The sequence below is a fragment of the Mus caroli genome, unplaced genomic scaffold (genome assembly GCF_978045245.1).
Source record: "Mus caroli unplaced genomic scaffold, Mus_caroli_1 scaffold_8, whole genome shotgun sequence".
Classification (NCBI taxonomy): Eukaryota; Metazoa; Chordata; class Mammalia; order Rodentia; family Muridae; genus Mus; species Mus caroli.
In genome coordinates, this window is record NW_028227263.1 from 37,423,012 (window position 1) to 37,495,100 (window position 72,089).

At 38.3% G+C, this 72,089-nt stretch overlaps 3 protein-coding genes across 3 annotated transcripts; 1 reads left to right on the forward strand and 2 right to left on the reverse strand.

The window, feature by feature from the left end:
- Window positions 1–7,186: 7,186 nt before the first annotated feature.
- On the reverse strand, window positions 7,187–8,131 carry LOC110298516 (olfactory receptor 5P81-like). Its single transcript, XM_021167814.1, has one exon. It carries the CDS (start codon window positions 8,129–8,131, stop codon window positions 7,187–7,189), a length of 945 nt encoding a protein of 314 aa, XP_021023473.1.
- A 26,053-nt stretch (window positions 8,132–34,184) lies between these two features.
- Window positions 34,185–35,129, reverse strand: LOC110298545 (olfactory receptor 5P81). The gene has a single exon (XM_021167859.3). The coding sequence runs from the start codon at window positions 35,127–35,129 to the stop codon at window positions 34,185–34,187; it is 945 nt and encodes a 314-aa protein (XP_021023518.1).
- A 26,880-nt stretch (window positions 35,130–62,009) lies between these two features.
- On the forward strand, window positions 62,010–62,975 carry LOC110297186 (olfactory receptor 10T2-like). Its single transcript, XM_021165927.2, has one exon. It carries the CDS (start codon window positions 62,010–62,012, stop codon window positions 62,973–62,975), a length of 966 nt encoding a protein of 321 aa, XP_021021586.1.
- The last annotated feature ends 9,114 nt before the right edge of the window (window positions 62,976–72,089 follow it).

Below are 72,089 nucleotides of genomic sequence, written 5' to 3' on the forward strand. Positions count from 1 at the left end.
GGATAGCATTGGAAATGTAAATGAAATAAATACCTAATTTAAAAAAAAAGAATTCCTCCTGTGTCCTTGGTTAGAGTGGACTTCCTGGGAGATAGGCAGACTGTGGGGTCTGGAGGAAGGTACATTGATCTGCCATGATGCAGATAGGGCTCATGGCTATTTTTCAACAATTCCCATGGTTTTCCTCTGACACACACACACACACCTTAACCCATAATATACAAACTTACCCAATAAAATGAGATTTATTTTTATATTAACACACAACCTAATATTAAAAATATTAATTTAAAATGTAAATTGAGTTTATTTTTAACTAATACTGAAAATAAAAATGGTATACCACTATGTTATCATCTGGTTCAAATACATAATGTGTGCCATACATATTAATTTAAACACAGGTAGCACTTTAAACATCCATCATGTGTTTTCCAAAGGCAATTATCAACTAAAGACCTTAATGGCCCTCATTGTGAAATTTCTAAATAAACATATATCATGCTTTGGTGATGTCCACCCCACCCTGTTTTCTCTCTCTGATGCCCCTCTTCTCTCTGCCCTATGTCATATACTTCTTAGTCCCTCATCATCCATCTTAGTTTTCAGGCTACTTTTTAAACATTTTGGCATATGAAAGAGTCTATGGGATATTTTCTGTGATATATATGGCTTATTAGAATTCCTCCCATTGCATAATAGCCTATGATATATGTACAGCATCTTTTTTTCACCTATTCTTCTGCTGTTGAGCTCCTAGGTTAAGGATGTATTTTAGCAAAATACTAGTATAATAAAGATAGTTATGTGAGTGACTTTTGTATGATGATTTTATTACCTTGGATATATGTCTTAAGAAGGTATATCCAGATTATACAGTGATTTAGAAATATAGAGGGCTCATATTCTGTAGTGGTTGTGCTAACATACATAGCCACCAACAGACTTAAGGGTTTCTTTTTCTATATATCCTCACCAGCATTTGTTACTATTGTTAGTTTTGATAGTAGTCAATACCAAGCTGACTTTTCAGGACACTCTTAATATCACTATTCCTGAGGCTGTAGATGGCGAGCCTACTACCATGTAGAACACAGACAGAACTTTGTTCTGGTACATGGAGTATTTGGACTTGGGTATCACATAAATGAATGTGATAGCACCATAGAAGAGGGTAACTGCAGTGAAGGGCAAGCCACAGATGGAGAAGGCAGGAAATAATCTACGCTAGGACTGAAATAAATCAGTTAGAAACAAAGAAAACAATATAAAGAATCAATGAAGCCAAGAGCTGGTTCTTCAAGAGAATCAACAAGATAGACAAACCATTAGCCAAACTAACCAAAATACAGAGAGACAGTATCCAAATGAAAAGGGAGATATAACATCAGGCAATAAGGAAATTCAAGGAATCATTAGGTCTTACTTCAAAAACCCATAATCAACAAAATTGGAAAAATCTTAATAAAATAGATGATTTTCTAGATAGATACCACTTACCAAAGTTAAATCAAAATTAGGTAAACTATTTAAACAGACTTAGAACCTCCAAAGAAATAGAAGTGCTCATTGAAAGGACACAGATATAGCTGTTTCTGTGAGACTATGCTGGGGTCTAGCAAACACAGAAGTGGATGCTCACAGTCAGCTATTGGATGGATCACAGGGCCCCCAATGGAGGAGCTAGAGAAAGTACCCAAGGAGCTAAAGGGATCTGCAACCCTATAGGTGGAACAACATTATGAACTAACCAGTACCCTGGAGTTCTTGACTCTAGCTGCATATGTATCAAAAGATGGCCTAGTCGGCCATCACTGGAAAGAGAGGCCCATTGTACTTGCAAACTTTATATGCCCCAGTACAGGGGAACGCCAGGGCCAAAAAGTGGGAGTGGGTGGGTAGGGGAATGGGGGGGTATGGGGGACTTTTGGGATAGCATTGGAAATGTAAATGAGGAAAATACCTAATAAAAATATTTTTAAAAAGGATATCAATGACAACAGCAGCAACAACAACAACCAAAGCCCAGTGCCATATGGTTTTATTTCAGAATTCTACAGGACTTTCAGAAAAGAGCTAATACCAATACTCAAATTATTCCACAAAATAGAAACAGAAGGATCACTGCTATACTCATTCTATGAAGCCACAGTCACCCTGATACCTAAACCACACAAAGGCTCAACAAAGAAAGAGAACTTTAGACCAATGTCTATTATGAACATTGATGCAAAAATACTCAATAAAATACTTGTAAATTGAATCCAGTAATACATAAAAAACATCATCCATCATGATCAAATAGGTTCATCCAAGGGATGTAGGGATGACTCAATATACAAAAATACATCAACACAATCTGCAAACTGTAAGAAAAAATCTTTGAAATTTTTAATATTCTCTCTCTTTATTGAAATGGAATATCATATTTTCCCATCTAAATTTTAATATAGTTTTCTGGTCTGTGTGTGCAGTGTTTTGATTATTATATGCTGATGGACCTTTCTTTTCTTGTCCAATTATTTGGTGTTCTATACATTTGGGAAATTTTCTTCTATTATTTTGATGATTACCTCCACTGGTTGTACTCTCCTTCCTCTATATCTATTATTTATCAATTTGGTCTTTCCATAATGTACTAGTTTTCATCAATGTTTTATGCTAGGTGACTTTTTGATTTAACACTTGCTTTGATGGAGGTATCTATTTCTTCTATTGGTTCTTCAATATCTGAGGTTCTCTGTTCAATCTCTTGTACTTTTTTGGATAGGTTTGTCTCTGAGGTTCCTGTTCTAATACCTAAGTTATATTTTCTGATTTCCCTTGGTTTTGGTTTTCTTTATTGATTCTATTCCTAGTTTTGGATCTTGGACTGTTTTATTCTCTTCTTCCCACTGCTTGTTTTACATAGGTCTCTTTAAGGGATATATTCATTTCTTTTTTAAAAGGAGATCTCTCGTATACATAAAAGCTATTTTACGCTCTTTGTTATATGCTTCATCTGTGCTGCAATTCTCAGGGCCTCTTGTGGTAGGGTTGCTGGGCTCTACTAGAGACATATTGTCCTGGCTATTATTACTTGGCTATACAACCCTACATACCCTTGACCTTGTCAGCACATCCTTTTTTTATTTATTTTCTGTGAATATATACATTTCAAATATCTCTGACCTTTTTTGTTCTGTGTTGATTCATATCAATATTAGCCAAATGTTACTGGTTTCATTTCTTTCTTCATATGTTGCTTTTACTGACTTCCATGTTTAACATTCCCGGATTCCTTTTGGCTTGCCAGTTTCTTTCTCTATGCTTGATAAGGTAACTTGAGTCTTGAATTGTTCATTTATTCAATTTACCTTGGGATACCACTGGATTTTGACCATATTGAATATAAGTTCATAACTACAGCTATGTAGTTCCTATCTGTGCATTGATTGACAACTTACATTTATAGTCTCCTGAGAACGTGTGTGATGTCTACCAATATCATGTCTCTGAGGAATAATTCCTAGTTATGTCTTTTGCCCTACTCATTCCCAAAAATCATTAAACATAGAGGCCATGCAGCTGGTATTTTCTTCCTGATTATCAAATTCTTTATATTGAGATAGAATATTTGCAGGTTAGATCCCCTTTCTTCTGACCACCCACCCCCTGATAGCTCTCATATTTTTATGGATATCACTAGAATTGTTATTCTCTAAACCCTATCAAACCTAATGTTTATTAGTTTTTCTGGTTGTGGTCCTCATGGGTTTGATTAAAATAATCAGTGGCAACTGAAAACTCAAAAGTAAATCACATGCTTATGAATGAATGCTGAATCCACACAACTGGCTGTACAGAAATAGCACCATATCCCAGAAGAATTTGAGGACATTCTGCAGTCCCTACTAGGGTTTGGGGTTCCCAGTGAGACCTATGTTGTATATTCCCTGTCTTACCTTATCAATCTCCTATGTTCACTTTGTTTTCTTTTGCTTATTGTTTATGTTCTGTTTTGTCTTTTTTTCTCTCATACTACTCAAACCAAATTCATAGTTCATTCTGGGGATCCTATTATAGAAGATAAGTTCCATTTTGAGTGTTTCTCATTTACAACCCCAGTGGCATAGAATAGTGCTTTCCTCCAGTAAAAAGACAGTACATCAAGTGGAGGGATTGGGTTGCCATCCCACAGTCAAAAACCTTGACTAGTATTGTTTCTGTCTGAAAGAACTGCAGAAAAAAATGGAGAAGAGCCTGAGGAAAAGGAGGTCCAATGACAGATCCAAATTGAGATCCAGCTCAGGGGGAGGCCCCAAGGCCTGACACTATTACTGAGGCTGTGGTGTACTTACAAATAGGGGCCTATCATGACTACCCTCTGAAAGGCCCAAAAAACACCTGAAACATTCATATGAAGTTATTTACACTCAACCAATGGACAGAAGTCGGTGACCCCTGTGGTTGAATTAGGGAAAAGCTGGAAGAAGCTGAGGAGGAGGGCAGCCCTATAGGAAGACCAGCAGTCTCAACTAACCTGGATTCCTGGGATCTCTCAGACACTGAACCACCAACCAGGCAGCATACACCAGTTGGTATGAGGCCCCCAACACATACACAGCAGAGGACTGCTAGATCTGGATTAGGTCAGAGAGATGCGCCTAACGCCCAAGAGACTTGGGCCCCAGGGAGTGGGGAGGTCTGGTGGGGTGGGGAGGTGGGGAGTGGGGACATCCTCTTGTAGGCAAGGGAAAAGGGAGGAGGTGTGGCATGTGGAACAGTAAGAGGATGGACTGGGAGGGGAATAAAGTTTGGACTGTAAAACAAGATTAAAGAATTTTAAAAAAAGCTCAACAAAAATAAATATTAGTGATCCCAGCACTAAAAAAAGAATAGTGCTTTGCATGTCAGAATTTCAAAATATAATTTGAAATTGGGAAGGTCACCACAATTTCAAGTGAACAACATACAAAGTATCTTCAGCATACAGAGAAGGGTATGGCTCTGAAGTCTTCAAAGTCTCTCTAAACTAAACTACAAGGCTTTCTAAAGTCATGAAGTGTTTCTAAAACTTCCCTCTTCTCAATTTCATGGTCAGACTTACAAGCTTGAATCTTCTGGGAAAGTGTTTTGGTTTGTTTCTCTTGGTTCTTAGAAATTCAGGAACCTGCTCATTCCAGCACAAGATCTCACATGTTGTATCTGACATAGAATGGCACAAATTATCACAGGCATGCATACCAGAAGTTCATGGAGGCTGGAATCCTGAACACAGGGAAGACATTTGTATTGTTTTCAACCTTGGTTTTATTTATTTATTTTTTTGCATGCACATGAATGAATACTGAATTCACACAACTTCAGAAATAGCATCCAATCCTAGAAGAATTTGAGGCCATGCTGCTGTACTTAGAAGAGTTTTGAGTTCCCAGTGAGGACTATTTTGAACACTCTCTGCCTTAGCACATCAGTCTCCTATGCTCCCTGGTTTTTTTTTTTTGTTTGTTATTTGTTTGTTTGTGTGTTCATGATTAGTTTTGCTTTGTTTTATTTTCCCTCATACTATTTAACCCAAACTCAACTGGATAGTGGTTAATGCAGAGGCCTATAGCTGATCAAAATAGTCTGTTTGTTCTCCTGAACATGGGTCATCAATAGCAATTTCCACCTTACAATCCACAGGGAACTTCACAGAAGGGGAGCTGGAAAGAATGTAAGAACTGGTTGATAGAGAGAATCACTGTGTAGTCCTGACTTCTAAATATAACATGGCTGCTACACAACTAATATGGGTACTTTCACAAGATCAATCCCATCTATATTCCAGCAGAAATGGAAGAAAAAGAGTCTTTGTAGTCCAAAGTATGTCAGAGGAGCTACTAACAGCTGATGGTTCTTGAGGATAGAGTCACTCTTATTTTGCAATATGACTGCTGGTATGTTACTTACCCAGTACATGCCCACACAACTGTGTACATATATGAAATACTAATTGAACTCAGAACTTATTAATGAAAATAGAAAACAGTAGCTATGAAACATGAAAGGGAAAGGAGTAGTATATGGGGATGTTTGGGGGGAAGAAATGGAGTATAAAATTATACTATAATCCCCCAAATAAAAGAAATGATTTAAAATGGAGATTTAAAAATTTAAAATGGATATTTAAAAAGGAGATATGCAGTTAAGTGGTAGGAGATAGAGAAGGGATAGTCTATGAAGTTAGAGGGAGATAGTACTGGGTGCATATGATCAATATTCATATTATAATGTATGAAGACTTCACAATATAAGAAAATATTATTAGACAGAGAAATTCACAGATAAATCTGAGATGGATTTTCTACTCTTTTCTACAGATTACACACTTAGGCCATGACCAGCGGTCAAGATCACAGATCAGAGATTTTATGAGTCTCCAAAGTCTATCCTTATAGATAATCCTTTCTACAATATTTCTAGGAATTTTAGTTTCTTCTTGCTTCTTATCATTCAATAGGATGTTTATATTTATCAGTTGTATCTCAAGATAAATGAAAGATTGAAGTCTGTATTAAAGAGGTTTCTATTACTATAGCAAATATACTATAGTTAAGATAATCAACCAATAAAAAGAAAAATGTTAGTCCTGGTGCAGAGTTTTACAGGCCTCATCCTGGTAGGTTGAGTCTATTGATATGCTCTGTTTCTGTGCCTCATGGTAGGAATGTGTGGTTGAACAAAGCTACTTACCTCTTGCACAGAAAAGAAGATTGTCAAAGTTCTAAGTGCCTAAATCTCTTTTATGGCATGCCTCCAGTAAAGTAAGATTGCAACTAGGCTCCATTTCTAAATGTCTCTAGCATTCTCCAAGAGTACTATGATAGGCAGCAGGCTTTTCAAGATGACACCAGATTTTGGAACAATTAATACCAACCCTGTAACATGCTTAAATATGAACAGCTTTGAAAAATATTAATGTAACCTCAAAAGTATATTTTGGAATTTATATTTGTATTATTCATTATGGTGTTAATTTGAGACTTAATTCGATTGTTTTAAAGAAATTTGTATGTAACATGATATTTGACCCCACATATCTATTGTAAAATTCGTCACATGCTAATACTTTCAGCAATCTTTTTCAATCAGAACCTTCCCTTTAATATTATATCAAAGAGGCATTATTACTACATCATGTCTATCAAAATAACAGATGTCTCTAAGAAAATATTGTTTTACCAAGCTGTCTCTTCAAAGCACCCTTAATTTCATTATTTCTGAGACTGTAGATGAGGGGGTTCAACATGGGGACCACCACCATGTAGAACACAGATATCACCTTGTTCTGGTCTGTGGAATAGCTGGACTTGGGCATCACATAAATGAATATGACAGTTCCATAGAACAGAGTAACTGCAGTGAGGTGGGAGGTGCAGGTGGAAAAGGCCTTGTGTCGACCCTCAGTGGAGCGCATCTTCAGGATGGTGATGAGGATGTAGGTGTAAGAAATGGCTATGACCAACACTGTGAACACAATGATAGAGCCAGCAGAAAATGAATCAAGAATTATGGGGACAACATTATCAGAACAGGAGAGTTCAACTAAAGGAGTAAAATCACAGAAAAAGTGATTGACTCTATTTGGACCACAGAAGAGAAAAGAAATAAAGGAAAATGTAAAGGAGGAAGCATTAAGAAACCCACCAATATAAGACCCTACAAGCAACTGGATACAGACTTGTCTGGACATTTTAGTTGAATAAAGCAGTGGGTTGCAGATTGCCACAAAACGATCATAAGCCATGGCAGCCAGAAGGAAACATTCAATAGCTCCAAAGAAAACAGCTGAGCCAAGCTGGATGCCACACCCAGTGTAGGATATACTGCTTCTCTCCAGCAGGAAGTTGACAAGCATATTGGGAGTGACAGAAGATGAAATGCCTATGTCAACAGAAGCCAAGTGGCTGAGAAAAAAGTACATGGGGTGATGGAGCTGGGAAGAGACTCTGATGAGAAGGATGGTGCTGAGGTTCCCAGACACAGTCACCAGGTAGATACACAGGATGATGGTGAAGAGGATGACTTTAAGGACTGGGTCATCTGTTAAACCCACCAAAATGAACTCTGTCACTGCAGTGTAGTTCCCAACCTCCAGGAAAGCCATGGGGCACCTGATGTCAGTTCAAGGCTGTGATGGAGACATTACAGTAAGGCATTCATAAATTAGTAGTTTTACTTTTATTAATACACAAATAATGCAATTATATTTAAAGATATCCAAGCATCCATATTTATTTGCCTGTAAGGATGAGTCTACAATTTAAAGTTGGTTAGGGCAATATCCCTAAAAAAAGTGTCCCTCACATAATATGTCTGTTTTGCCAAATATACCTTAAAGAGAAAAATATAAATTAAATATTGATTAGAGTGTTGTTTTGTTTGATTTGTTTTGCATGTAATTTTTAAAAACTAACTATACCTTAAAGACAAAAATAAAAATAAAATATTGTTTAGAACAACCAAAATAAATTAAAGTATGTTAGGTAAGATGAATGCATGGAAAAAATACTTGAATAGCAACTAATATTTTACATAATTATTAAAAAGGCAAGAATCTAAGAATTATGCATGATACAAATAAGTAATTTATGAAATTGCAATATTTTCATGTTTTAAAATTATTTTATATTTCCTTAAAATATTATTTTCATCAATATTTTAATAACTTAGAAGAGATTATTTCACTTGCTTTTCCTTTAAAAAACAGCCAGTAAAATCAGAATTAGAACCCTCACTGTCTGAACTCTACTCTTAACATCTATGTAATAGTAAAGTTAAATAATAACAATATTAGATGCCTGTATACCAGAATTGATTGGAATTGGTTTTTGTCATGTTTTATTTTAAATAGATATTGTGTAACAATTTCCTACATGAATAACTTTATTGTTCATGCACAAACTAAATGAATTTTAAATCATCAATAAAATGTCTATTGTAAATTTGTTAGATGTTTTAATATATTTGAACAGAAAATGTTGTTTGTACCAAGTAATGTGAAATATCTATGCAATCACTATGAAAAAAACATAATGGACATTCATTTCATAGCTTAAATGGAATTGTACTGATATGTATAGTAAAGCCTTTATGTTTGGCATTGAAATGAAATATTTCAGCAAAGCCTTTCTATGTTTGAGTCAATCAGTAGAGGCTGAAAACTTGTTGTTAGACTGTGTAAATGAACTACATTTTCTGTATCCATTCTTCTGTCATGCTGGGTTGTTCCCAGTTTCTGGCTATGTGAAACTGTTTGAATATTGAAGAAATGTAGTCTTTGGGAGGTCTGCACTTTTTACTCCTTTTTCTTTTCTCTTTCTTTCTTTCTTTCTTTCTTTCTTTCTTTCTTTCTTTCTTTCTTTCTTTCTTTCTTTCTTTCTTTCTTTCTTCTTTCTTTTCTTTTTTTTTTTTTTGGTGAGAGCTTCACTAATCTTTAACCTGAGACATTCCTTGCCAACCTGGAGTTCCTACATTTGATTATGCCTAGACATGGTCAAAAGGGACTGAGCTTTGAGTGGGTTGTCTGCTCTTATGAAGAGTATGTCCAAGATTAGTTTGGTAACTGGAACCTTTCCCAGCCCCCAATTAACTTTGTATGATGTTTAATTAAAGTAACTAGAGTGAACTAGCTGGGTGTCAATCTTCCCTGAAAGGGCTTCTTCAGAATGTGAAGTCTTAGATTCTTGGTGAGCTTCTCCCTCTACTGCACCACCATCTATCAATACACAGCACCCAATGTTGTGGACCAAGAAAGAGAGGAGTCTGGACTACTGCAGCACCTAAGGTCTACATCAATCAATCAATCAATCAATCAATCAATCAATCAATCAATACAGAACATAAATATTTTTTTCTCAGATGATACATGAAAACCATTAAGCCAGACTCATTACAAAAAGCAAAAGTCCTACCTCTTGACGTGAGAACTCATTTATCATTCAGTGAAAAGTCAAAGTTGTGTGGTTATGTAGTCATCTTTTAGGTTTTGTTTCCTTTGGGGATAATTCCCTAAAGATGCTAAAGACTCAAATGTGATTGCTGAAGTAACATGGAATATTATTATTTTGTGTGGTAGATACTGAGTGATTAAATTCACAAGAATAACTAAGCTTCCAAGATCCTGTCAATTCTCAAGAGGTTAGTTTTACTTCATTTTCTCTAGATGTTCATGCATAATCATATAGGATTTGTTTACTATTTACTACATTATAATTTAAAAAAATTTCCAAAGAACCATTAGTTCTAAGTTTACTTTGATATTTTAATATGTAAATAATGCTAAATCTCAAGAATCAAAGCTAAACGTAGTTTCATTCAATGTATATTTATCCATAAGTATTTGAATTGCCATATTTAGCATATTGCCCCAGAGAATCATGAAGTAGAACTTATATAAAGTCACATTTTAAATAACAATTTTGTACATTTCCCTAGTTTCATAAGAAGGAAGAACATGAATGTCATAAATTGAACAACAAAGTAGAATTTAAAAATGACTTGGATGCCTTCCAGAACAGAAATACAGCCAAATTATCACCCCTGAGCATTGCTCTTGATATAGGTAGATCATAGGATAACACTCACTCACCAGCCAAAGACTCAGTGGTACTCTAGTTCTCTTGATAACACTAATTGCAGATCCCTTGTAATTCTGTAGTTCTGTATAGAAATGTAACAATCCCTACAAAATTACAACCAATATTGCTTTTTTTTCCAATTTTTTACTAGGTATTTGCTTCCTTTACATTTCAAATGCTACCCCAAAAGTCCCCCATACCCCTCCCTCCCGCTCCCCTACCCACCCACTCCCAATTCTTGGCCCTGGTGTTCCCCTGTACTGGGGCATATAAAGTTTGCAAGATCAAGGGGACTCTCTTCCCAATGATGGCCAACTAGGTCATCTTCTGCTACATATGCAGCTAGAGACATGAGCTCTGGGGGTACTGGTTAGTTCATATTGTTGTTCCACCTATAGGGCTGCAGACCCCTTTAGCTCCTTGGGTACTTTCTCTAGATCCTCCATTAGGGGCCCTGTGTTCCATCCAATAGCTGACTGTGAGCATCCACTTCTGTGTTTGTCAGGCACTGGCATAGCCTCACAAGAGACAGCTATATCAGGGTCCTTTCAGCAAAATCTTGCTGGCATATGCAACGGTGTCTGAGTTTGGTGGCTGATTATGGGATGGATCCCCAGGTGTGGAAGTCTATGGATGGTGCATCCTTTCTTTTTTTTATTTTTAATATTTTTTATTTTTATTACGTATTTTCCTCAATTACATTTCCAATGCTATCCCAAAAGTCCCACATACCCCCCCCCCACTTCCTTACCCACCCATTCCCATTTTTTGGCCCTGGCGTTCCCCTGTACTGGGGCATATAAAGTTTGCATGTCCAATGGTCCTCTCTTTGAAGTGGTGGCCGACTAGGCCATCTTTTGATACATATGCAGCTAGAGTCAAGAGCTCAAGGGTACTGGTTAGTTCATAATGTTGTTCCACCTATAGGGTTGCAGATCCCTTTAGCTCCTTGGGTACTTTCTCTAGCTCCTCCGTTGGGGGACCTGTGATCCATCCAATAGCTGACTGTGAGCATCCACTTCTGTGTTTGCTAGGCCCTGGCATAGTCTCACAAGAGACAGCTATATCTGGGTCCTTTCAGCAAAATCTTGCTAGTGTATGCAATGGTGTCAGCGTTTGGAGCTGATTATGGGGTGGATCCCTGGATATGGCAGTCTTTAGATGGTCCATCCTTTCGTCACAGCTACAAACTTTGTCTCTGTAACTCCTTCCATGGGTGTTTTGTTCCCAATTCTAAGAAGGGGCACAGTGCCCACACTTTGGTCTTCATTCTTCTTGAGTTTCATGCATTTAGCAAATTCTATCTTATATATTGGGTATCCTAAGTTTTGGGCTAATATCCACTTATCAGTGAGTACATATTGTGTGAGTTCCTTTGTGATTGTGTTACCTCACTCAGGATGATGCCCTCCAGGTCCATCCATTTGCCTAGGAATTTCATAAATTCATTCTTTTTAATAGCTAAGTAGTACTCCATTGTGTAAATGTACCACATTTTCTGTATCCATTCCTCTGTTGAGAGGCATCTGGGTTCTTTTCAGCTTCTGGCTATTATAAATAGGCTGTTATGAACATAGTGGAGCATGTGTCCTTCTTACCAGTTGGGACATCTTCTGGATATATGCCCAGGAGAGGTATTGCTGGATCCTCCGGTAGTACAATGTCCAATTTTCTAAGGAACCGCCAGACTGATTTCCAGAGTGGTTGTACAAGCTTGCAATCCCACCAACAATGGAGGAGTGTTCCTCTTTCTCCACATCCTCGCCAGCATCTGCTGTCACCTGAATTTTTGATCTTAGCCATTCTGACTGGTGTGAGGTGGAATCTCAGGTTTGTTTTGATTTGCATTTCCCTGATGATTAAGGATGTTGAACATTTTTTCAGGTGCTTCTCATCCATTCAGTATTCCTCAGGTGAGAATTCTTTGTTCAGTTCTGAGCCCCATTTTTTAATGGGGTTATTTGATTTTCTGGACTCCACCTTCTTGAGTTATTTATATATATTGGATATTAGTCCCCTATCTGATTTAGGATAGGTAAAGATCCTTTCCCAATCTGTTGGTTCCCCCCTGTGCCCATATGATCAAGGATTTTCCCCACTTTTTCCTCTATAAGTTTCAGTGTCTCTGGTTTTATGTGAAGTTCCTTGATCCACTTAGATTTGACCTTAGTACAAGGAGATAGGAATGGATAGATTCACATTCTTCTACATGATAACAACCAGCTGTGCCAGCACCATTTGTTGAAAATGCTGTCTTTCTTCCACTGGATGGTTTTAGCTCCCTTGTCGAAGATCAAGTGTCCATAGGTGTGTGGGTTCATTTCTGGGTCTTCAATTCTATTCCATTGGTCTACTTGTCTGTCACTATACCAGTACCATGCAGTTTTTATCACAATTGCTCTGTAGTACAGCTTTAGGTCCGGCATAGTGATTCCACCAAAGGTTCTTTTATCCTTGAGAAGAGTTTTTTATATCCTAGGTGTTTTGTTATTCCAGATGAATTTGCAGTTTGCTCTTTCTGATTCCTTGAAGAATTGAGTTGGAATTTTTATGTGGATTGCATTGAATCTGTAGATTGCTTTTTTCAAGATAGCCATTTTTACAATGTTGATCCTGCCAATCCATGAGCATGGGAGATCTTTCCATCTTCTGAGATCTTCTTTAATTTCTTTCTTCAGAGACTTGAAGTTTTTATCATACAGATCTTTCACTTCCTTAGTTCAGTCACGCCAAGATATTTTATATTATTTGTGACTATTGAGAAGGGTGTTGTTTCCCTAATTTCTTTCTCAGCCTGTTTATTCTTTGTGTAGAGAAAGGCCATTGACTTGTTTGAATTAAATTTATATCCAGCTACTTCACCGAAGTTGTTTTTCAGGTTTAGGTGTTGACACCTAAACTTATAGAGGAAAAAGTGGGGAAAAGCCTTGAAGATATGGGCACAGGGGGAAAATCCCTGAATGGTACATCAATGGCTTGTGCTGTAAGATCAAGAATTGACAAATGGGACCTCATAAAATTGCAAACCTTCTGTAAGGCAAAAGACACTGTCAATAAGACAAAAATGCCACCAATGAACACAACTTCTGCCAGGAGGCAGGTTCGAACACCAGATATCTGGGCACCTTTCCTGCAAGAGGAGAGCTTGCCTGCAGAGAGTACTCTGACCACTGAAATTAAGGAGAGAGCTAGTCCCCCATGTCTGCTGATAGAGGATAACATAATCACCTGAGGAACAAGCTCTAACTAGAGACAACTATAACAACTAGCTCCAGAGATTACCAGATGGCAAAAGGCAAACATAAAAATCCTACTAACAGAAATCAAGACCACTCACCATCATCAGAACGCAGCATTCCCACCCCACCTAGTCCTGGGCACCCCAACACAACCGAAAAGCTAGTCCCGGATTTAAAAGCATATCTCATGATAATGGTAGAGGGCATCAAGAAGGATATTGTATATTTTATTTATTTGAATTTCAAATGTTAACCCCTTTCCTGGTTTCCCCTCCGGAAACCTCCCCAATCCCACCCTCCCTCCAGTGAGCACCCTCATTAAAATGTTTTTTTTTCTGTGTAAAGCAATATATATTATTATTCTAAAACCAAATATATTAATTAAAATTATATATTGTCAGTAACCCCTTTATTTGGCAGGACTTTGCTGGCAAGCAAGTGGATATTGTATATGAGGGTAAGTAATGAGCTAACAGCTTTGCACAAATTTAGACATTTTTCTAATTTAGCCTAGTCATTTTTGACATAATAGTGAATTAATATGAAAATAAGGTGTTCAACACAGAGGAGAAAGTGGCTGAAAATGTAACAAAATCTACTGTCAAAGACTTAATGAAATGAAAAATGGAAGCTTTAGTGTTTTATGGTGTAATTGGGTGACCAGGCTATGTACAATGGCTGGCACATGGTAGGCCTTAACCACCAAGAGGAATAGATATCATCCTGAATTCAAGGAGTTAGAATGCAGTTTGGAAAATGAAACACATAAACATTAAAGTTATACATAGATTTTGCCTAAATGGCAAATACATTGCAATACAATTCAGGACCAAGCATCTTTGCTGGTACACAGTTAATGGAAGCTAAAACAATTCTGGAAGAACAGTTTAATATGCTCTGGAGGAGTCAGGAAAAAATTTAAAAAACAAAAAACAAAACTAAACAAACAAACAAACAACAACCCTCTGGAAGTAATACATGATCTAAAACGGAATAATTCTCCAATGGCTAAATTTATTACAAAGTGCCTATCACCAGTAAGGCATGGTGCTCACTGTCTTGTGTGGCATTTGATAGACTGAGAAGAAGCAATAAGAAAAGAAACAGGGTCAAAAATTGCTCCTAGCCAACCAGCTAAGCAGAAGACATGGAAGAAAGATGAAACTTGACTTAGTTAAAAACAATCTGGATGCAGATCATTGTTTAAGGCACTGAGTTGTGTCTTTTTAAGGTATCAGGGAAGAAATAATTGTTTGAGCATATCTATTTTTGTAAATAAAATTCAAATTCCACAAAGATGAAAACTTAAGCTACCACTAATTTTGAAACCAAAAGGTAAAAATAAATAAACAAATAAAACTGACTTTTCATCTTTCATTGGAGTTTTAATTACTTTTATTATTATTATTTTTTTTTTACAGTGCAGCTGTTGTCCCTCTCCAGTTCTCCCACTTATAATTCCTTATCCCATTCCTCTTCCTTCCTTTCTCTAAGAGGATGTCCACTCACCACCTTCAGACTTACCCATTCCTGGGGGGTCTCAAGTTGCTTGAAGGTTAGAAACATCTTCTCCCACTAAGGTCAGACCAGGCAGTCCTCTGGTATATATGTGTCGGGGGCCTCAGACCAGCTCATGCATTTTGCCTGGTTGGTAGCTCAGTGTCCCAGATATCTTAAGAGTCCAGGTTAGTTGAGACTACTGGTCTCAAATGGGGTCACCTTCCTCCTCAGTTTCTTCCAATATTTCCTTAATTAAACCACAGGGTTCCCCAGCTTCTGTCCATTGGTTGGGTGTAAGTATCTGCATCTGACTCTTTCAGCTGCTTACTGGACCTCTCAGAGGGCAGTCATGCTAGGCTCCTGTCTGTAAGCAAACTATAGCATAAGCAACAGTGTCAGGCCTTGGAGCCCCCGCTTGAGCTGGATTCCAATGGTCACTGGACCTCCTTTCTTTTAGTCTCCTCTCCATTTTTGTCCCTGCAGTTCTTTTATACAGGGAAAATTCTGTGCCAGAGTTTTTGACTGTGGTATGGCAACCCCTTTCTCCATTTGATGCCCTCTCTTTCTATTGGAGCTAGACTCTACAAGTTCCATCTCCCCATTGTTGGGCATTTCATCTAAGGTCTGTCCCTTTGAGTCTTGAGATTTTCTCACCTCCCAGATCTCTGATACATTTTAGATGGTCACGCTACCTCTCACTTCCTGAGGTTGTATATTTCCATTCATTCTGTTGGCCAGTGGGGCTTCACTCCTGGCACCCCCAATACCTGATCATGTTTCCCCTTTCCACTGCCTCTTCCACTCCCCTCTACCACCCAGTTCTCTCCTTCCCTTTTCCCTCTGCCCTCTGCTTTCTTCTCCTTCCCAAGTGGGATTGAGGCATCCTCACTTGGGTCCTTTGGCTTGTTAACCTTCTTAAGTTCTGTGGGTTGTGTCCTGGGTATTCTGTATTTTTTGGCCAATATTGACTTATTTGTGAGTATGTACTATGCATGCTCTTTTGGGTATGTATAAAAGTGTCTATGAAGCCTATTGATTTATATATTGACTTAAAAGTAATGAAAAATAAGCATAAGAAAGAAGTACAGTGGGTATACATCATGTAATTTACCTGCATTCAGGAGGTTGAAGCAAGAGGATCATAAATCCAAGGCCAAGCTGGGATACACATTATATATGAGACCAACTTAGGCCACACAATAATAATCTCACAAAAGTATAATTGGTCCATAAATATACAAGGAAATTCTTGTGTTTAGGCATCAGGAAATTAAAATAAAAACTTTATCTTGCCACACTTGGATATCTATTATCAAAAATAACAATAGTAACAAATTCTGGTGAAGCTGTGTAGATGCTGTGGGTAGGTGTACACATTAGGACAACCATTACAGAAATAACATGAGTCCTCAATATTTCTGAATCAATGTTTGGCCCTACTATACCACTTCAAGACACATATCCAAATATTATGATATCATACAAAAGCCACTTGCATAAATACCTTTATTGTACCACTATTTAGCCAAAATATAGTCAGTCCAAGAGTGTGTCAGCATAAGAGTAGATAAAGAAAAATTGATGTACATAATTACTGGCTATTAGGCAGTCATTAAAAACCCTGTGGTGTGCACAAAAAATGTATGCAATGGGAGGATTGCAATGAGCCAAATACATCACAGAAAACATTCCATGGTCTCTCTCATATACAGAAAATATTTTAAAAAGTGGCCTGAAAACAAAGAAGGATTATTAGTGACTGAGAAGTGTACTGATGTAGGTCAGAGATAAGAGGGGCATCTTAGAGAGAAAATGGTGGACAACACAAAAGCATGACATGTGTTTACATAGGAATTTTGCAATGAAGGCCATTACTTTTTTAAAGTTGATAAATACCTTTTTAAAAGCATGATAGGGGGTTGGAGAGATGGTTTAGCAGTTAAAAGCACTGATTGCTCTTCCAGAGGTTTTGAGATGAAATCCCAGCAACCACATGGTGGCTCATAACCATCTATAATGAGATCTGATGACCTCTTCTGGTGTGTCTGGAGATAGCTACAGTGAACTTATACAACCAATCAATCAATCAATCAACCTTTTTTTTAAAAAGACATGGCCGATGTTTCAGGAACTACCTATGTTTAAATTTATATATACTGCACACATTATGTATTTGTGCCAAAAAGTAACATAATAACCTGTTGTCTTGTGTGTTTTCCTTTTCTATATTATTTAAAATTAAATTAAATATGAATTCTAAAAATAAGTGCTTTAAATATTCACATGTGTGTGTTAGTTTAAAAATAAAACTCATTAGTTGTATGCCTGTGTTTGTACATGGGTGTTCGTGTGTGTGTGTGTGTGTATGTGTGTGTGTGTGTGTGTGTGTGTGTAGAGCAAAGAACAGCCTTGGGCATTGATGCTAAGGAGCAATCTAAATTCAGAGGAGGGCATTAATATCTCTCACTAGCTTAAAATCCTCCAAGTAGGTTTGGCTAGCTCACCAATGGATTCCAGGAAGGTTGCCTATGAATCTTAGTACTATGAGCATTAGTACTATGAGTATTAGTACTATGAGCAGGGAGTCACCACCTGGTTCTTCTCATGGATGCTGGAATCAATCTAAGCATTGAAGGTTTTGATGTAAGTTCTGAAGTTATGAGAATAAATAGTGAAGATGAGATGTGATTAATAGTACCATAAATGGTAAAGAATTTGTTGGTGAGATGGACATTTAGAAGCCATTTACACATCCTCACCAACATATGTTGTCACCTGAGTTTTTGATCTTAGCCATTCTAATTGGTGTACAGTGGAACCTCGGGGTCATTTTGATTTGCATTTCTGATCACTAAGGACTTTGAACATTTCTCTAGGTCCTTCTCAGCCATTCGAGATTCCTCTGTTGTGAATTCTTGGTTTATTTCTATCCCCCATTTTTTGATTGCATTATTTGTTTGTTTGTTTTGTTTTGTTAATTCTTAAAATGATAAATTGTTTTGAAATTGAGTTTTGCCTTCCCAAGTTTGTAGTTACAATCCAATATTACTAAGAAACTTAGTAGTTCTAAATTTTGGTCCTCATTACAGGAGAGCCATAATGCTTGAGTTAGAAATTTTTTCTTATGTTCGAGTTAATGCAAGTTCAAAGCAGCCTTGGGGAAGCTGTCACAAAATCTCCCTTGTTTCACAAACCGTGACTGGGGATCTTCCTGTGATCTCACCTCTCCCTGCCTTCAGGGAAGATTCCTTAAGATTCAGAGGCAATATCTTTTAATACTTAGGTTTTTAGTTATACTAGAAAATCGTGGTCCAAAAATCTAAGAAGGAAAAATTGATTTGCTTCAAAATTTTATTTTCAAAAGCTTCTAAGAGATGTTAATTGGATAAGACCTCACCTTAAACTCACCACAAGAGAACTTAAGCCTTTGTCAGGTGCTATTAAGTGAGACACAAATTAATTGGCAAAGAACACAAATTAACTTGCAGAAATTAAAGAAAGCTTTTATAGTTGTTATCAATTATAATCATTGGTAATTAAATCTAACTGCCTATTTTAGTTATTGGTTATTAAATGTGCCCACAACAATTCCTTGGCTAGAGAAAACATTGTTGTAAAATCATCCTTCACCTCAAACTAAAGTTTCAGCATCCTATTAAGCTGCTGTGGTGCTAACAAAAATAATTGTAAGATAAATTCATATATTTTAGAATAACTATAACAAAAATAGTGTCTTAAAAACCTGACTAAGTGTCTGTTCCTTGTTCAAAACAGCAATTAATTTGGTTATTACAGAATATTAATATTTGATTTATTGCATACCACCATTTTAAATAAAATTGATAATCATCCTAAAGATAAGTTAAAAATTGTTTTTATGCATGCTTTTATATCTTCTATAAATTCATGCATGCATGCATCCCATTTACTGTGTTTAAAAAACATCCTTTCTATGGGAGAAAAGTATATGTGAATTGGATCACACACCTATTCTTTTGAGCTTCCCCCTGCTTCAACACAGATAATTAATTTGTGTGCTGTAGATGGTGTTGTAAAATGTTGAATAATCAAGCTTAATTTGTATCTTTATTAATAAATGTATCTCAGAGCTTACAATTGCTTAAAATTGTTCATCCCTCAAATGCTACTAATTCTCAAGCTTGCAATTGCTTATGCTACTCATAAGAAAAAATACTGTTCCTTTAAAAGGACTGTTTTTGGACAGTTAAGAAATTGTCCTGGAGACATCTTGGTACCGGGACCCTGCCGAGTGTATTCTGCACAGGCCCCAGACATCTGGCCACTTTCCCAGCCAGAGGAAAGGGGTCCGCCTGGAGCGAGAGTGCTTTGCCTCAGCATTGGCAGCAGACATCTTGGTTCCGGGACCCAGCCAAGAGTATTCTGCACAGGCCCCAGACATCCGGCCACTTTCCTGGCTAGAGGAAAGGGGTCCGCCTAGAGCGGGAGCGCTTTGCCTGAGCATTAGTAGCCAACATCTTGTTTCCGGGACCCCGCTGAGTGTATTCTGCACAGGTGAGAGTACGGAATACAGAAGCTAAAAGCTTCTGGGACAGGTGGGAGCCACAGAGCTTCTAAGGCAGCCCCCTTTTCTGGCCCCAGAGAGTTGGCCACTTTCCTAGCCAGAGGATAGGGGTTGGCCTGGGCCGGGAGTGCTTGGCCTGAGCATTGGCGGCAGACATCTTGGTTCCAGGTCTCCTCTGAGAGTATTCTACACAGGTGAGAATGTAGAATACAAAAGCCAACAGCTTCTGGGACAGGCCAAAGCAACTCAGCTTCAGGACAGGTCCTGTTTTGGGCCTTCGTCTTCTTCGGCCAGGAGGGAGGTCCTAAGGACAGATATCTGTGAACCTTTCCTGTAAGAGGAGAGCTTGCCTGCAGAGAGTGCTCTGACCACTGAAACTCAGAGGAGAGAGCTAGTCTCCCACTCTGCTGATAGAGGCTAAGAGAATCATGGGAGGAACAAGCTCTAACCAGAGACAGCTATAACAACTAATTTCAGAGATTATAGGATGGCTAAGGCAAATGTAAGAATCTTACTAACAGAAACCAAGACAACTCACCATCATCAGAATGCAGCACTCCCACCCCACCTAGTCCTGGGCACCCCAACACAACCGAAAAGCTAGACCCGAATTTAAAAGCATATCTCATGATGATGGTAGAGGACATCAAGAAGGACTTTAATAACTCACTTAAAGAAATACAGGAGAACACTGCTAAAGAGTTACAAGTCCTTAAAGAAAAACAGGAAAACACAACCAAACAGGTACAAGTCCTTAAAGAAAATCAGGAAAACAGATCCAAACAGCTGATGGAAATGAACAAAACGATACTAGACCTAAAAAGGGAAGTGACACAACAAAGAAAAACCAAAGTGAGGCAACACTGGAGATAGAAACCCTAGGAAAGACATCTGGAACCATAGATGCGAGCATCAGCAACAGAATACAAGAGATAGAAGAGAGAATCTCAGGTACAGAAGATTCCATAGAGAACATCAGCACAACAATCAAAGAAAATACAAAACGCAAAAGGATCCTAACTCAAAACATCCAGGAAATAAAGGACACATTGAGAAGACCAAACCTACGGATAATAGGAGTTGATGAGAATGAAGATTTTCAACTTAAAGGGCCAGCAAATATCTTCAACAAAATTATAGAAGAAAACTTCCCAAACCTAAAGAATGACATGCCCATGAACATACAAGAAGCCTACAGAACTCCAAATAGACTGGACCAGAAAAGAAATTCCTCCTGACACATAATAATCAGAACAACAAATGCACTAAATAAATAAAGATAGACTATTAACAGCAGTAAGGGAGAAGAGAAAGGTCAAGTAACATATAAAGGCAGGCCTATCAGAATTACACCAGACTTTTCACCAGAGACTATGAAAGCCAGAAGAGCCTGGACACATGTTATATAGACATTAAGAGAACACAAATGCCAGCCGAGGCTACTATACCCGGCCAAACTCTCAATTACCATAGAAGGAGAAATCAAAGTATTCCACGACAAAACCAAATTCACACATTATCTTTCCATGCATCCAGCCCTTCAAAGAATAATAACAACAACAACAACAACAAAAAAAACCAATACAAGGACAGAAGTCATGCCCTAGAAAAAGCAAGAAAGTAATCCCTCAATAAACCAAAATGAAGACAGCCACAAGAACAGAATGCCAACTCTAACAACAAAAATAAAAGGAAGCAACAATTACTTTTCCTTAATATCTCTTAATATCAATGGACTCAATTCCCCAATAAAAAGACATAGACTAACAGACTGGCTACACAAACATGACCCAACATTCTGCTGCTTACAGGAAATCCATCTCAGGGAAAAAGACAGACACTAAAAGGCTGGAAAACAATTTTCCAAGCAAATGGTCTGAAGAAACAAGCTGGAGTAGCCATTCTAATATCGAATAAAATCGACTTCTGACCCAAAGTTATCAAAAAAGGCAAGGAGGGACACTTCATACTAATCACAGGTAAAATCCTCCAAGAGGAACTCTCAATTCTGAATATCTATGCTCCAAATGCAAGGGCAGCCACATTCATTAAAGACACTTTAATAAAGCTTAAAGCACACATTGCACCTCACACAATAATAGTGGGAGACTTCAACACACCACTTTCATCAATGGACAGATCGTAGAAATAGAAACTAAACAGAGACACAGTGAAACTAACAGAAGTTATGACACAAATGGACTTAACAGATATCTACAGAACATTTTATCCTAAAACAAAAGGATATACATTCTTCTCAGCACCTCATGGGACCTTCTCCAAAATTGACCTTATAATTGGTCACAAAACAGGCCTCAACAGATACAAAAATATTGAAATTGTCCCATGCATCCTATCAGACCACCATGGACTAAGGCTGATCTTCAATAACAACATAAATAATGGAAAGCCAACATTCACGTGGAAACTGAACAACACTCTTCTCAGTGATACCTTGGTCAAGGAAGGAATAAAGAAAGAAATTAAAGAATTTTTAGAATTTAATGAAAATGATGCCACAACATACCCAAGACCGAGAATTGACAAATGGGACCTCATGAAACTGCAAAGTTTCTGCAAGGCAAAAGATACCATCAATAAAACGGTGCAAGGATGGTTCAATATACGGAAATCCATCAACGTAATCCAGTATATAAAGAAACTCAAAGACAAAAACCACATGGTCATCTCGTTAGATGCGGAAAAAGCATTTGACAAGATCCAACACCCATTCATGATAAAAGTCTTGGAAAGATCAGGAATTCAAGGCCCATACCTAAACATGATAAAAGCAATCTACAGCAAACCAGTAGCCAACATCAAAGTAAATGGTGAGAAGCTGGAAGCAATCCCGCTAAAATCAGGGACAAGACAAGGCTGCCCACTTTCTCCATACCTATTCAACATTGTACTTGAAGTCCTAGCCAGAGCAATTCGACAACAAAAGGAGATCAAAGGGATACAAATTGGAAAAGATGAAGTCAAAATATCACGTTTTGCAGATGATATGATAGTATATATAAGTGACCCTAAAAATTCCACCAGAGAATTCCTAAACCTGATAAACAGCTTCAGTGAAAGTAGGTGGATATAAAATTAACTCAAACAAATCAATGGCCTATATCTACACAAAGAATAAACAGGCTGAGAAAGAAATTAGGGAAACAACACCCTTCTCAATAGTCACAAATAATATAAAATATCTTGGCGTGACTCTAACTAAAGAAGTGAAAGATCTGTATAATAAAAACTTCAAGTCTCTGAAGAAAGAAATTAAAGAAGATCTCAGAAGATGGAAAGATCTCCCATGCTCATGGATTGGCAGGATCAACATTGTAAAAATGGCTATCTTTCCAAAAGCAATCTACAGATTCAATGCAATCCCCATCAAAATTCCAAATCAATTCTTCAACGAATTAGAAAGTACAATCTGCAAATTCATCTGGAGCAACAAAAAAACTAGGATATAAAAAACTCTTCTCAAGGATTAAGGAACCTCTGGTGGAATCACCATGCCGGACCTAAAGCTTTACTACAGAGCAATTGTGATAAAAACTGCATGGTACTGGTATAGTGACAGACAAGTAAACCAATGGAATAGAATTGAAGACCCAGAAATGAAGCCACACACCTATGGTCATTTGATCTTCGACAAGGGAGCTAAAACCATCCAGTGGAAGAAAGACAGCATTTTCAACAAATGGTGCTGGCACAACTGGTTGTTATCATGTAGAAGAATGCATATTGATCCATTCCTATCTCCTTGTACTAAGGTCAAATCTAAGTGGATCAAGGAACTTCACATAAAACCAGAGACACTGAAACTTATAGAGGAGAAACTGGGGAAAAGCCTTGAAGATATGGGCACAGGGGAAAATTTCTTGAATAGAACAGCAATGGCTTGTGCTGTAAGATAGAGAATTGACAAGTGGGACCTCATGAAACTGCAAAGTTTCTGCAAGGCAAAAGACACCATCAATAAGACAAAAAAACCACCAACAGATTGGGAAAGGATCTTTACCTGTCCTAAATCAGATAAGGGACTAATACCCAATATATATAAAGAACTCAAGAAGGTGGACTCCAGAAAATCAAATAACTCCATTAAAAAATGGGGCTCAGAACTGAACAAAGAATTCTCACCTGAGGAATACCAAATGGCAGAGAAGCACCTGAAAAAATGTTCAACATCCTTAATCATCAGGGAAATACAAATCAAAACAACCCTGAGATTCCACCTCACACCAGTCAGAATGGCTAAGATCAAAAATTCAGGTGACAGCAGATGCTGGCGAGGATGTGGAGAAAGAGGAACACTCCTCCATTGTAGGTGGGATTGCAAGCTTGTATAACCACTCTTGAAATAAGTCTGGTGGTTCCTTAGAAAATTGGACAAAGTACTACCAGAGAACCCAGCAATATCTCTCCTGGGCATATCCAGAAGATGTCCCAACTGGTAAGAAGGACACATGCTCCACTATGTTCATAGCAGCCTTATTCATAATAGCCAGAAGCTGGAAAGAACCCAGATGCCCCTCAACAGAGGAATGGATACAGAAAATATGGTACATTTACACAATGGAGTATTACTCAGCTATTAAAAAGAATGAATTTATGAAATTCCTAGGCAAATTGATGGACCTGGAGGGCATCATCCTGAGTGAGGTAACACAATCACAAAGGAACTCACAATATATACTCACTGATAAGTGGATATTAGCCCAAAACTTATTATACCCAAGATATAAGATAGAATTTGCTAAATGCATGAAACTCAAGAAGAATGAAGACCAAAGTGTGGACACTACCCCTTCTTAGAATTGGGAACAAAACACCCATGGAAGGAGTTACAGAGATAAAGTTTGGAGCTGTGACGAAAGGATGGACCATCTAGAGATTGCCATATCCAGGGATCCACCCCATAATCAGCTTCTAAATGCTGACACTATTGCATACACTAGCAAGATTTTGCTGAAAGGACCCAGATATAGCTGTCTCTTTTGAGACTATGCTGGGGCCTAGCAAGCACAGAAGTGGATGCTCACAGCCAGCAATTGAATGGATCACAGGGCTCCCAATGGAGGAGCTAGAGTAAGTACCCAAGGAGCTAAAGGGATCTGCAACCCTATAGGTGGAACAACACTATGAATTAACCAGTACCCCGAATCTCTTGACTCTAGCTGCATATGTATCAAAAGATGGCCTAGTCGGCCATCACTGGAAAGAGAGGCCCATTAGACAAACAAACTTCATATGCCCCAGTAGAGGGGAATGCCAGGGCCAAAAAAATTGGAATGGGTGGGTAGGGATGTGTGGGGGAGTATATGGGGGACTTTTAAGATAGCATTGGTAATGTAATTGAGGAAAATACAAAAAAAAAAAAACATATTGAAAGGAAAGAAACTTTATCATGAGAGAACCGAAAATATAATTTTGTTTTTTGTTATTTAATTATTGTGACAGGAATATATGTAAGTAAATTGGTCACATAATCAAAATATTGTAAAAGCATGCAAAATATCTTAGCTCATGTAACATATCTGCCACTCACCTATGTAAGGGTTATTTTCATTTTGTATAACAATAAGTTCTGAAATTAATCAAACAGTAACTCAAATATATTCATCTAGCAAAAAAAAAAAAAAAAAGAAAGAAAAAAGAAAAAAGATATTGTCCTGGGTTGCCTGGAAAAGACCACCAGTATTTGCTTTTGTGTTATAGAGATTTACAAAAAGCTTTAGCTGAAAAAGAATTATAGACAGCTCCTGAAAAGATACAAACTCAAGATCCTTGTAATTATTTGGGCTTTAGACTTACTGATCAAGCTGTTTTTCCCCAGAGATATTTATTCGCAGAGACAACTTAAGGACTTTGAATGATTTTCAAAAATTTTTAGGTGATATTAATTGGCTTTGTCCCTATTTAAAGCTCACTGCAGGGGAGTTGAAACCTTTATTTGATATTCTTCAAGGGAGTTTTAATCCTACCTCCCCTCGATCCCTAACCTCAGAAAGATTGCTGGCCTTACAACAAGTAGAAAAATCTATTAAAGAGCAATTTGTCATTTATATAGATTACTCTTTGCCGTTACACCTGTTAATTTTTAATAGGATTCATGTGCCTACAGGATGGTTATAGCAAAAATCTCCTCTAATGTAGATACATTCGCGGATTTCTCCTAAACGCAATATCTTGCCATATTATGATTATCATTGGAAGGAAGCAGGCATTAACTTATTTTGTCAAAGAGCCAGATATTATTGTTCAGCCTTACAGCATAAGTCAAGGCACTTGGCTGAAACAACAAAGTACAGATTGGTTGCTTGCTCAAATAGGATTTAAAAGAACTATAGACAGCCACTACCCTCAAGATAGGTTGATAAAATTTTTAAAGGTTCATGAAGTAATATTTCCTAATATGACCTCTTTACAACCCTTATACAATACTCTTCTGGTGTTTAGTGATGGCTCCTCCAAAGGGCGAGCTGGATATCTTATTAATAATCAACAAGTAATCATAGAGACTCCTGGCCTCTCAGCTCAATTAGCAGAATTAACAGCAGTACTGAATGTCTTTCAGTCTGTGTGTGAGGCTTTTAATATTTTTACTGATAGTTTATATGTTGCACAATCAGTACCCTTATTGGAGACTTGTGGTACGTTTAACTTTAATACACTAGCAGGATCCCTGTTTTCACAATTGCAAAACATCATTCTTGTCTGAAAACATCCGTTCTATATTTGCCACATAAGAGCCCATTCTGGTTTTCCTGGACCTTTAGCTGAAGGCAATGATTGCGTTGACAGAGCTCTAATAGGAGAAGCCTTAATTTCAGATCCTGTTGCTTTGACCAAGCGTGATCATGAAAACTTTCATTTCTTGAGCCAGACCTTAGGGCTCCGACTTTAGATCACTAAGGAGCAGGCAAGAATGATTGTAAAACAATATCCTAAATGTATTACATTATCTCCAGTGCCACATGCCTAATCATATTTGGCAAATGGATGTAACTCATTATGCAGAATTTGGAAAATTAAAATATATACATGTTTGTATTGATACTTGTTCAGGATTTCTTTTTCCTTCTCTGCATACAGGAGAGGCTTCTAAAAATGTAATTGATCATTGCCTACAAGCCTTTAATGCCATGGGATTGCCTAAACTTATTAAGACAGATAACAGACCATCCTATTCTAGCAAAAAAATTACTTCATTTTGTAAAGAATTTGGCATCAAACATATAACTGGAATTCCTTATAACCCCATGGGACAAGGAATAGTTGAACGTGTTCATTGCACTTAAAAAAATTGGCTTTTAAAACAAAACAGGGGCAGTTATATCCCCCAAGGTCACCAAAGGCACATCTTGCTTTTGCTTTAATTGTTCTAAATTTTTTGCAAACTGATGTTAAAGGTCAGTGTGTAGCGGATCACCACTGGCATCCAGTTACTTCTAGCTCTTATGCCATGGTAAAATAGTGGGACCCATTCACTAACGAAAGGAAGGGTCCAGACCCATTCCCAATCTGGGGAAGGGGCTTGGTCTGCATTCTTTCACAAAAAGAAGATGGAGCATGATGGTTGTGAAAGAAGAAAAGCTGAACTCTCCATGAACTCTCCAACTCAGAGTTCTCTTACCCCTCCCATCTAGAGGTTGTTCCCGAAACACACCCGAACTTTTTACCTCAGAGTACATTCTTGAACTCTTCACCCCAGGGTCCGACCCCTCCCAAGTGAGAACGGTTCCAGGAGCATTTCTGAGATAAGGGTCTCCTGGAGCGAACTCAGTCCAACCCCTCCCAACTAAAGACTATGCCAAGAACATTTTTGAGATAGGGGCCTCCTGGTACTACCCCAGAATGTTCCAATAGATCAAGTACATTGCCAAAATATAGGACACGACCCCTTGGTTACGAAAAGTCTCTTGGAAAGTCCCTGAGAATAACCTTTGGCAGAACTCTTTAATGACGCACATTTGTACTTTCCCTGCCCTGTTCCCCCCTTATCCTTCTCCTATAAAAGCCTGTGACAAATCTGGGCAAATTGTCGAAGCTCCTCTGCACCTTGCTGTGTGCATGGGTATCGACCCCAGAGGCCTCTGGTCCATGTGCTTGCTTGTTGCTGCTTCATAAAATCTTACTCTCTACATCCTGAGTTCGGTCTCAGTGTCTTCTTGGGTGCGCGGCTGACCCGGGGCTTGAGTGAGTGTCTCCCTTTGGGAGTCTTAGAGTCTTTCAGTTGCCTGAGAGATTAGTCTGTCAACTGGACACAGATCCTGAATCTTCTAGTAAGTATGACTCAAACCTCGATTATGGCTAAAAATCCTCTTTAACCAAAAAGTCAAATTGGAGCACAGGCCCCACTCCCAGAGAAGCGGCAGTCTTCCTGCAATTCTCAAAGCCAGCTCCCCCACACTGGGAGGCCAGAGACTGAGCTTGATCTTTGCTAATTTGCAATTGAATGGAGTACCTGGACTTCCCCAAAAGAAGCTTTTGTACTGTTGCCTTTCACTGTCTCCATTTTGTTTTCCAAGCAGGTCAATCAATACCCTAAAGCCTGACTGCCTGTAGGCGTGCATCCCTGCCCCCAAGAGCGTGCAGGTGGCAGCTACTAATTTTCATTCTAAAAGCATTCCAGTACATATTGTGGCTTTTGGTCTGATTTGTGATTAAGGTTTGCTATGAGGGCTAGAAAGGCAGAAATTTCAGATATTAGAAGAATGTTGCTTTTATTCTGATAAGACTGGCTTAGTTCAAGATAGCATAGACAAAGTTAGAACTAGTTTAGAAGAGAGAAAACGCAACAGAGAGAAACAAGAATATTGGTATAAAATTGGTTTTCTACTTCTCCTTGGCTCACTACCTTACTTTCCAGCCTTTTGGGACCTTTCATGGATATTTTACGGCTTTTGTCTTTTGGCCCTTGGGCCTTTAATAGATTAACCAGTTTTGTTAAGTCACAGATTGAAGTGGCTTTAAGCAAGCCAGTTGCAGTTCACTATCATCAACTGGATATCCAAAACTCAGACGAAGAAGATGTCCCTCCCACTGATACAGAAAGAGCAACTGCTGGTCTCCAGTTTTCCACCCTTGCTGCAAATGCAAGGTCCCCTTGGTTCCTCAGGCCGTGGAGACAATAGGGATGAGAAAGGGTGACCCCCAGCTCCTAATATAGCCTAAGAACCACAAATTGTAGTGTTACAATTGGCATAATTCTTGTAGAGGCCTTGCTAAATCTGAGGTTGACAATTCTCCTTTAGGAGCTGCACAGGACTCAGAATTGTGCATGCTGGTTCGTGATAATATGAATCTAGTATGGGCACCAACATGGGTACGAGGCTAAGTACTGCAGGGGAAGGTCTAACTAGACCGCTTCTGAGTTCCCTGAGAGACACACCAGGTTTGGATGGAGGTTGGTATCTAGTTCCAGTTACAACCAAAAGAATCTTTCTGAGGCTCTGCCTCCCCTCCCCAAAAGATACCAAGAGCCATGGTTGTGGGTTGTGACAGCACCCATGGGAGTAATCAGGTCAATGCTCATCCAGCATGGTTAATGCCCTCTCATCCAAGGATAAGAAGATCATTTGATCACCTCAGTTAAGTGTGGCCTTATTAAATTTAATTCAAAAGGGGAGATGTTGGAGACCATACCATGAGAAAGCATGCCTTTCACAGTCTCCCACCCTAACAAGCCAAATGGCCTTGTGCTAAGGAGCTGGTTATCACCCCCTCCTCCCTGTTCCCTTCCTGGCACCTGAGGCTGTTAAAGCTGAACTATAGTCCTCTCTTCCTTATCTCTTCCTGACTCCCAAGGCTGTTAAAGAGGACCCACATTCCAGAGAGAAGATGCAGAGTGTGCCTTAATATCTTTCAGATATTAGCAATAGCCACTTGGACACTTGGGACATTGATGAATTGGCCAGAGATTTAAAAATAACCTAAGTACATTGAATCCCCTAGATTGGGTTCAATATATATCCTACTTGCTATTATTATTGGCACTATTTTATTAGTAAATTGTTGTGTTTCCACTCATCTTTAGAGCACTTCTAAGATCTGTAGCTACGACAAAGTGGGACATCCTGGAACTTTGGCTGAAAAATAAAAGAACGGGGGAGATGCCACGCACACTCCGGTGAAGTCCACTTGACAGGCTGAGAAGCCTGGAAGCACTCATGAGGCAAAAGAGTTTTATGGAAACTCACCCCCTGGAGCTTTGGCATTCTCATTAACCCGTACATTCTTACCCTATCCCTGCGTTTGTCTGGTCTATGGATCCATATGCTCTCCTTTAGTGTTATCTTATTATAGTGCCTTTTAAGATTGAATTCTGATATAGTTAAGTCTTCGCCAGCGTTCCAACATCCTAGAAAGACCTTGAAGCTGACAACTTGGAATTCAGTAGGAATTCAGCAAGGAAGTTACCTATTCAGTAACTAATTAAGCATTACAAAAGATGGAGCCAGCAGCTCAGGGCTAGTCTGCAAAATGTTTACTAGGACAGAAAGGACAGTCTTAACCAAATAAGGGCTTACCATGAGAAAAGTTAGGGAATTCCACTGAGACAGGTTTCTTCACTAGGCTTTAAGAATTCAGGAAGAACTATAGAGCATAAATAAATTTTATGTGTCAATCCAGCCTTTCTTTTTTATATTAATAACAGGGAGGAGATGTAACCTCCGCCCACAGCCTGAAGCAGGCTGAGCCAGGCTTAACTTGTTGTCACTAGGAGATCACCTGGGGTGGAGCCTGCCTCCCTAGATCACCCTATTGTTCTGCCACTGCGGCTATTTGCTATTCCTCTTCAAGATACTGTTACCTGCTGAGAGGCCCCTGAGCTATTCTGGAAACTACGCCCTATTCTGCACATCATCACCTGCAACTGGTTCCAGGCTCCAAGGATGAACTGGCAGGAATGGACCTCCCCCCCCACCTTTTATAAGGTGTGTTCCCTGACATTAAAATTTGAACTTTGAACAGACTAGCATGTCTTGGTTCCATTGTTTCTTGACCCACCTAGGCTCCCTCTTTTATTCCAGATTCCAAGATGCCTTCTAGGCTCGAACCCGGACATGTGAACCGCTGGTCGGCCTCAACAATCAACTTTAAAGAGAGTACCATGAGGGGCTGAAAAGAAAGTATATTCTTTTGTTTTAGGGTGAAATGTTCTGAATGTTCTGTTAAATCAATTTGGTTCACTACCTCACTTAGTGTCACTGTGTTTCTGTTTAGTTTCTGTTTCAATGCAGGCCAGGAGTTTAAGGAGGCAGAAATCATGAATTCAGGGAAGAAGTTTGTATTGTTTCAACCTTGGTTAGATATGTTTCTTTTTGTAGAGGGTAGTAGTCAATACAGAGGCCTTTAAATGATCAAAGTACTCTGTGTGCTCACCTGAACATGGGTTATCTATACCAGTCTCCACCTTACAATCCTCAGAGAACCTCACCAAAGGGGAATTCAAATGAATGTAAGTAAGAGCTGGCAAGTGGAGAGAAGCACTATATAATGTTGAGTTGTAAATAGAACATGGTTGTTGTACAGTTAAAATGGTTACCTGCACAAGATCAGGCCAATCCACATTCCAGCAGGAATGGAAGAAAAAAATACTTCTGTTTTCTCAGGCCTGTCAGAGGAGCTACTGACAGTGATGGTTCTTGAGGAGAGAGAGTCACTCTCTTTTAGGAACAAGAATGCTTGTATGTTACTTACCCAGTGGATGTCCACACACCTATCTGCATATGTGAAACATTAATTTTACTCAGAAGTCATTAATAAAAATGGAAAAATCAAATATGAATTTAAAAGAGAAAGGAGAGGTATGTATGGACATTTGATGGGAAGATAAGGGATAAAATTATATTATAATCTCCCAATAAAAGAGATCATTTACAATGTTTAAATGAGATATTGAGTTGATCAGGAGTAGATGAAGTGGGGGCACTATATGAAGTTAGAAGGAGATAGTGCTAGGTAGATATAATCAATATATGTGTTATAAAGTATGAAGCTTTCAAAATGTAAGAGAAATTTGCAGATAAATCAAGGATAGATTCTTCTCTTCATACTCTACATTTAGGTCATGACCAGGGTCCAAGACCACAGATCAGAAGCTTTATGAGTCTAAAAGGTCCATCCTTATAGATTAGCCCTTCTACAATATTTCTAGGAATTTTAGTCTGTTTTTGCTTCTTTCTTTTTCCCTTTTTGAATATATCAAAATAATTTCCCCCTTTTTATTGATTATTTTATTTATTTACATTTCAAATGTTATCTCCTTCCAAGTTTTCCCTCCACAAGCCCCCTATCCCCTCCCCTCTCCCTCCCTTTCTGAGGGTCCTCCTCTACCCACCCACCCACTCCTGCCTCAGTGCTCTAGCATTTCTCTACCCTGAGTACTCTAGCCCCCACTGGACCAAGGAGGCTCCCCTCCCATTGTTACCAGATAAGGCAATCCTCTGCTACCTATCCAGCTGGAACCATGGGTCCCCCACTGTGTACTCTTTGGTTGGTGGTTTGGTCTCTGGGCCCTTGGGGTGTGTGTGTCTGTTTGGTTGATATTGTTGTTCTTATTATTGGGTTGCAAAGACCTTCAGTTCCTTTAGGCCTTGCCCTAACTTCTCCACTGGGGTCCCCACACTCAACCTGATGTTTGACTGACTATATTGATATCAGTATTGGTCAGGCTCTGGCATAGCCTCTTAGGAGACAGCTATATTAGGCTCCTGTCAGTAAGCACTTCTTGTCATCAGCAATAGTGTCTGGGTTTGATGTCTGCAGATGGGATGGATCCCTAGGTGGGACAGTCTATGGATGGCCTTTCCTTCAGTCTGTGCTCTGCCCTTTGCCCCTGCAATTACTCCTTTAATAGGAGTAATTCTGGATTTATATTTTTTATGTGGGTAGGTGGCCTCATCTCTCAACCAAAAAATCATGTCTATTCACTGGATATGGTCTCTACAGGTTCTATCTCCCATTTGTTGGATAATTCAGCTAATATCCTCCCTATTAGGTCCCGGGAACCTCTTGGGTCCCTGGCATCTGGGACTTTTTAGTGGCTACCCCCCAGTTCCCTTTCCCCACTACTACATACCTCCTTTCAAATTCCTGATCCTCTGTACTTCTCCCTCATCAACTCCTCTATCTAAACCAGCCCCTCTCTGCTCTCTTCCTCCTTTCTTCCTCTCAGATTCCTCTCTTCCTCTACTTCCCAAGATTCTTTTCTTCTCCGTTCTGAGTAGAGCTGTAGCCTTCACACTTTGGTGTGGTCTTCCTTCTTCTTGGGTTTCATAAGGTCTGTAAGTTGTGTCTTGGGCATTCCATTTTGTTGTTGTTGTTGTTGCTAAATCCACTTATCAGTGAGTACATACCATGCATTTTCTTTTGTGACTGGGTTACCTCAATCAGAATGATATTTTCAAGTTTCATCCACTTGCCTTTGAATGCCTTTGAATTTCATGAAGTCATTGTTTTAATAGCTGAGTAGTGTAAATGTACCACATTTTCTGTATCCATTCCTCTGTTGATGGACATCTGGGTTGTAATGAACATAGTGGTGCTTGTGTCCTTGTTATATGTTGGAGTGAGGATAGGTATATTTATCAAATTTATCTGAAGATAACTGTTAATTCAAACATAGCCTGAAGTATTGAAATTCTTATTAGCCTGGTTTCTGTTGCTATAACAAATAGTTAAGATAATCAACTTATAAAAAGAAAAGGGTCATTCCTGACAGAGAGGTTTATAAGTCTCATTCCCTGGTGAGTTGAGTCTATTGATTCATTTTGTTTTTGTCCCTCATGGTAAGGATGTGTGGTTGAACAAAGACACTCAGCCCCTGGCAAATAAAGAAGATAGAAAAGTTCTGAGTGACTTATCTCTTTTATGACACGCCTCAAGTAAAGTGAGTATTGCAATTAGGTTCACTGTTTAAATGTCTCTTTCATTCCCAAGAGAAACATGATAATTATCAGGATCTTGACAATTATACACAACTTTATGAACAATTAAGATCAAACATGTAACATGCTTAAACATGAACAACTTGGAAAAATGTTAATGTAACTTAAAATTATGTTTAGCAATTTATATTTACATTAGATTTATGCCCTTAAGTTAAAAATTCATTGGATTTTATTTAAAAAAAAACTTCTAGTTTTCTATGTAACATGAAATTTGAACCCCCATATTTATTGAAAAGCTAGTAATATACTATAACTTTTTCAATCAGAACTCTCCATTTACTATTATATCAACTAGTCATTATTATTCTATGAAGTCTTTCATAAAAACTGATGGCTCTTAGAAAATATTTTTTTCACCAAGCTGTTTCTTCATAGCACTCTTAATCTCATTATTCCTGAGGCTGTAGATGATGGGGTTCAACATGGGAATTACCACCATGTAGAACACAGATATCACCTTGTTCTGGTCTGTGGAGTAGCTGGACTTGGGCATCACATAAATAAATGTGACTGTCCCATATAACAGAGTGACTACAGTGAGGTGGGAGGTGCAGGTAGAGAAAGCCTTGTGTCGACCCTCAGTGGAGCGCATCTTCAGGATGGTGATGAGGATGCAGGTATAGGAAATAGCAATGACAAACACTGTGATTACAATAATAGTGCCAGTAGAAAATGAATCAAGAATTATGAGGACACTATTATCAGAACAGGAGAGTTCAACTAAAGGAGTAAAATCACAGAAAAAGTGATTAATTCTATTTGTTCCACAGAAAAGAAAAGAAACAAAGGAAAGTGTAAAGAAGGAAGCATGAATAAAGCCAATAATATAAGACCCTATAAGCAATTGGATACACACTTGTTTGGACATTTTAGTTGAATAAAGCAGTGGGTTGCAGATTGCCACAAAACGATCATAAGCCATGACAGCCAGAAGGAAACATTCAATAGCTCCAAAGAAAACAGCTGAGCCAAGCTGGATACCACATGCAGTGTAGGATATACTGCTCCTCTCCACCAGGAAATTGATAACCATATTTGGTGTGACAGAAGAAGAGATGGCTATGTCAATGGAAGCCAAGTGGCTGAGAAAAAAGTACATGGGGTGATGGAGCTGGGAAGAGACTCTGATGAGAAGGATGGTGCTGAGGTTCCCAGACACAGTCACTAAGTAGATGCACAGGATGATGATGAAGAGGATGACTCTAAGAACTGGGTCATCAGTTAAGCCCAATAAAATGAACTCTGTCACTGCAGTGTGGTTCCCATCCTCCAGGAAAGCCATGGGACAGTGTAGCTGCTGCCAGGTCAAGGCTATGATGGAGATAGTACAGGAGGGCATTTATAAATGAGTAGTTTCACTTTCATTCATATACAAATAATGCAATTATATTTAAAGATGTCCAAGCATGAAAAATTACTCATCTGCAAGGATGAGTCTACAATTTAAATGTGGTTAAGACAATACCCTAAATCTTTCTATCTCATAAAACCCTGTTTCTTTACATATCATGTTCTTTTACCATTTCCTTAAAGCAAAAAATAAACGTAAAATAGCAAAATTAATCAGTAGTATGTTATAAAAGATGAATGCAAAAACTGTTAAAGAAATTCTTTAGTAGCAGCTAATATATTTACATACTTCTTTAAAAACAAACATTAATCTAAAGATTATGCATAGCTACAAATCATCAATTAATTTGGATTAAATTCCAATATTTTCTTATATATTTTTAAACCTGATATTATATTTGCTTAAGATATTAACTTCATCGCTATTTTTATAACTTTGAAAGACATTATTTTTTTTCACTTGCACGTCATTTATAGCTTTTAAAATCAGAATTAGAATCTTAACTGTCAGAAACCAACTACTTAACATATAGATAATAATAAAGTTAAATAATAAAAATCTTAGACTCTTTTATATCAGAAAAGATTGGAATTTTTTGTAAAGTTTTAAAACAGGTATTATGTAAAATTTCCTATATAAATAAAGTTATTGCTCATATATCAACTAAACAGGAATTTTAAGTTATCAATAAAAATTCTATTGAAAATTGTTCGATATATTTAATATATTTGAAAGAGAAAATGCTGTTTTACCATATAATGTGAAATATCTATCCAATTAGTTTTTAAACAACATAACAGATACTCAACCAATAGCTAAGACAATTTTATTTTGAGTACATAAATATTTTTCTCAGTTTATATATGAAAACCATTCATCCAGATTCATTATGAAAAGCCAGAGTCCTACCTTGAAATGAGAACTCATTTATCCTTCATTAAAAAGTCAAGATTGCATGGTTATGTAGTCATCGTTTAGTGTTTGTCTCCTTTGAGGATAAATCCCTGAAGATGTTAAGATTCAAATGTGAATTCTGAAGTATCATAGAACATTACTATTTCCTGTGGTGGATAGTGAGTTAGTCAATATGGGCTAGAATAACCAAGCTCCCAAGATCCTGCCAATTCTCAAGAGCTCAATTTATTATTTTGTTCTCTCTTAGGTGTTCATGCACAGTCATACAGGGTTTGTTTACTATTTACTACATTATAATTCAAAAATTTTGTTAAAAACAATTATTTCTAAGTTTACACTGATACTTGTACTAAATAAAAAATGTTATACTTAAAGTATAAAAGTTAGACCTATTTTCACTCATTCTAGATGTATTTATAAATAAGTATTTAAATTACCAACTTTAGCTTATTCTATCAAGTAGGCCAGAGGAGCATGAAGTGAAACTTTATATAAACTTAAAATTTAAATAACAAAAATGTACATTTCTACCATTGCATAAGAAGGCAGAACATGAATGTTTTAAAATTCCACAGTGAAGTAGAATTTAGAAATGACTTGGATATCTCCAAGAATGGGAATATAGTCGAAGTGTCACCCTTGTCTAGTGCCCTTGATATAGGTAGGCCATGGGATAATACTGACTCTTCAGCCCAAAGGCTTGGTGGTACTCTAGTTCTCTTGCTAACTCTAATTTTAGAACACTTGTAGCCCTTTATTGAATGGTTGGTTTGACAATCACTACAATAATTCAAACCAATATTTCCTTCAACATTCCTTAATACTAATAATTCTGCTAAGCATTTTACATGTAGAGGATCTTCACTGTAAGACAGGATATAGATTTTTTTTCTTATTCTCAGTATTCATTGATAGAGCAGAGACTGAAGCACTCAAACAATTTGTATGCTGTGATTCTGACCACTAAATGTCTAATGATGAATTAATATCTACAGCCAATAAAACTCAAACAAAAACAAAATCAAAGATAAAGCAGATGATCTACACAATAATGAATTGAGCATTTCTTAAAATAAGAAGAAAAAACTGCAAATAAGTATGTAAAAAAACTGTTCAGTAATTTTAGCTATTAAGGAAATAGAAATTTCTCTGCCATTTCATATTCTTCAGTTGAGAAGTCTTGTTTATCTCTGTACTCCATTTTTTTAAATAGGGTCATTTGATTTTCTGGAGTCTAACTTCTTGTGTTCTTTATATATTTTGGATAATAGCCCTTTATTGGATGTAGGATTAGTAAAGATATTTTTCCAATCTATTGGTTGCCCTTTGTACTATGAAAGTGCCCTTTGCCTAACAGAAGCTTTGAAATTTTATAAGGTCCCATTTGTCTATTCTTGATCTTAGAGTATAAGCCATTGGTATTCTATTCAGGAAAAATTTCCCTGTGCCCATATGTTCAAGGCTCTTCCCCACTTTCTCTTCTATTAGCTTCAGTGTATCTGGTTTTATGTAGAGGTCATTGATCCACTTGGACTTCAGCCTTGTACAAAGAGATAAGAATGGATTGATTTGCATGTAGTCTTCAACTTGCTGACTGCCTGTTGAACCAGCATCATTTGTTGAAAATGCTGTCTTTTTTCCACGGGATGGTTTTAGAGCTTTGTCAAAGATCAAGTGACCAAAGGTTTGCAGGTGCATTTCTGGGTCTTTAATTCAGTTCCATTGATTTACCTGACTGTCTCTGTACCAATATCATACAGTTTTTTTTTGTTTGTTTGTTTTATCACTATTAATCTGAAGAACAGCTTGAGGTCAGGGTTGGTGATTCCCCTAGAAGTTCTTTTATTGTTGAGAATAGTTTTCACTATCTTGAGTTTTTTTGTTATTCCAAATGAATTTGTAAAGTGCTCTTTCTAATTCTATGAATAATTGAGTAGGAATTTTGTTGAGGATTTCAGTGAATCTGTAGATTGCTTTCAGCAATATGGCCATTTTTACTATATGAATCCTGCCAATCCACAAGAATGGGAGATCTTTCCATCTTCTGAGGTCTTCTGTGATTTCTTTCTTCAGAGACTTGAAGTTCTTGTCATACAGATCTTTCACTTCCTTGGTTAGAGTTACATAAAGGCATTTTATATTATTTGTGAATATTGTGAAGGCTGTCGTTTCCCTAATTTCTTTCTCAGCCTATTTATCCTTTTTTTGAGTAGAGGAAGGCTACTGATTTGTTTGAGTTAATTTTATATCTGGCCACTTTGCTGAAATTGTTTATCAGGTTTAGGAGTTCTCTGGTGGAATTTTTGGGGTCACTTAACTATACTATCATATCATCTGCAAATAGTAACATTTTGACTTCTTCCATTCCAATTTGTATTGCATTGACATCCTTTTGTTGTATAATTGTCCTGATAGGACTTCGAATACTATAGGTAGGGAGAAAGTGGGCAGCCTTGTCTACTACCTGAATTTAGTGGGATTGCCTCAAAGTTTCTCTCCATTTAGTTTGGTGTTGGCTACTGGTTTGCTGTATATTGCTTTTTACTATGTTTAGGTATGGGCCTTGAATTTTTTATCTTTCTAAGTCTTTTACGATGAAGGGGTGTTGAATTTTGTCAAATGCTTTCTCAGTATTTAATGAAATGGTCATGTGTCATGTGGTTTTTCTTCTTTGCAATAGAATTGCAATAGAATTGAAGACCCAGAATTGAAGACCCAGAAATGAACCAACACACTTATGGTCACTTGATCTTTGACAAGGGAGCTAAAACTATCCAGTGGAAAAAAGACAGCATTTTCAACAAATGGTGCTGGCACAACGGGCGGTTATCATGTAGAAGAATGCGAATTGATATATTCTTATTTCCTTTTAGTAAGCTGAAGTCTAAGTGGATCAAGGAACTCCACATAAAACCAGAGACACTGAAATTCATTGAGGAGAAAGTAGGGAAAAGTCTCGAAGATATGGGCACAGGGGAAAAATTCCTGAACAGAACAGCAATGACTTGTGCTGTAAGATCAAGAATCAACAAATGGTGCCTAATAAGATTGTAAAGCTTCTATAAGGCAAAAGACACTGTCAATAAGACAAAAAGGCCACCAGTAGATTGGGAAAGGTTCTTTACCAATCCTAAATCAGATAGGGGCCTAATTGCCATGGACAGGCACCAGTCAGCCTCTCTCAATCCGTGAGGAATCAGGAATTCCAGCAGATGTGCATGGAATCGATGAGAACTGACAGAGAGACACAGATACGAGAGAGTGTGCTGGATCTGAATATATTTTATCCAAAGGAACACCAGACTTTTAATACAGAAGAAAAACAAGAAAACCCAGGCAAACACATCTGCCAAGTTACATTGACACAAAACAAAAAAGAATGCATACATAAAAAGATGGAGGGGACCAGGCCTCATTTACCACTTAATTAAAAAGATCAGTTAAACATTGGAACCAGGTAAATGCTCTGATGCAATGCTAGTCTATTGTTAAACCCACCACCAGGGGTTCTTTAGTAAATACGTGATTATGCTATTCCTCTGGGCCTAGTGAAGAAATCTGTACCAGGGAAATTCACTTCCACTAACTTTTTCATAGGTCAACCTACCTATTTGCTAGGCCATTGTGTATTCTTGTTTTTGGGTGTGACTCTGCTATTGTCCTAAGTAATAACTATGCAGACTAGCCCTGATCTTTCCTAGCTCTGTACTTTGTAATGCCTAATTAGTTTTACAGTCTCTACAAGACGTGAATTTGAGTGTTACTGAATAGGTAACATTCTTACTGAATTCCAAGCTCAGGGTTGGCTTCAAGGATTATCTAGAAACCATTGGAAGAATGGTGGAGGCTTATCTATGCCAAAATCAATCCTTAAAGGCACTTATAATAAAACAATACTAAAAGAGAACATAAGGATCCATGCACCAGACTAATGAGGGGACAGGGTTTGAGTATATGGGCTATGGGAATTCCAAGGTTCCAGGAGGCAAAGTTTCCTTGAAATTCTTCTCCTCCTGACTGTATTCAGGCCCTTAGGCCTACCAAGCAGACTGCACTGGAGTGGACATAGCAACTAATATACAATATATATAAAGACCTCAAGAAGATGGACTCCAGAAAATCAAATAACCCTATTAAAAATGGAGGAACACTCCTCCATTGCTGGTGGGATTGCAAGCTTGTACAACCACTCTGGAAATCAGTCTGGCAGTACCTCAGAAAATTGGTCATAGTACTACCAGAGATCCAGTAATACCTCTCCTGGGCATATATCCTGAAGATGTTCCAACTGGTAATAAGGACACATGCTCCACTATGTTCACAGCAGCCTTATTTATAATAGCCAGAAGCTGGAAACAACCCAGATGTCCCTCAACAGAGGAATGGATATAGAAAATGTGATACATTTACACAATGGAGTATTACTCAGCTATTAAAAAGAATGAATTTATAAAATTCCTAGGCAAATGGATGCATCTGGAGGATATCATCCTTAGTGAGGTAACCCAATCACAAAAGAACACACATGATATGCACTCACTAATAAGCAGATATTAGCTCAGAAACTTAGAATACCCAAGATACAATTTGCAAAACACATGAAACTCAAGAAGAATGAAGACCAAAGTGTGGTTACTTCGTTTTTTCTTAGAATGGGGAACAAAATACCCATGGAAGGAGTTACAGAGACAAAGTTTGGAGATGAGAAGGAAGGACGGACCATCCAGAGACTGCCCCATCTGGGGATCTATCCCATAATCAGTCACCAAACCCAGACACTATTGCATATGCCAGCAAGATTTGCTGACAGGACTCTGACATAGCTCTCTCTTGTGAGGCTATGCTAGTGCCTGGAAAATACAGAAGTGGATGCTTACAGTCATCTATTGGATGGAACACCGGGCCCCTAATGAAGGAGCTAGAGAAAGTAACCAAGGAACTAAAGGGGTCTGCAACCCTATAGGAGGCACAACAATATGAACTAACCAGTACCCACATATCTGTGTCTCTAGTTGTATATGTAGCAGCAGAGGATGGCCTAGTTGGCCATCAATAGGAGGAGAGGCCCTTGGTCTTACAAAGATCATATGTCTTAGTACAGGGGAATGGCAGGGTCAGGAAACGGGAGTGTGTGCATTGGGGAGCAGGGTAGGGAAGTGTATAGGGAGCTTTGGGGATAGCATTTGACATGTAAATGAAAAAAATATCTAATAAAATAAAAATACAAAGAAAAAACAAAAAAATAAGAAAAAGAAATGTAAATGAAGAAAATAACTAGAAGAAGAAGAAGAAGAAGAAAGGAGAAGGAGAAGGAGAAGGAGAAGGAGAAGGAGAAGGAGAAGGAGAAGGAGAAGGAGAAGGAGAAGGAGAAGGAGAAGGAGAAGACCATCCTTAATTCATGATGATCTAATAGGATGTGTGGGAAATGTTCAAAATTCTTAGTCATAAGGGAAATGCAAATTAGAACAACCCTGAAATTTCACCTCATATTAGTCAGAATGGCTAAGTTCAAAAAACTCAGGTGACAGCAAATGCTGGCAAGAATGTGGAGAAAGAGAAACACTCCTCCATTGGTTTTGAAATTTCAAGCTGGTACAACCACTCTGGTAATCAGTCTGGCAGTTCCTCAGAAAATTGGAGATAGTACTATTTGAGGACCCAGGTGTACCACTCCTGGGCATATATCCAGAAGATGCTCCAACATGTGATAAGTGTACATGCTCCACTCTGTTCCTAGCAACCTTATTTATAATAGCCAGAAGTTGGAAAGAACCCAGATGTCCCTCAACAGTGGAATGGATACAGAAACTGTGGTATATTTAGACAATGGAATACTACACAGTTATCAAAAACAACAAATTCATGAAATTCTTAGTCAAATGGATTTAACTAGAAAATATCATCCTGAGTGTGGTAACCCAATTGCAAAAGAATACATTAGTATGTACTCACTCATAAGTGGCTATTAGTCCAAAAGCTCTGAATACCCAAGTTACAATTCACAGACCACATTAAGCTCAAGAATAAGGAAGACATAAGTGTGGATGCTTCAGTCCTTCTTACAAGAGGGAACAAAATACCCAAGAGAGGAAATACAGGGACAAAGTGAGGAGCAGAGACTGAAGGAAAGGCTATCCAGAGACTGCCCCACCTGGGTTTCATCCCATATATAGTCACCAAACCCAGTCACCGTTGCAGATGCCAAGAAGTGCTCACTGACAGGAGCCTGATGTAGCTGTCTTCTGAGAGTCTCTGCCAGAGCCAGACATATACAGAGGCAAATGCTCTCAGTCAACCACTGGACTGAGCAGGGAGTCCCCAAATGTTGGGGTTAGAGAAAGGACTGAAGGAGCTGAAGGGGGTTGCAACCCCACAGGAAGAACAACAATATCAACCAACCAGACTCTCCAGAGCTCCCAGGGAATAAATCACCAACCAAAGAGTACACATGGAGGGACCCACGACTCCAGCCACATATGTAGCAGAGGATGGCCTTTTAGGGCATCAATGGAGGAGAGGCCCTTGGTCCTGTGAAGGTTCAATGCCCCAGTGTAGGGGAATGCCAGGGTGAGGAGGCAGGAGTGGGTGGGTGGATGGGTGGGTGGGGGAGCACCCTCATAGAAGCAGGGGGTAGGGAAGATAGGGTAGGGGTTTCCAAAAGGGAAACTGGGAAAGGGGATAACATTTGAAATGCAAGTAAAGAAAATATCCAATAAAGGAAAAGAAAAAAAGGAAATAGAAATTAAAACAATATTCAGTCCATTATGAAAAAAAGAAATGAACACAAATGGTGGAGAGGATGTGGGAAAACGAATTATTATACAGTCTCTCTCTCTTTCTCTCTCTTCTTTCTCTCACACACACACACACTTAATACATAGAATTACCATATGATCGATCCATCCTTACCACTTTTTATTATAGACTCAAGGGATTCTAAGTCAGAAGAACACAGAGATTCTTGGATGCTCATGTTTATTTTTGAACTACGCACATTAGTCTATACATGTAACAACATGGAGGTTTATCAATACATCAGTGAATTAAGAAAGCATAATACAGGGCTGTGGAGTGGCTCAGTGGTTCAGAGCACCGACTGCTCTTCCAGAGGTTCTGAGTTCAATTCCCAGCAACCACATGATGGCTCATAACCATCTCTAATGTGATCCATTGCCCTCTTCTGGTGTGTCTGAACAGAGTGAAAGCATACTCACATACATAAAGTAACTAAATAAATAAACAAATCTTGAAAACAAAAAGAAAGAAAGCATGATGCATATGCAAAATAGTATTTTATTCATCAGTAAAGAAGAAAGAAATTAGCTAATTTATAGAAAAAAATCGATGGAACTTGAATCTTTGTGTTAAGAAAACTAAGCTATGTAGAAAAACAAGTATCGCACAACCCTCTTCCGGTCAGAAAAGCACCTGGGCAGCTGGGGCGCAGGGTCTGCTGACACTCGCCAGCTACCCACAACACCCGCCACAGGATCTTAAGACTTCTGGTGAGTGGAGCACAGCTTCTGCTCCAATCCAATTGCGCGGGACCTGAGACTGCATTAGTTAGGGAAGCAGAAACCGGCCTGAGTAGGACCACAGGCCTCATCCGGCCGGATCAGCGCCGGGGTAGCAGGAGCGCAGGGTTGCCTGACACCCGCCAGCTACCCACGACCCCCGCCGCAGGATTTTGGGACTGCTGGTGAGTGGAACACAGCTTCTGCTCCAATCCAATTGCGCGGGACCTGAGACTGCATTAGTTAGGGAAGCAGAAACTGGCCTGAGTAGGGCCACAGGCCTCACCCGGCCGGATCAGCGCCAGGGTAGCGGGAGCACAGGGTTGCCTGACACCCGCCAGCTACCCACGACCCCCGCCGCAGGATTTTGGAACTGCTGGTGAGTGGAACACAGCTTCTGCTCCAGTCCAATCACGCGGGACCTGAGACTGCTCTGGTTGGGGAGAGAGAAATCCGGCCTACATAGGGCCACAACCCTCTTCCGGTCAGAAAAGCACCGGGGCAGCTGGGGCACAGGGTCGGCTGACACTCACCAGCTACCCACAACACCCACCACAGGATCTTAAGACTTCTGGAGAGTGGAACACAGCTTCTGCTCCAATCCAATTGCACGCGGGACCTGAGACTGCATTAGTTAGGGAAGCAGAAAAACGGCCTGAGTAGGACCACAGGCCTCTTCCGGCTGGACCAGCACCGGGGTACCTTCAGCTACCCACGACCCCCGCCGCAGGATTTAGAGACTGCTGGTGAGTGGAACACAGCTTCTGCTCCAATCTTTAAATAGTGACAACGATAACAACTAACCCCAGAGATTACCAGATGGCGAAAGGTAAACGTAATAATCTTACTAACAGAAACCAAGACCACTCACCATCATCAGAACCCAGCACCCCCACTTCGCCCAGTCCAGGGCACCCCAACACACCGGAAAAGCTAGACACGGATTTAAAAGCATATCTCCTGATGATGATAGAGGACTTCAAGAAGGACTTTAATAACACACTTAAAGAAATGCAGGAGAACACTGCTAAAAAGGCAGAAGACAATAAAGAGGAAGCACAAAAATCCCTTAAAGAATTGCAGGAGAACACTGCTAAAGAGTTACAAATCCTTAAAGAAAAACATGATAACATAATCAAACAGGTAGAAGTCCTTACAGAAAAACAGGAAAACACATCCAAACAGATGATGGAAATGAACAAAACCATACTAGACCTAAAAAGGGAAGTAGACACAATAAAGAAAACCCAAAATGAGGCAACACTGGAGATAGAAACCCTAGGAAAGAAATCTGGAACCATAGATACGAGCATCAGCAACAGAATACAAGAGATGGAAGAGAGAATCTCAGGTGCAGAAGATTCCATAGAGAACATCGGCACAACAATCAAGGAAAATGTAAAATGCAAAAAGATCCTAACTCAAAACATCCAAGAAATACAGGACATAATGAGAAGACCAAACCTACGGATAATAGGAGTGGATGAGAATGAAGATTTTCAACTCAAAGGACCAGCAAACATCTTCAACAAAATTATAGAAGAAAACTTCCCAAATCTAAAGAAAGAGATGCCCATGAACATACAAGAAGCCTACAGAACTCCAAATAGACTGGACCAGAAAAGAAATACCTCCCGACACATAATAATCAGAGCAACAAATGCTCTAAATAAAGATAGAATACTAAAAGCAGTAAGAGAAAAAGGCCAAGTAACATATAAAGGCAAGCCTATCAGAATTACACCAGACTTTTCACCAGAGACTATGAAAGCCAGAAGATCCTGGACAGATGTTATACAGACACTAAAAGAACACAAATTCCAGCCCAGGCTACTATACCCAGCCAAACTCTCAATTAACATAGATGGAGAAACCAAAGTATTCCACGACAAAACCAAATTCACACATTATCTCTCCACGAATCCAGCCCTTCAAAGGATAATAACAGAAAAAAACCAATACAAGGACAGGAACCACGCCCTAGAAACAACAAGAAGGTAATCCCTCAACAAACCTAAAAGAAGACAGCCACAAGAACAAAATGCCAACTTTAACATCAAAAATAACAGGAAACAACAATTACTTTTCCTTAATATCTCTTAATATCAATGGACTCAACTCCCCGATAAAAAGACATAGACTAACAAACTGGCTACACAAACAAGACCCAACATTTTGCTGCTTACAGGAAACTCATCTCAGAGAAAAGGATAGACACTACCTCAGAATGAAAGGCTGGAAAACAATTTTCCAAGCAAATGGCATGAAGAAACAAGCTGGAGTAGCCATTCTAATATCTGATAAGATTGACTTCCAACCCAAAGTCATTAAAAAAGACAAGGAGGGACACTTCATACTCATCAAAGGTAAAATCCTCCAAGAGGAACTATCAATCCTGAATATCTATGCTCCAAATACAAAGGCAGCCACATTCATTAAAGAAACTTTAGTAAATCTCAAAGCACACATTGCACCTCATACAATAATAGTGGGAGACTTCAACACACCACTTTCACCAATGGACAGATCATGGAAACAGAAACTAAACAGGGACACAGTGAAACTAAGAGAAATTATGAATCAAATGGATCTGGCAGATATCTACAGAACATTCTATCCTAAAACAAAAGGATATACCTTCTACTCAGCACCTCATGGTACCTTCTCCAAAATTGACCACATAATTCGTCACAAAACAGGCCTCAACAGATATAAAAATATTGAAATTGTCCCATGCATCCTATCAGATCACCATGGACTAAGGCTGATCTTCAATAACAAAATAAATAATAGAAAGCCAACCTTCACGTGGAAACTGAACAACACTCTTCTCAATGATACCTTGGTCAAGGAAGGAATAAAGAAAGAAATTAAGGACTTTTTAGAGTTCAATGAAAATGAAGCCACAACATACCCAAACTTATGGGACGCAATGAAAGCATTTCTAAGAGGAAAACTCATAGCTCTGAGTGCCTCCAAAAGGAAACTAGAGAGAGCACACATTAGCAGCTTGACAACACACCTAAAAGCACTAGAACAAAAGGAAGCAAATTCACCCAAGAGGAGTAGACGGCAGGAAATAATCAAACTCAGGGGTGAAATCAACCAAGTGGAAACAAGAAAAACTATTCAAAGAATCAACCAATCAAGGAGCTGGTTCTTTGAGAAAATCAACAAGATAGATAAACCCTTAGCCAGACTCACTAGAGGGCACAGGGAAAGCATCCTAATTAACAAAATCAGAAATGAAAAAGGAGACATAACAACAGATCCTGAAGACATCCAAAACACCATCAGATCCTTCTACCAAAGGCTATACTCAACAAAACTGGAGAACCTGGATGAAATGGAGAAGTTCCTAGACAGATACCAGGTACCAAAGTTGAATCAAGATCAGGTTAATGATCTAAACAGCCCTATATCCCCCAAAGAAATAGAAGCAGTCATTAATAGTCTCCCAACTAAAAAAAGCCCAGGACCAGATGGGTTTAGTGCAGAGTTCTATCAGACCTTCAAAGAAGATCTAATCCCAGTTCTTCACAAACTATTCCACAAAATAGAAACAGAGGGTACTCTACCCAACTCATTCTATGAAGCCACAATTACTCTGATACCTAAACCACAAAAAGACCCAACAAAGATAGAAAACTTCAGACCAATATCCCTTATGAATATTGATGCAAAAATCCTCAATAAAGTTCTTGCTAACGGAATCCAAGAACACATCAAAACAATCATCCATCCTGACCAAGTAGGTTTCATCCCATGGATGCAGGGATGGTTCAATATACGGAAATCCATCAACGTAATCCAGTTTATAAACAAACTCAAAGACAAAAACCACATGGTCATCTCCTTAGATGCGGAAAAAGCATTTGACAAGATCCAACACCCACTCATGATAAAAGTCTTGGAAAGATCAGGAATTCAAGGCCCATACCTAAACATGATAAAAGCAATCTACAGCAAACCAGTAGCCAACATCAAAGTAAATGGTGAGAAGCTTGAAACAATCCCTCTAAAATCAGGGACTAGACAAGGCTGTCCACTTTCTCCATACCTATTCAACATTGTACTTGAAGTCCTAGCCAGAGCAATTCGACAACAAAAGGAGATCAAAGGGATACAAATTGGAAAAGATGAAGTCAAAATATCACTTTTTGCAGATGATATGATAGTATATATAAGTGACCCTAAAAATTCCACCAGAGAACTCCTAAGCCTGATAAACAGCTTCGGTGAAGTAGCTGGATATAAAATTAACTCAAACAAATCAATGGCCTTTCTCTACACAAAGAATAAACAGGCTGAGAAAGAAATTAGGGAAACAACACCCTTCTCAATAGTCACAAATAATATAAAATATCTTGGCGTGACTCTAAGGAAGTGAAAGATCTGTATAATAAAAACTTCAAGTCTCTGAAGAAAGAAATTATAGAAGATCTCAGAAGATGGAAAGATCTCCCATGCTCATGGATTGGCAGGATCAACATTGTAAAAATGACTATCTTGCCAAAAGCAATCTACAGATTCAATGCAATCCCCATCAAAATTCCAAATCAATTCTTCAACGAATTAGAAAGGGCAATCTGCAAATTCATCTGGAATAACAAAAAACCTAGGATAGCAAAAACTCTTCTCAAGGATAAAAGAACCTCTGGTGGAATCACCATGCCGGACTTAAAGCTCTACTACAGAACAATTGTGATAAAAACTGCATGGTACTGGTATAGTGACAGACAAATAGACCAATGGAATAGAATTGAAGACCCAGAAATGAACCCACACACCTATGGTCACTTGATCTTCGACAAGGGAGCTAAAAACATCCAGTGGAAGAAAGACAGCATTTTCAACAAATGGTGCTGGCACAACTGGTTGTTAACATGTAGAAGAATGCGAATCGATCCATTCCTATCTCCTTGTACTAAGGTCAAGTCTAAGTGGATCAAGGAACTTCACATAAAACCAGAGACACTGAAACTTATAGAGGAGAAAGTGGGGAAAAGCCTTGAAGATATGGGCACAGGGGAAAAATTCCTGAATAGAACAGTAATGGCTTGTGCTGTAAGATCGAGAATTGACAAGTGGGACCTCATGAAACTACAAAGCTTCTGCAAGGCTAAAGACACCATCAATAAGACAAAAAAACCACCAACAGATTGGGAAAGGATCTTCACCTATCCTAAATCAGATAAGGGACTAATATCCAATATATATAAAGAACTCAAGAAGGTGGACTCCAGAAAGTCAAATAACCCCATTAAAAAATGGGGCTCAGAACTGAACAAAGAATTCTCACCTGAGGAATACCGAATGGCAGAGAAGCACCTGAAAAAATGTTCAACATCCTTAATCATCAGGGAAATGCAAATCAAAACAACCCTGAGATTCCACCTCACACCAGTCAGAATGGCTAAGATCAAAAATTCAGGTGACAGCAGATGCTGGCGAGGATGTGGAGAAAGAGGAACACTCCTCCATTGTTGGTGGGATTGCAAGCTTGTACAACCACTCTGGAAATCAGTCTGGCGGTTCCTCAGAAAATTGGACATAGTACTACCAGAGGATCCAGCAATACCTCTCCTGGGCATATATCCAGAAGATGTCCCAACCGGTAAAAAGGACACATGCTCCACTATGTTCATAGCAGCCCTATTTATAATAGCCAGAAGCTGGAAAGAACCCAGATGTCCCTCAACAGAGGAATGGATACAGAAATTATGGTACATTTACACAATGGAGTACTACTCAGCTATTAAAAAGAATGAATTCATGAAATTCCTAGCCAAATGGATGGACCTGGAGGGCATCATCTTGAGTGAAGTAACACAATCACAAAAGAACTCACACAATATGTATTCACTGATAAGTGGATATTAGCCCAAAACTTAGGATACCCAAGATATAAGATACAATTTGCTAAACGCATGAAACTCAAGAAGAATGAAGACCAAAGTGTGGACACTGTGCCCCTTCTTAGAATTGGGAACAAAACACCCAGGGAAGGAGTTACAGAGACAAAGTTCGTAGCTGTGATGAAAGGATGGACCATTTAGAGACTGCTGTATCCAGGGATCCATCTCATAATCAGCTTCTAAACGCTGACACCATTGCATACACTAGCAAGATCTTGCTGAAAGGACCCAAATATAGCTGTCTCTTGTGAGACGATGCCGGGGCCTAGCAAACACAGGAGTGGATGTTCACAGTCAGCTATTGGATGTATCACAGGGCTCCCAATGGAGAAGCTAGAGAAAGTACCCAAGGAGCTAAAGGGATCTGCAACCCTTTTGTTGGAACAACATGATGTACTAACCAGAACCCTGGAGCTCTTGTCTCTAGCTGCATATGTATCGAAAGATGGCCTAGTCGGCCATCAATGGAAAGAGAGGCCCATTGGACTTGCAAACTTTATATGCCCCAATATAGGGGAATGCCAGGGCCAAAAGAATGGGAATGGGTGGGTAGGGAAGTGGGGGGCGCTATGGGGGACTTTTGGGATAGTATTGGAAATGTAATTGAGGAAAATATGTAATAAAAATATTAAAAAAAAACTAGAAAAAAAAAAAAAAAAAGAAAAACAAGTATCATATTTTCTCCTAGTCTTGAAAATATATACATATATTCCATGTTATGTAAGAACAACGTATAAGGATATGTATGTAAGAAAATGTTACAATGAAGGCCCTTATTTTATATATTAATTTAAACATAATGAAAATATAAATATAGAAGAAATACAGAAGCAGGCATTGTACAATATACCTGCAATACTGGTATTCAGAAAGTTGATGCAAGCAAATTATAAATCCAAGCAGGGTCACAGTAATTATGATACCATACTAGACCACACAATAATACCTTATCTCAAAAAACATAACTGGCCCACGGGTATATAAGGAAATGCTTCACATGTTTAACCATCAGGAAATGAAAATCTAAACTTTATCTTGCCACACTTGTATGTCTATTATCAAAAGTATCAATACTAACAAATACTGGTGAAGATGTGTAGAAAAATAAACTCTTAGTATTGTTGGTAGTCATGTAAGTTTGCACAACCATCACAGAAAATAAAGAGTTCCTTATATTTCCGAATCACTGAATAATCTGTCTATACCAGCTCAATACATAAATTCAAAGGTGATGAAGTCATCACACAAGACCCACTTGCATAACTACTTTTATTGTACAAATATTTAGCTCTGAAACTTATAGACAGAAGAATGGATAAAGAAAAGATTGCATACATACATATATATATACACACATATATATGCATATACATATATATCATAGGCTATTATTCAGTCATTAAAAAACCTGTAGTGTGCAGAAAAATGTATGCAATGGGAAGAATTGTAATGACCCTAATACATCATTGAAAACATACCACGATTTCTCTCATATTCAGAAACTGTTTTAAAAAGTAGCCTGAAGATCCTGTGCCACAGTGCTCCATACCCAAATACCACTGGGAGAGAGCTGGTCTCCCAGGAGTGCAGGTACACCAGTGAGCACAGGTAAGACCACAACTTCTGCTCTGAGAAACCTGCCTGGAGAACTCAGGACTCAGGAGCCAAGGAGCAGTCTGGGACAGGATCCTTTCAGTTTCCAACTGTACCTGGAGTTGATCCTGTGCCACAGTGTCCATAACCAAATACTGTTTAGAGAGAGCTGTTCTCTCAGGAGTGTTGTCACACCTGTGAGCACAGGTAACACCACCACTTCTGCTCAAATTTCTGGACCAAGCAGGACCAGCCCAGAGTCATCAGGTCACAGGAACCAAGGAACAGCTGGGGACAGGATTTTTCAGGTTTCTGTCTGAACCCTGGAACTGACCTTGTGCCACAGGAGTACTGACACACAGTCTTGCAGGAGGCACAAGCCACAGTCAGAGAGAGCAAGACCAGCTAACACCAAAGAAACCCAGATGACAAGAGGCAAGGTCAAGAACGTAAGCTAAAGAAACCAAGGCTAATTGACATCATCAGAATCCTGTTGTCCCACCACAGTGAGCCCTGGATACCCCAATACATCAGAAAAGCAATAATCTGATTTAAAGTCACATCCCATGATGATGATAGAGGCCTTTAAGAAGAACATAAATGATTCTCTTAAAGAAATACAAGAGAACACAGGTAAACAGGTAGAAGCCCTTACAGAGGCAACACAAAAATCCCTTAAAGACTTATAGGAAAACACAACCAAATAGAAGAAGGAACTGAACAAAACCATCCAGGATCTAAAAATGGAAATAGAAACAATAAAGAAATCACAATGGGAGACAACCCTAGAGATAGAAAACCTAGGAGTCATAGATGCAAGCATCACCAACAGAATACAAGATATAGAAGAGAGAATCGTGGGAGCCAAAGATACCATAGAAAACATTGACAGAACAGTCAAAGAAAATGCAAAATGCAAAATGCAAAAAGCTCCTAACCCAAAACATCCAGCAAATCCAGGACACAATGATACCTAAGGATAATAGGTATAGAAGAGAGTGAAGATTCACAACTTAAAGGGCCAGTAAATATTTTAAACGAAATTATAGAGGGAAAGTTCCTTAATCTAAAGAATAAGATGCCCATAAACATAAAAGAAGCCTACAGAACTCCAAATAGACTGGGCCAGAGAAGAAATTCCTCCAATTACATAATAGTCAAAACACCAAAGACACAAAACAAAGAAAGAATATTAAAAGCAGTAAGGGGAAAAGGTCAAGTAACATATAAAGGCAGACCTATAAGAATAACACCAGACTTCTCACCAGAGACTATGAAAGCTAGCAGATCCTGGGAAGATGTCAGATAGACCCTAAGAGAACACAAATGCCAGCCCAGGTTTCTATACCCAGCAAAACTATCAATTACCATAGATGGAGAAACCAAGATATTCCATGACAAAACCAAATTTACACAATATCTTTCCACAAATCTAGCCTTACAAAGGATAATAGACAGAAAACTCCAACACAAGGAGGGAAACTACACCCTAGAAAAAGCAAGAAAATAAACTTTTTCAAAAAAAACCCTAAAAGATGATAGCCACACAAATATAACTCCACCTCTAACCAAGAATAAATAGACAAACAAACAAACAAACAAACAAATAAAAACAGGAAGCAACAATCACTATTCCTTAATATCTCTTAACATCAATGAATCAATTCCCCAATAAAAAGACAGAGACTAGAGGGCTGGATATGTGAACAGGATCTAGCATTTTGCTGCATACAGGAAATACATTTCAGTATCAAAGACAGACACTACCTCAGAGTTAAGGTTTGCAAAAAAAAAAAAAAAAAAAAAAAAAAAAAAATTTCCAAGCAAATGGTCCCAAGAAAAAAGCTGGAGTAGCCGTTCTAATATCGAATAAAATCAACTTTCAACCAAAATTTATCAAAAAAGCTAAGGAAGAATACTTCATGCTCATCAAAGGAAAAATCTACCCAAAAGTATTCTCAATTCTGAACATCTATGCTCCCAATTCAAGAACACTCAAATTCATAAAAACAACTTTATTAAAGCTCAAAGCACACATTGTACCTCACACAATAATAATGGGAGATTTTAAAACCTCACTTATTAGTGGACAGATCATAGAAACAGAACTAAACAGACGCAGCAAAACTATCAAAAGTGATGAACCAAATGGTATTAACTGATATCTATAGAACATTTCATTGTAAAACAAAAGAATATACCTTCTTCTTATCACCTCATGGTACCTTCTCCAAAACTGACCATATAATTGGTCATAAAACATGCCTCAACAGATACAAATAGATTGAAATAATTCCATGTATTCTATCAGATCACCACGGACTAAGGCTGGTCTTCAATAACAACAAAACAACAGAAAGCCCACATATACATTGAAGCTGAACAATGACCTACTCAATGATAACTTCATCAAGGAAGAAGTAAAGAAAAAATTAAAGTCCTTTTAGAATTTAATGAAAATAAAGGTACAACATACACAAACTTATGGGACACAATGAAAGAAGTGCTAAGGGAAAACTCACAGCTTTGAGTGCCTCCAAAAAGAAACCTCCAAAAGAGCATCCTCTGGCAGTTTAACAGCACACCTGAAAGCTCGAAAACAAAAAGAAATAAATGCATTCCAGAGTATTAGACAGCAGAAAATAATCAAACTCAGGACTGAAAACAACCAAGTAGAAACAAAAAGAACTATACAAAGAATCAGCAAAACCAGGAGCTGACTCTTTGAGGAAATTCTTCCTTCCTTCCTTCCTTCCTTCCTTCCTTCCTTCCTTCCTTCCTTCCTTCCTTCCTTCCTTCCTCCTTTCCTTCCTTTCTTCTTCCCTTCCTTCCTCTCTTCCTTCCTCCCTTCCTCCCTTTCTCCTTCCCACTCTCCCTCCCTTCCCCCCCCTCTCTCTGTCTGTCTGTCTGTCTGTCTGTCTGTCTGTCTGTCTTCCTTCCTTCCTTTATTTCTTCCTTCCTTTCTTTATTTTTCTCTGTTGTTCTTTTTTTTTTTTTAAATCAAATATAGTTTACCAGGAGTCAAACTGAAAAAGGAAAGTTCAATTGAGAAAATGTCTCCTCCAGATTGCCTAGTAGGCAAAAGATCATTGAGTATTTTCTTGACTGAGGATTTATTATTGCAAGTGCCATCCCTGAACAGCTGGAATAAGAACTCAGTCTGCATAAGATAGTAATTCTATTACTTCATTACCTCTTCTTCAATGCTTGCCTCTAAGTTCATGTTTCATTTCCTGTCCTGGCTACCATTCATAATGTACTGTAAGATATAAGATGAAATAAACTCTTTTTCTCTTCAAAAAAGAGTAGGGTACAGACTAAACAGAGAATTCACAGTAGAGGGATCACAAACGGCTGAGAAGCACTTAAAGAAATGTTCAATGTCCTTAGTCATCATGGAAATAAACATCAAAATGACATTGAGATTCCACCTTACATCAATCAGCATAACTAAGATCAAAAACTCAAGGGGCAACACATTCTGGTAAAAATGTGGAGAAAGAGGAATACTCCTCTGTTGCTGGTAGGCTTGCAAATTTGTTTAACCACTCTGGACATTAATCTGGAGGTTTCTCAGAAAGTTGGAAATAATTCTACCTAAATAGCTAGCCATACTATTCTTGGGCACATACACAAAAGATGCTCCAATGTATAACAAGGATATGTGTTCCACTATGTTCATAGCAGCCTTATTTGTAATAGCCAGAAGCTGGAAACAACCCAGATGTCCCTCAACTGAATAATGGATACAGAAAGTGTGGTTCATTTGGACAATGGAGTACTATTCAGCTACTAAAACTGAGAACATCATGAATTTTGCAGCAAATGGATCCAGAAAATATCATCCTGAGTGAGGTAACCCAAAGGATATGCATGAATTGCCTGGACAAAAATGGTGAAGAAACTGAAGACAAGACAAGCATGGCTGTCCTCTGAAAGACGCTACAGCAGCTGAGATAGATGCAGATACTTTCACCCAACAGTTTTGGACTAAAGTCAGGGACCCCTATTGTTGAATTAGGGGAAGGATTGAAGAAGCTGAAGGATGACCTTATAGTAAGACCAGCAGTCTCAACTAACCTAGACTCCAAGGAACTCCCAGAGACTGAGTCACCAAGCAGGCAGCATACAAAGGCCTGTGTGAGGCCCCTAGCACATATATAGCAGAGGACTGCCTGGTCTGGCCTCAGGGGGGTAAGAAGTGCCTAATCTTTGAGAGACTTGAAGGCCTAGGGGAGGGAGAGGTATGTTAGGGTAAGGGGAAGCACCTCTCAGAGGTAAGGAGAGGAGGAACTGTGGGATGAGGAGCAGGTTTAGGGGTTTGGGGAGAATATCTGGAAATAAATAAATAATGGAAATTAAAAAAAGAGAAAAATTTAAAAAGTAGCCTGGCAATAAAGAGGGATTGTTAGTGACCTAGAAGATGAGTACCTGAGAGAGAAAATAGAGTGGACATCACCAAAGCATGACATGTGTATATGGAAATTCTATAATGAACGCTTTTATTTTTTTTAGTTGGTAATTATGTTTTGACAAGACATGTTAGATGTTTGAGGAGATATATTTGCACACATTATGTAATTGCACTAAAATCACATGATAACCCACAGTCATGAAACTATTTAGCTTTTCTGTATTTCTTAAAAATAAATTAAAATTTCATTTTAAAAATAAGTGTTTTAACTATTTATATGGTGTGTGTTAGTTTAAAAATGAAACTCATTTAGTAGTATGAGTGTGTTCGTATATGTGTTTTTGTGTGCTCATCTTGTGTGTGTGTCTGTTTGTATAGATCAGATGATAGTCTTGGGCATTATTGATAAGAAACAATCTACTTTCATAGGAGTTCATTAGTATTTCTCATTGGCTTAGAACTCTACAAGTAGATTTGTCTATCTGGCCAATGAATTCCAGGGAGTGTGTGTAGTGCTAGTATTATAAGCAGGGGCTGCCTACTTCTTCTCATGGATACTAGGGATCAAACTCAGGTCTTCAGTCTTGTTTATCAAGCACTTTGCAAACTGAGCCATTAACTCAGCCCTTAATTTCATTTGTAAAAGGAATAACATACTGACTGTTTTTCTGTAAGTTCTGAAGTTAGAAGAAATAATATTGAAGATGATATGATTGGTACCATAAGTGTTAAAGAATTTGATGCTGATATGGACATTTAGAAGCCATTTATAGGTAAAATAAAAGTCAGTACACTAAGCACGGGTTTGTATGAAAGTTGATACATTCTGAGAACAATGTATTCTGAAACGCGGTTGCCTTATGAGAAATGAATGACAAGGATTATATCACTTGATCTATCTCTTTCTGACTGGCTCGTGTTTTCTCCAGAAATAATCTCATGGCATTCATTCCTTTATCAGGAACATACACTAGCAGAAAGCTGAAGGACTTGTTAAAGTTTTCAAGTCAAAAAATAAATTGTATTATGCAAGAGCTAAATGTGCCCCCAGAACCTATTGTACCCGAAGATATTTTAGGAAGTTTATCTTCAGCCATTTCCAGATATTCATAAAAACAACAATAAGCCATAGAAGTCCATATCACATCTCAGACATTACTTGATGGGCAGGGCATTCTATGAAAGTCCCATAAACTCACACTTTCTATTATCTAAAATAGTCTCAAGATAATTATCTCTAGTGGCCCCAGGACTCTCATTAAATCTTTCAGTGTTCCAAGCCGCACCTGTAAGCAATGCTGAAGACAGTGCCTTAAATTATAAGAAGCTATACTAAAGAGACACTTCACAGACACTTGAGTGGGAAAATGGCTTCACTGTTTGTCTCTGTATTATGAGATGTACAAAATCCCAGAAAGAATTTGCAGAAATTCCCTTTATTATTCTTATAGAGATGAAGTGAAGTACATGGAAGTGATGGACTGCAAGCAGAGAACAGGATGGGAAAGGCTAAATGTAGCCTGGGTAAGGACAAGAGGGGAAAATATCAGTTATTACAATGCAGTAAGTATCTTTTTGTTCAATGGTAGCCAAAGAGAAAGGAGGATTGTAATGGTATTACAATGACCTTGATCCACTTTGTTACAATGGATTAAGGAATGTACAATCACATATATGTAAAGTATCAGAATGATTATGAGGTCATCAAGCAACCTTGTCTGATGAAGGCTGTATAACTTCACTTATCTTAATACTCAGATATGACACCGTGGGAAACACCAAGAACTTGTACTGAGTATGAGGGAAAATGTTTCTTTCCTTTTTTTTTCTCACAGATTCTAGCAATTTTGAGATATTTGTCAAAGAAGATCACTGTGTACATTTAGTGTGATTTCATACTGTATTAAATAAGGGTTAGGTCTAGAAATGCAGAGATAATTTCTTTCTCCTGGGCTCTAAGAAAGAGCTCATGCACCTAAGAGTTTTGTTACCTTGTTGGTTTGTTCACCATTCATAAATGGAGGTAAGCAGGAAGGGGCAAAGTGCCTGCATATCATTCCCAGTGCTGAGAGCACAGAGTCCTGGATCATTTGGAAAACTGCCAACTGCCAAAATGAAGCAAACTCAAACCAATTAAAGACTGTGCTAGAAAGGAATTAGTACATATTTGTTATCATTGTAGAAAAGTTTCTGGAGATCACAAGATTCCATACAGCCACTGAGCTAGCCATCCTCAAAAACCTATATTCACAAGACTGATACTCTAGGATGGGGACACAGCATATTTAAATGAGTCACTTTTCTAACCATGATAAAGGTTAAGCTTGTTTACACACACACACACACACACACACACACACACACACACACACACACACACACAAATCCCATCAAATAAAGTAGTTTAGAAACCCCAAAGAAATGATTAAGAGAAGCAGAGAGGTTTAGGAAGCTGGGGCAAGTAACATTTGATCCTTTTGGTCAGAAAGTTCACTGCAGATGAAAGCAACAACATAGGCAAGGAGAAGATCAAGAAACAAGTTGCCACAACTGGGAAATTGAGAAATGTTTGTTACATAGGGGATCCTGACAGCAGGAAATTAGGATGGTCAGCCAAGACCTTGAACCTATGGTTCAACCCTTGCGTTTTGTAAATGTTACAGTCTAAATAGACAAATAGAGTTTCTCCAGACTCTTATTGCCTTGCTGTAAACATGCCGCCCAGGTGCACTAATGACCTGCAGACCAAGCATCTGTCTGGGCCATAGTTTCCTTGTCAAAAGGAAGACCTCTGAAGTAGCACTTACCTCTTAGGGTAACTGCAATGATACAGAGGACTGTACAACAGAAATAGGAAAAAAAAAAGTTAGAACAAACTAAAATACTCGTAAAGCCCACCATTGTGTGTCTGTGGAGACTTTTCAGAAGGATTGGGTAAGGTGGAGAGACATGATCTGAATGTACATTGGGTTATCAGACAGCCTGAAAACAAGGATGGAATAAAAGGGAAAAATGAAGAGATGCTGACAAATACAGGCCCTAAGCAATGGAATCAGACAGCCAGGACCCAAACTATGAGCCAGGTAAACAGTTCTTCCTTTTAGTCTTCAAGTATTAAGGTCCCAGCTATGGAAAGATATCTAAAACAGAAAGTGTGCAGACAACAGTTTCTACAAAGAAGGATATACCATGGTGATATATTTGATATGGAAGAGTATATAACAGGAAAACCTATACTAGAGGCTATTGCAAAAATCATGAGTGATCAAAGTAAAATGGGGAGGCATTCTTAGCTAGGATTCCAGAGACAAGAAAATGTAGATGAGTAGAAGCAAATGAATTGAAAAAAAAGTGTAAAACTCCAATGGAAAAAGGAAGAGTTGAACAGAAATTATACCATATGCAAAGTAACAGAGGGATTAGGTTGCATTTGAAAGTCAGGGTGCATCCTCTGGCCTGAGTGTAGGATAGGTATATGAATAGAACAGAGTCTAAACCAATACATATTTCTATTTGTTTGCAAAGAACATTGAAATTCAGGCTGGGATATTTGTGTTTCTCTCTATGAACAGTGGGTTTCTATATACTATTTTTGAAATTTTCAATGTAACCTGTCCTTAGAAAGTTATCATTATGTCATAGTGTGATGAATGAAGCGTGTGTGTGTGTGTGTGTGTGTGTGTGTGTGTTTAATAAGCTTAATCTCCTAAGCAATTTCACTCTATGGAAAATAATCAATTTATATCAATAACCTTGTATTTAAAAAAGAATATAGAATCTGGAATGCAGGAAGTGACTTGTTGAGAATAAAAGGATAAACAAGTTGAAAGTGATCTCATAAGTCTCAACAGATACTATTAACAACTTAAGAAAATCACAAGAGCCATGATGTGGCACATCTGCATTCAGTACTGAGAAGAGACTGAAGCATTTTCCAAAGGAAACTGAAGACTTTTTCCCAGAATGGCTAAACCTTAAAATCACAAAAGTAACCTAAAGGCAAAGGGATTTTAATGAATAGGATTTTGTTTTAGAGATAACTAGACTGAGACACCTTCAGAGGAAAAAGAAAATCTGATCTTAAAGATAAACCGTGGGCTGGTGAGATGGCTCAGTGGGTAAGAGCACCCGACTGCTCTTCCGAAGGTCCGGAGTTCAAATCCCAGCAACCACATGGTGGCTCACAGCCATCCGTAACGAGATCTGACTCCCTCTTCTGGAGTGTCTGAAGACAGCTACAGTGTACTTACATATAAATAAATAAATCTTAAAAAAAAAAAACTTTATAAAAAAAAAGAAAAAAAAAAGATAAACCACAAGAGGATTAGTGAAGATTTCTGGAGAACTTTTGTTGCTCACAGAAAGCCCTTTGTGTTAGCCATACCTCTAATCGTCTCTCTCCTGATGTTGTTCATAGATGCGGTTGTACAGTCCACTTAGGTACTTAACTTCCTCACACAGGCCTCTGCTGATGAATGGACAACAGTCCTGCACTATCACATCATAGACATCTGTACAACTCTACACTCAGGCAACGAGATGCAAATTATAGGTATTTAGTCAACATAAGACAGAAAAAGACATGACTGCTAATAGTCACTCAGCCACCCTAATTAAACTTTTATACTTTGTAAAATCTAAATGATAATCCTTATCATGTATGCTTATGAGGGTTACAGGAGCACTGTTTAACTCTACTTTGCATTGTTACACTACATAGAGATACTTGTTACCTGGCCAGACTTTTATTATATTCTGTTACTAAATGTAACATGTAAATTAAAAATTAGCAACTCTCATCTTAGTTTATCATCATTTTCATTAATCTCTGTAAATTCGCTAGGATAATTTCCAGCCAGCATCTCTTTCTCTGACTCTCTCCAACATTTTCTTTTCAATCCCCAAATTCTTAAGATTTAATGGTGACTGAAGTTAAAATGAAAATAATATTCATAATCCTGTCATTCTTACCCATCAATTTCTGCTTAGCATGGAAAAATAAAGTATAAATGTATTAGATATATGATGTGAAAAGTGATCTCAGAAATTTAAAGTGTTTCCTTCAGGAATCTCCTGAAAAACCACTGAAGTATATTAGCTGGGAAAAAATGTTGATCAAACCATTATGACCAATGTTGACAGTCTGTAATGAAACAGTGTTTTCAAAATTACTTCAACTCCAGGTAAGTCCAATGTGATGTTCTGAAAATGTTCAGAGTCATTGATTTGTTATAAGAACTATCTCAGTATAAACTATTGATGTAGTAGCATTGCTGTGTGTTTTAAAAAAGCTGAAATTTTGTTTAATCTCATCTGGTTATTTTCAAAACTGTCACTATCATGGGCAATCTTGTCAACTTGACTACATCTGGAATTAACTAACACCCAAGCAGTTGGGCACACTTGTGATTGGTTTTTATTGATTGGATCATTTGATGTGGAAATATCAATCCTAAATCTTGGCTATATTTTCTGGTAGGAAGCTATATGAAACGACATGGAAAAGGGGAGCTTTGCTTCCTTGCCCACATTCTCACTGACAAGCTCATATATCCTGCTGCTGAGGCATTACTTCACTTGTGTCAGAACCTACTTCTCTGTGATCCCAAAGTCAAGTAGTGACTAGCTGAGACATCCAACCTCAGAGAATGAACAACTATCAGAATCTTGGACCTTCCAACTTGAGATTGACAATGTTGGTCTAGCCAGACCACAGCCTATAAGCCACTCTAATAAAACCCATCTTAATATCTATCTATCATCTATCTATCTATCTATCTATCTATCTATCTATCTATCTATCTATCTATCTATCTATCTATATCTTACTTTTATCAGTTCTGTTTCTCCAGAGAACCCTTATTAATACAGTCACTGTTTGTAACCAGAGAATGATACGGAACTTAGCTATAAATAGAACAACCCTAAGAACAATATTAAATTTTATTGGAAACTTTTATTAATCTTCTCAAGACATTTGATAATGCTATGCTCATTTTAAATGAATTAAGCAAATGGATTATTTTATTCTTTCATCCAATCCAGAGTACCATCATAGAAAATAATGGGCTGAAATAATATGGAGTTACAGAATTGAGTGGGTGAAAGTGAAGCAATTTTGTACATATTTTCCTACTTCTGCAGATCCTGATTCAGGAACACAAATATCAAGACAAGATTTGTGACTAAAAACCAAGAAGAAACTTAAACCTACTTTTTGGGGTTTGAGCAGATCTACATACTAGAAATATTCTCATCATTTTGACTCCTAACTTTCCTAACTTTGCTCTTAGTCACTTTGCATACATGTGTCTCTTTAAGGTTAATGAATTTACTGACTCAGGTGACCTTGATCAAAATCTTGGTTACATCAGTGCACAAGCTCTTCACAGTCATTTCTGAGTCTTTACCTAAAATATATATCTTGCTCTGGGACAAAATCACTGCCACTAGGAGGATGGGAAACCATACCACAGTGACTATGTTTCTTTTGTGGGGGTTTTCCAGCTTTCCAGAGCTACACAATCTACTCTTCCTTGTGGTTCTCTTCTCCCATGTGACTATTATTCTAGCAAATGCATTCATCATGGTGGCCATCAAGCTCAATCACAACCTTCACACCCCCATGTACTTTTTCCTCTTTGCCTTGTCCTTTTCAGAAACATGCACCACTATGGTGATCCTGCCCCGCCTGTTAGTGGACTTGATATCAAAGAACAAGGCCATCTCTCTCCCTGAGTGTGCCACTCAGATGTTTTTCTTCTTTGGCTTGGGAGGCAATAACTGCTTCATCTTGTCTGCCATGTCCTATGACCGTTACACTGCCATCCACAACCCTCTGCATTATCCAATCCTGATGACCCAAAAGATCTGCCTTCACCTCATCGTGGCCTCTGGTGTGCTTGGCTTCTTAATCTCTCTGTGTATTGTCATTACAATATTCAACTTGTCTTTTTGCAACTCCAATATCATTCAGCACTTTTTTTGTGATATTGATCCTGTGGTCTCCCTTGCCTGTAATTTAACCTTTTATCATAAAGTGATTCTCTTTGCACTCACTGCCTTTGTGTTGGTAGGCAGCTTTATTTTCATCATGGTTTCTTATGTCTTCATTGTGACAGTAGTCATAAAGATGCCCTCTGCCAAGGGAAGGTATAAGACCTTTTCAACTTGCTCCTCCCATTTCACAGTGGTGTTCATACATTATGGATTTGCCTCTTTTGTCTATCTGAGACCCAAGAACAGCTACTCTTTCAGAGATGCCACACTGTTGGCAGTGACATACACCATTCTGACACCTCTGCTCAACCCCATCATTTATAGTCTAAGGAACAAAGGCATACAGACTGCCTTGAGGAAAGATATAGGCAACATAATCAGGTTTTTCTCCAAAAAGGTAAATAAAAAAGCCCAGAAGATTTGAAAATATGTATTGTGTTGGTGGAAAATAGTATATATTAAGGATTAAGATCAGTTTTAGTGAAATGAGAAATCTTCACTTTTGTTATTTTTGTTATGTATTTGAAACATGGACAATCTCATTATGTAGCTCCAGATTGCCTAGAACTCACTATGTAGACAGATTGACCTTGAACTCATAGAGATCTGTCTGCCTCTGTTAGGAATTAAGGCATGAGCTCCCACATCCAGATTTTAGCTATTATTTTCAAGTTATCAGATCTAGGACATCTCTAGCATTCTTGCTATAAAACTCGATGTAACATTAAAATACCAATATATTTATACATGTGTATATACTGTCTATGTGGAGAAACATACTCAAAACATACCTTTAAACTGTTGTGGAGTACCACCAAGCTACACAATCTTAACATATATGCAGAAGACCTAGCTAGGACCCATACAGGGTCTGTGTTTGTTGCTTTAGTCTCTGTGAACCTTCATCAGCCCTGATTAGTTGATTCTGTGGGTTGGGTTAAGGTACTGTTCTCAAGCCCTTTGGCTCCAAGAATTGTTTCTCCCACTCTTCTGGTTCCTATGGTTTTGCCTCATGTTTGACCATGACTTTCATGGACTGTTTTTGTTTGTTGTTTGTTTTTGCCAGTGATATATGGTTCTATCCTGGGTCTCTGGGGTGACAAGCGTCTGGTTCCTGGCCATCAATGCAGTGGTAGATATGGGCTACTTCTCCTGGTATAGGCCTCAAGTTGGACCAGTTATTGGTTGGTCCATGCCAACATTATTCTAGTAATTATGGAAGGCAAAGCATATTGTATGTCAAAAAGAAAACAGACATTGCAATGGCATATTTTCATGTGATTCACTTTGTTTATAAAACAAAACAAAGAAAACAAAAGTATATTTAATTAAAAGTGAATGAGGTTGAAGAAAAGAGGGGGATATAGTGAAAAGGAGAAAGAATGAGAAAGAAGAAGAGAGAAGTGAAGAGGGAAGAGGACAGGGAAAGTAGAAAGAGACATTACTATTAAAAAATACAAATTTAGAGTTATAAAGAGGAAATGATCACAACACAGAAGAATTTCAAAGAAATTCTTTTAGTTGATTCTGTGCATTGGGTTCAGGTACTGTCCTCAAGCACTCTGGCTCCTTGAATTGTTCCTCTCATTCTTCTGATTCCCATGGTTTTGCCTATTCCAAGAAATCTTAAGAAACTTTTTGGTTTAACTTCTTTTGAGTAAGAAATGAAAATAAGACATGAATTAATAAAAGAACCATTACTTAATAGTGTTTATATAAGCAAAGGTTTGGCATCATGGTGCACTTTGGTAATCCCAGGACTTGAGGATGAGGCAGGAAAAGCATAAATTTGATGACTTCCCTAGTTTTTTTTTTTTTTTTTTGGGAGCCATAGAAAATTTGTTTGCCTATGTCTATGAGACACAGCCTTGTAAAAATATGGACACTCACAGGGATTTCAGAACATGTAAAGCTATGGACTCAGATGGTCCAGAGCAACACAGGGTTTGTAGTTGGAAGACACAAAGTTTCCAAGGTGCTAGAATAGAAGACAAAAGAATAATGGAGGAAGAGAGAGAGAGAGAGAGAGAGAGAGAGAGAGAGAGAGAGAGAGAGAGAGAGAGAGAGAGAGAGAGAGAGAGAACAGATTCTATGAGATATATACAAAACTATTTCAATATATTTTTTCCATTTCTCCACAACATATTAGATTAGATGGTTCAAAATCGACATCTTCCAGTCTTCAGACAAGTATTTTGTGCTGGGGATATAAGTCGATGTTAAAATTATTGCTTTGCCTACAAGAGTGTTTAAGGTCCAGTCTCTAGTACTCAAAATGATAATCCTATTTTTAAAATTGATAAAGATTACAGAAAAAGAAACAATGTCTCATTTATGAGATTCAGAGAGTTCAGATATGCCATATGTAGCTACAATGTTAGTGAAAATATTATAGCAAGTTTTTTAAGTGAATTATGGGGAGAAATGAGGAGGTCTAATATTCTAATCATTTTCACATCACATTAATGACTTCCCATATGTGATCAGTATCAGTACTGATTCTGCAGCAGGACAAAGAGTTTGAATTAGAGAAAAGATTGAGACCTGTTAATAAGTGAGGAGAGGAAAACAGTTGTCAGTATGACTCTCAGGACAGTAATATCCCTGGTTCCAACTACTACTGATATTGGTGCTTCATCATGAAGATGGCCAATGCATACTTTAGAAATGAAAGTGGAAGCCAGGAAGATGCCAACAGTGTGTTCTGGTGTTAGTAGAATAGGGAAAGAAGTGGCAGCTCCTTAACAGAGCTTTAAAGACAGTGTACTTTCCTGAGATAGCCAGATTTAATTAAGATTGGGAGGTAGAAAATATTGGGTATGATAGAGAAATGATTCCAAAATAAATTAAATTAAAGAATTTTTGGAGAAGTCAAGGAAAGCAGAAAACATGCAAAGTTAAGTGACTCTGGACATGGAGTTTGTGGGGGCCAGAGATTGGGACCTAAGCATAAAGATGTTTCAGAACCTGTGAGAACTCCACATCATGTTCTTTGCTAAACTTTGGATCACAATTTACTGAAGGATCTCTATCCAAACATTTCACATACTATTTTCCCAAATGCCCCCTCTTAATATATATATAATATGTATATAATATATATATGTGTGTGTGTATTATATATATTATAAATATATATTATTATAAATATATAATATATATATTATAAATATATATAATTATATATAATTGTTAAGTCTCAGTTTGACAACTACATTTCCTTTTCTTTTAATTGAAAATAGATTCTTCTTTTCATACTGACTGTATTTTTTCCTCCCTCCACCCCTCCTAGTTCCCTCTCCCTACAGATCTACCACTCCTACAGATCCTTTTCCTTCAAAAGGGAATAACGCTCCAAGATACAGCATTCAAAACATGACATTCATTAAAATAAGGCCCTTGTATTGAGGATGAACAAGGCAATCCAATAGGAGGAAACAAATCCCAAGTGAAGGCAAAAGTGTCAAGAGTTATACTTGCTCCCTCTGTTAGGAGTTCCACAAAGCACCAAACTAACAGCCATAGCATATAAGTAGAGAACCTGGTGCAGACACATGCAGGTCCTGTGCTTGCTGTTTTAGTTCTGTTTGCCCATGTGAGTCCTTCTTAGTTGATTTGATGTACCATGTCCTCCTGGTTGCCTCCATCCCCTCTAACTCAGAAAATCTTCCCTTCCCTTCTTCCCCTGGGGTACCCTGATTTCTGAGGAAAGGAACCTGATAGATGTCTCCATTTTAGACTCTCTGCATAATGTTTGTGGTGGTGTTGTCATCATGATATCATTTTAGTTTTTTTTAATTAGATATTTTCTTTATATACATTTCAAATGCTATCCCAAAAGTTCCCTATACGCTCCCTCTGCCCTGATCCTCTACCCACCCACTCCTGCTTCTTGGCCCTGGCATTCCCCTGTACTGGGGCATATAAAGTTTGCAATACCAAGAGGCCTCTCTTCCTAGTGATGGACTAGGCCATCTTCTGCTACATATGCAGCTAGACATATGAGCTCTGGGGGTACTGGTTAGTTCGTATTGTTGTTTCACCTATAGGGTTGCAGACCCCTTCAGCTCCTTAAGTACTTTCTCTAGCTCCTCCATTGGGGCCCTGTGTTCCATCCAATAGCCGACTGTGAGCATCCACTTCTGTGTTTTCCAGGCACTGGCATCGCCTCACAAGACACAGCTATATAAGGGTCCTTTCAGCAAAATCTTGCTGGCATATGTGATGGTGTATGCGTTAAAATTATGATAAAATTTTAAAAATATAAAAAGTCCTAAGAACATTATGAGACCTCCAAATATGCCTATGAATTCACTTTCTGTTGGCCATCCAACACTGGGTATGCAGCCTATCCTGAACAGCAGTTAAATTTTTTTTTAACCTTATTTCTAGCCATTTAAAGAGAACCTATGACCTTTATTGTGTGAAAGAGTGAGTGGGGTAGACTGGCTGTGGACATGGGAAGCTTCCACAAAGATGTGCACACATAATTGGAGAATATTCCTTGATTGGCTTTGTGAACCATAAATAATAGTTTGTTGTTCGGTAGTCATTTTTATGTGTTTTCATCACCAAAGCAATTACACACACACACACACACACACACACACACACATGTATAACAATTTTTTATTAGATATTTTCTTAAAATATATTTAAAATGTTATCCCAAAAGACCCCTATACTCTCCCTCTGCCCTGCTCCCCAAAGCACCCACCCCCTCTTCTTGGCCCTGGCATTCCCATGTACTGGGTGGGGCATATAAAGTTTGCAAGACCAAGGGACCTTTTTTCCCAATGATGGCTGACTAGGCCATCTTCTGCTACATATGCAGCTAGAGACATGAGCTCTGGGGTACTGGTTAGTTCATATTGTTGTTTCACCTATAGGGTTGCAGACCCCTTTAGCTCCTTGGGTACTTTCTCTAGCTCCTCCATTGGGGGCCCTGCATTCAATCCAGTAGATGACTGTGAGCATCCACTTCTGTATTTGCCAGGCACTCGCATAGACTCATAAGAGCCAGCAGGGACCTGTCAGCAAAAATCTTGCTGGCATATGCAATAGTGTCTGGGCTTGGTGGCTGATGATGGGATGGATCCCCAGGTGGGGCAGTCTCTGGATGCTCCATCCTTTTGTCTCAGCTCCAAACTTTGTCTCTGTAACTCCTTCTATGGGTATTTTGTTCCCTATTCTAAGAAGGAGCAATGTATCCACACTTTGGTCTTCCTTCTTCTTGATTCTCATGTGTTTTGCAAATTTTATCTTGAGTATTCTAAGTTTCTGGGCTAATATCCACTTATCAGTGAGTGCATATCATGTGAGGTTTTTTTGTGATTGGGTTACCTCACTCAGGATGATATCCTCCAGATACATCCATTTGCCTAGGAATTTCATAAATTCATTGTTTTTAATAGCTGTATAGTACTCCATTGTGTAGATGTACCACATTTTCTGTATTCATTCCTCTGTTGAGGGCCATCTGGGTTCTTTCCAGTTTTTGGCTATTATAAATAAGGCTGCTATGAACATAGTGGAGCATGTGTCCTTGTTACCTGTTGGAACATCTTCTGGGTATATGACCAGAAGTGGTATTGCTGGATCTACCAGTAGTACTATGTCCAGTTTTCTGATATGCCAGACTAATTTCCAGAGTGGTTGTATGCCACAGACCTTCTTTTTCCTGTGCCTGCATAAAAACAAGTCTCTCGAGCAGATGGGCAAAGAGTCGGATGGGACAGACAGTCACACACACAAGAAAGGTGTTGAATCTGAATGTAATTTTCTCATAAAACATGAGACTATTATATTACAGTGAATTATCAGGAGCTACAAATCACAAGTAAGACAAGGTACACTGAAATTTACCAGATACAGCAGAAAAGAATTTGCAGGAACTAATTAAATGTTTACATTAGGGATAACAAGCCCTGCCTGGGAAAAGCCTAATGCCAGGCAGGAATTTCACACTTTAGAATTTATAGCACCAGGGGGTTTAACTCTTGACAGGCTTCAAGAGTAATGTAGTGTCACTGACCCCAAAATTCTCTAGGCCTTGTTAAATTTTATCTAGTCTGGAGACTATCTTACTTATCAGGATAGTATATTAACTCACTCCTGACATGGAATGTAACCTGTAGTAAAGATTTCTATCTCAGTGAGACTTTTAGTCTTCTTTACGCAGACAGCTGGATTAATGGCTAGTGTTTTTATTGTTTTATAGCAGTGCTTAATTAGTTACTGAATAGGTTAAGCTCCTTGCTGTTATCTGGGATCTTAGAACACTGGGAAAGGCTTTAGCTATGTTAGAATTCAATCTTAAAAGGCATTACAATAAGGTAATACTAAATAGAGTGCACGTGAATCTATACATTAGACTAATGCGGTGGAAATTAGAATATTATGGGTTGGGAGAAAACGCCAAAGCTCCGGGAGGGGAATTTCCATGGAACTCTGATCCTCAAGAACAGCTTCCAGGCTTTACGCCTGTCAAACTGACCCAAACTGGAGAGCTGACTTTCGTCAGACTTCCAGGAGAAGAGTCCTAGGAATTCATTTCTCATGAGCAGCTTTTTGACATTACTGCCTCAAGCTGGCTCCACCGGAGTTCCTTGGCAGTTGTACAAGCTTGCGATTCCACCAGCAATGGAGGAGTGTTCCTCTTTCTCCACATCCTCACCAGCATCTGCTGTCACCTGAATTTTTTATCTTAGCCATTCTGACTAGTGTGAGGTGAAATGTCAGGATTGTTTTGATTTGCATTTTCCGGATGATTAAGAATATTGAACACTTTTTTTAGGTGCTTCTCAGTCATTCGGTATTCCTCAGTTGAGAATTCTAGCACTTTACCCTATTTTTTAATGGGGCTTTTGGAATTTCTGGAGTCCAGCTTCTAGAGTTCTTTGTATATATTGGATATTAGTCCCCTATCAGACTTAGGATTGGTAAAAATCCTTTCCTAATCTGTTGCTGGCCTTTTTGTCTTATCACCAGTGTCTTTTGCCTTACAGAAGCTTTGCAATTTTATGAGGTCCCATTTGTCGATTCTCAATTTTATAGCACAAGCAATTGCTGTCTGTTCAGGAATTTTTCTTCTGTGCCCATATCTTTGAGTCTGTTCGCCACTTTCTCCTCTATAAATTTCAGTGCCTCTGGTTTGATGTGGAGGTCTTTGATCCACTTAGACTTGAGCTTTGTACAAGGAGATAAGAATGGATCAATTCACATTCTTCTACATGTTAACTGCCAGTTATGCCAGCACCATTTGTTGAAAATGCTGTCTTTTTTCCACTGGATGGTTTTAGCTCCTTTGTCAAAGATCAAGTGACCATAGGTGTGTGGGTTCATTTCTGGGTCTTCAGTTCTATTCCATTTATCTAACTGTCTGTCGCTGTGCCAGTACCATGCAGTTTTTACACAATTGCTCTGTAGTACAGCTTGAGGTCAGGCATGGTGATTCCACCAGAGGTTCTTTTATCATTGAGAATATATTTTGCTATCCTAGGAATTTTGTTATTCCAGATAAATTTGCAAATTGTCCTTTCTAACTCAGTGAAGAATTGAGTTGGAATTTTGATGGGGATTGCATTGAATCTGTAGATTGCTTTTGGCAAGTTAGCCATTTTTACAATGTTGATCCTGCCAATCCATGAGCATGGGAGATCTTTCCATCTTCTGAGATTTTCTTCAATTTCTTTCTTCAGAGACTTGAAGTTCTTATCATACAGATCTTTCACTTCCTTAGTTAGAGTCATGCCAAGGTATTTTATATTATTTGTGACTTTTGTGAAGGGTGTTGTTTCCCTAATTTCTTTCTCAGCCTGTTTTTCCTTTGTGTAGAGAAAGGCCACTGATTTGTTGGAGTTAATTTTATATCCAGCTGTGCTCAAGCTGTTTATCAGGTTTAGGAGTTCTGTGGTGGATTTTTTGGGTTACTTATATATACTATCATATCATCTGCAAAAAGTGATATTTTGACTCCTTCCTTTCCAATTTTTATCCCTTTGATCTCCTTTTGTTGTCTAATTTCTAGGCTAGGACTGCAAGTCCTATATTGAATAGGTAGGGAGAAAGTGAGCAGCCTTGTCCAGTCCTTGATTTTAGTGGGATTGCTTCAAATTTCTCTCCATTTAATTTGATGTTGGCTACAGGTTTGCTGTATATTGCTTTATTATGTTTAGGTATGGGCCTTGAAATCCTGATCTTTCCAAGACTTTTATCATGAAGGGGTGTTGTATTTTGTCAAGTGCTTTCTCAGCATCTGAGATGATCATGTGGTTTTTGTCTTTGAGTTCGTTTATATAGTGGATTACGTTGATGGATTTCCATGTATTAAACCATCCCTGCATCCCTGGGATGAAGCCTACTTTGCTATGATGGATGATAGTTTTGATGTGTTCTTCTTATTATTATTTTACTTACTCATTTTACTTCTGACTCACACATTTTCTTTGTAAATTCTTTAGTTGAGGGATATCTAGGTTGTTTCTACTTTGGGATACTAGGAATAAATCTACTATGAACATACCTGAGCAAGTGCTCTTGTGAGATGCTGGATCATGTTTTTGGTATATGGTCAGGAACCGTATAGCTTGGTCTTGAGGTAGAACTATTTCCAGTTTTCTGAGAAAACATCAAATTGATTTTCAAAGGGCTTATACAAGTTTGCACTTCCATGGAAGAGTGTTCTCCTTGCTCCATATCATTGCTAGCATGTGCAATCACTTGAGTTTTTGAACTTAGCCATTCTAATTGGTATAGGATTAAACCTCATAGTTGTTTTGATTTTCATTTCCCATAAAACAACGAACTTTGAACTTTAAGTGCTTCGTGGCCATTCAAGATTCCTTGGTTAAGAATTCTCTGTTTAGTTCTATACCCCATATTTTAATTGGATTAATCGCCTTGTTGATATTTAACTCTTGGGTTCTCTGTAAATTTTGGGAATTAGCCCTCTGTCAGATGTAGATTTGTTGACGATCCTTTCCCAATCTGTTGGATGCCTATTTATCTTATTGATGGTGTCCTTTACCTTACAATAGATTTGCAGTTTCATGAGGTCCCATTTATCAATTGTTGATTTAAAGCCTGTGCTATTGGTGTTCTGTTCAGGAACATGTCTCCTCTACCAATGTGTTCAAGTGTCTTTCCGATTTTCTCTTTTATGAGATTTAATGTATCCTGTTTTATGTTGAGATCCTTGATCTACTTGGACTTGAGTTTTGTGCAGAGTGATAAGGATGAATCTATTATCATTCTTCTACATGTAAAAAAAGTCCAGTTTTTCCATTGTATGGTTTTGGCTTCTTTATTAAAAAATCAAGTGTCCATAGTTGTATGGGTTGTTCTGGTTCTTCAATTCAATTCAATTGATCAATGTGTCTGTTTCTGTACTGATACTATGCAGGTTTTATCATTATTGCTCTGTAGTACAGCTTGAGATCAGCGATAGTGATTCTTCCTTAAGATTTTTTATTGTTCAGGATTGTTTTGGCCATCTTTGTTTTTTGTTTTTTTGTTTTTTGTTTTTTGTTTTTTTTTT

What these genes read in the sequence shown, in the direction of transcription:
- LOC110298516 (XM_021167814.1), bottom strand. Translation starts at nt 8,131, where the DNA reads ATGGCTTTCCTGGAGGTTGGGAACTACACTGCAGTGACAGAGTTCATT.
- LOC110298545 (XM_021167859.3), bottom strand. Translation starts at nt 35,129, where the DNA reads ATGGCTTTCCTGGAGGATGGGAACCACACTGCAGTGACAGAGTTCATT.
- LOC110297186 (XM_021165927.2), top strand. Translation starts at nt 62,010, where the DNA reads ATGGGAAACCATACCACAGTGACTATGTTTCTTTTGTGGGGGTTTTCC.